This window comes from Cucumis melo, chromosome 11 (assembly GCF_025177605.1).
Source record: "Cucumis melo cultivar AY chromosome 11, USDA_Cmelo_AY_1.0, whole genome shotgun sequence".
Taxonomy (NCBI): domain Eukaryota; kingdom Viridiplantae; phylum Streptophyta; class Magnoliopsida; order Cucurbitales; family Cucurbitaceae; genus Cucumis; species Cucumis melo.
Window position 1 is genome coordinate 2,250,710 of NC_066867.1, and position 60,948 is coordinate 2,311,657.

The window sequence follows — 60,948 nt, forward strand, 5'->3', positions numbered from 1 at the left end:
ATGAACTGGTCTTATATAAATGTAAATACCATTTTTGCTAGGGTGTGAGCATGATAGATTGAAAAACAGAACCGACATACCAAATCAAAGACGGTTGTTTGAAATAAGAAGATATTCGGTCAGTTTTCCAAACCGGCAACATTTTTAAAAAATTTTAAAGACTCAAAATAATCTAAATCGATCAACCAACGCTTGATTTGTACTTCTTTATGGTCATGATCGGTTTGACACATTTACTTAAACCGTTCATAGTCAATTCGTTGTTGATTTGATCGAACGAAACAACCCGACCGATCAATACTTGCTAGTATATTTAAAGGTACAAGTCAAGAATGGAAAGTCACCTTTGTTTGAAGTTCTTGGAGTGACCTTAAATTTTGGTTTAATGCTAAGGTGATCATAACGATTTTAATTATGGACATTCATCAATTTTAACATGGAATATTCTTGGCAAATTCAAGGCAACGCAACCTCTACTATATATTATATATACATATAGATTTCAATTTCAAAAGTAATCACTTCAAGATGATTAGAAATGTAATGTATTCGATTAATTGTGCTTTTCTATGTTGGTTTAAGCATATTATAAAATCCCATATCAAATACTATTTTGGAATTTTACAACTTTTGTTTCTATTTGTTTGTTGTTTCATTCATTTTTCTCTTAAAAAAAAAATTCATAATTAACCTTCAATTACTTTGTCTAATTTTATACATTTCAAATTTTATTATAGCTTGTTCGTTCAAAACTTAATAAAGAAGGTGTAAATTTTCATTTAGGTCCTCCAATTATCTATTTTTGTATTTTGAGTTTTCTTCTTCCTTTTTTTTTTATTAAAAAAAATTAATGATATAACTTTTTAAATAAATGTATTAACATGTGAATACGAGAATGATATTTCATTTTCAAACTATATAAAGGTAGGGATGAGCATTGAAAAACGATAATAATCGAAGAAAGAACTAATATAACAAGGACCAAATTGTTATATAGTTTTTTTTTCAACAAAAAAAAATTGGAGTTAAATTAATTTTCAAAATAATTTGAGAACTATGTAAAATAAAAGAAATTCAAAAGTAAACGAACAAAAATTGTTTTAAATGGTAAAATAAATTTCAAAATTAAAACTATAATGGGGGTATGAACAAAGTATAAATATATATTCATTCTTATATGTACTATTCTACTTTCAAAGGTACAACAATGAAGAATAGTTGAAAGGTTTTAGACAAAAAGTTCCTTTAATCAACAAAAAGCTACTTTTTTAATAAACAAATATATATTTTTGATATCATTGTCATGAAGAAAGAGAGTATTGTATATATTTTTCTTTAATAAAAAAAAGTAAAAGAAGAAGAAAAAGAAAAAGAAAAAGAAAAAGAGAGTCATGTTGGATTTTGATACTATGTGGTTGGCGCCACCACAAATGAGATAAAATGTTTTTTTGTTCTTCTTTTTAATAACAATAATAATAAATTGGTAATATCTATGTATATATATAATAATACAAGTAAACAATGTTGTGATTTCGTTGTCATCTAAGATATCTATACAAAATCTTACTACCTTCCGACAGATTTAACGTAGGCTCATGAGTCTTTCTCATTTTGCATCAGTATTATTAGTTGATCAAGTGGTAATTGGGTCTTTCAGTCTCTTTAGGTCCAAATTCAAGATTTCTAAGTTGAAATTTTTGTTACTTACGGTTTTGGTCATAGAGTTTAGAGGAGTTTGTTATACAATAAATTCTATAACCCTAAAGACGCATCTATCCCATTATAAAATTGCACTCTCCCTCCATGCAGATGTGATAATTAACACATTGTTTGTAAACCGTGTTGATTTACTGTATGCTTATGTTTTCTGTTTCCTTAATTGTTGATTTCATAATTCTATAATTAGCTCAAATCGACAACTTAAGAAAGTAAAATTCAATTTAAGAACAATAAATCAAAGAGAAAAAATGTTGAGAGACATTTTTAAGATCTCATGTCAAAGTTCCTCTATTATTTTATGTAGTCGAATTGAAGTATTAGGTCAAATCCACGATCGATGAAGAGAAATTCATCCCTTGCAAAGAGGCGATGTTTTCAAAGAACAACCAATTAATTACAAACCTATATTGTCTATTTCTTGACTTACAAGAAAACAACATAATAATTAAAATAATTAATTTTAATTTAAACACTAATTAATGTAAATTAACAACTAAACAAGTATTAAACTATACTAATTATTATTTTCTGTTCTCCATTGTTTACCCTAATTTAATAGTTTGGGACTTCATTATTGCTTTTGTTTCCATGTTATTAATGATATTTAATTTGTTTGTTGACAATTTTAAAGATACAGCATAATGAATCAAAATATTTACCAAATATAGAAAAATTTTAAATTCTACCAAATGATAGACTTTGGTTATGATTACTGTAGATGAACTTATGAACTAACCCAACTCATAAAACTTTCATGTATTTGAGCCAAAACGAGTTAATAACTCAATCCAAAATGCACGGGTTATGATATGAAAAAAATCTAAGATTTGAAAATTAGGAATCCAATTGGTAAACCTTTGACATCAAATTCTAAAATGTCCAAAAAATAATTTGACAACAATCTAAAAGAAATGATTAGATTTGGATTAATTGCCCTTTGATTTAAAACCAAAAGATAAGGAGAACTATTTCTTTGCTTCAAGTTCGAATATTTCACAAGTGATTGAACTTACCTGAATGTTTTTGACATGCAACCCTGAATCAAAGATTGTAAAATATTGGTGATGAGGCTTTGTCATCTACCAAAGAATTTTCATTAATTGAAAACCCTAAATCTCAAAAATATAAAAAATTAATGTGTTGTATTTTGTTTCCATACTTTTTAAACCCGACCCACTACACTAAATGGACTTAAAAATCCGTTTTACCTATAACTCAAAAAGAACTAAAAATCCAAATAAACATATATGAGTCCAATGATAAAATAACCTAAAAATTAATGTATGATTTTGCAAAATAAAATAAATTACAAAGTTCAATTAGTTCATCATCTAGCATCAGCTTAAATAAATTATAAAGCTTTCGAGCAATTGCTGCTACTTTAATCTTCTCAATTGAGTTTACATCCTCTTAAATGTAAGAATTCAATATCAATTGTAGTTTATTGGCTCTTGAACATGTAATTTATTTCAAAGGTAGTACTAAGGACATCTTAATTCATATCAAGTTAAGTTGAGTCGATCGTTTCTCCGACATCAAGTTTTCTAAAACACCTTGTACGGAAAAAGAAAAAGCCAAATGACTTAAATTTGAGCAATAGGGTCTTTGCAAACTTAAACAAAAACCAATTTAATAATGTAATGATTTTTTCATTGATTAATTCTAAAAGAAAAGGTTATGGAATATTTTTCACCATTTTAGGGGACATGATCCCAATTGGGCCTAAATCCACCTAAATGGACCTTTAAGCCCAACATATCCTAGGAGTCCACACATTATTCAAGGTTAGCCCTAGGAAGGACCAAGTCCAAGACCCTTTTTTTTCGCGAAAGTGGTAATCGGGTTTGGTCGAGTTGATTGCAACCCTGATAGTTTATCATATTCATATTCATAATAGTGCACAAACTAGAGCGTGTGTACGAGGTGGTGGACCTCAACGAATAAAAACAATACAAACATCATGGATGTTATACTCAAGTATTTTTCTTCATTATCGACAATATTTTTTTCTTTTTAAACTAATAAAAATAAAATTTAAATGGTGAAGATGGTTATGATGGTTGCATAGGGAACGAGAGCGATTGGATGATGATTGAGGTTCTCATGAAGTGATTCCATGGACCCATCTCAAAACCTAAGGCTCAAAATGAGTTTGAGAACTTACTAATATAATTGAGTTTTTTTTTTAAAAAAGGGCTGCTACAACTTTTTATCTTTTGATTAATTAATATCTTTAAACTTTGAATTGCATAAATTAAACATTAAACTTTGTTTGAATATATACGCCGGACTTCTAAACTTTTACAAACAAATTAATTTAGATACTCAATCGTTATTTCTTCCCGAAAAAAGTCAATGCGTTAATTTTACTAAAACTTAGCAAATTAGAAGTTGAATTGAAATAATTATATAAAGTGAGCTTGAAATGGAAAACATTAAATGCAATTGAAAGGGAGAGAGAGCTATAGTGAGTGAGAGAGGAGACCAACACAAGAGAGTTAGAAAGAAAGAGATGAAATTGAAAGAAAGAAAGAAGAGGTTGAAGCAAAAGGCGATTACCACTTGAATATGATGCCAACGAAGGGCAAAGAAAACCTCAATTTCGAAAGACATGACAGATTTCATCTTCTCCAAACTAAATTAAAAAGTGGCCCATGAATGTTTAAGACCACAACAAATTATCCTATATATTTTCATTTTTGTGTGGATTTCTTTGGAGCTCAGAATCTTCAAACAATGTTAATTGAGCAATATGAATACGATGTCAAATCATTGTTTATAAATGCTTATTTTCTCAACCCCTTTCCTCTGTGTCAAAGAAAATTGAAATACGAAGTGAAGAACAACACCAGAGAGGAGAAGCGATGGAGTCGGCGGTGGAGATTGATCGGTTACCGATTGATCTATATATTGGCCGATATTTTTGCTATGATAACATACTTCAGCGATTTGGCTCAGTAATTTTGGTTTTATTTTTTCTTCTTCTTCTTCTACTTTTTCTTTATGAATGTGTTTTGATTTTGTTGGATTGTTCTGTTAATAGGGCGAGGGGAGTGTGTAGAAAATGGAAAGATGGAGTTGAAATGTCAATTGGAAGAAGAAAGAGTTTGAGCTTTGCTGGTTGGAAAATGAAGGATGATTCCACTGCTCGTCTTATTCGCCATGAACATAGTCTTCGAGAGCTCGATTTGTAATCATTCTCTAACCATGTTTGTATCCATTACAAAATTGTTAGAAATCTTTATGATGCATTCGAGTGAGAGAGACCGAGATAAATCTTTCAAAGAAGTTTTTAAAATTTGGAAAGAATCTCAGGGTCGATCTCGATCAAGATTGATTTTGAGATAAATAAAATTAAGAATTTTCTAAAACCGTACTATTTTTTAAATCTAAAACAAAAAAGGGTGCTAGTTTTGTCAATTTCTTGTTCTTAATTTATTCGATCATATGAATGACTAAAACAATTAGAGAAATAACGTGGATAACTTGTTTTCGAGAAAAAAGATGTTAGTATAGTCCTCAGAGAAGAAATAAACTTCTATGATTCTCTTAGTAATATCTATATCTTTTTTGGATTTTTAGCTCGAGAAGCCATTGGGGTTGCCAAATAACAGATCATGGATTGAACCAAATCTCTCTTGCGAAGTGCATTCCTAATCTTAAGTCCATTTCTCTTTGGGGTATGGTAGGGATCACCGACAAGGGCGTTGTGCAATTGGTATGGATATTGTCTTACCTCTCTATCTCGATTAATCATCATTCACATTTAGTTTAGTTACTAAGACAACTGAAAAAGATTTTTGTTTGTTTATAGATTCTTTTTCTTCGTCTTGGATTGTTGGGTTTAGACATACTGCTTCCATGATGTATAAATGTTTCAAGATGATTTATGTTTTCTAAATTTTGTTTTTATTTTTGGAATTTGACTCTTAACAACACTAAATTGTCTAGCTTACGAAAATTATAATCATTGTGGAAAATTCAGTAGAAGTGATTTAATTTTCAAAGACAAAAAACCGAAAAACAAAATAGTTACCCGCCTTAATTTCTATAAGTTTTACTTGACTTTAATTGTTTTAAAAGGTAGAAAATTAAAGAGTTTTCGGTTGAACTAGTTATAATAATCTTATGCCGAGTTCACAGTGGAGATTTTTTTAATTTGTATTTGGAGTCTTGGCTATATCAACCTATGTTTAAAGATGCAAACTATCTTAGTTCGAGTTTATACGGTTAAGCATGTTAACATCCACTTTGTATATATTCGATGCCCTTTCACAATTCATTAACCAATATTTCCACTTCCCTTTTGCTAACACTCCATTTTGATTGTGTTGATCAAAGATTTCAAGAGCCAACTCCTTGCAAAACCTCAATATTGGTGGCACCTATATAACAGACATACCATTGCTTGCAATAGCAAACAATTGTCCAAATTTAAAGGTGATTAATTATATTCTCAATAATCTCCTTCCATCTTCAATGATCAGTGCATAGTCTCTTTTCTTAATTCTGCATACCATTGTCCTATGGTGCTGTCGCCTTGTAACGGAGAGCGGACTTCTTATTCTCGTACGTAAATGTTGCAAACTCGAGTCAATAAACGTTTGGGCAATGAGGGTTCCTGTCGACTGTTTCGTCGGTTTGGTTGCGATAAGTCCATCACTTCAAATAAAATCAAGAAGTGTTCTTGATTCTACGTGGGTGTAAAATATAGTAATATGTCACTTCAGATATAACCAAAAAATGTGTCCACGATTCTATATATATATGTGGAATCTAAGAGTATATTAGTGAGATATGTTTTGCTATTTTTATCGTTTTAATTTAAATGTTGTTATATCTGCTTAATTATTAGTCTTAATAAAGTGTTACACATGATAATTACAATAAATATAAGGGTATATAAAAACGAAGCTCGATAACTGTAGGGCGAAATGTCTTTTTTATCCAAGTCATCGTGATAATGACCTTTGATAATTACCTTTCAAAGGTCATTTATCTAATGGAATAAATAATGCGTCTCATAAAATGCCTTCTTGGTCTAAGTAGCTATTATAATCTACGATACTCTATTATTTGGTTGTACACCAAACATTTGTTTCACTAGTGCCATTTAGTTGGTTCAAATGCTTTGATCTTGATGAAAAAGTTTTAGAAACAATAAAAAAAAGTTTTTAAAAGAAAACATATATTAATAGGTTTGTTTCGACGGTGTTGTATAATAAGTGTAAATGTATCAATTTATTATCAGAAAAACTTAGATGCATTCGGGATGCACTTGTCTTTTGTGTAAATTCTATTGCACTCTGGCCCGAGTCAACTTTTCATTTAAAAGAAAAAGATTAAAAAACGTAATTATAATAAATAACAATTTTAGTAATAATAATTAAATATATAGCAACATTTTCTAAAAATCATAAATATAGCAATATTTGTAACATGGTTTATTAGTGATAGACTCCTCTATCATCGATAGATTTTGACAAATTTTGTTATATTTGCAATTTTTTAAAATGTTGCTATATACTTAATTATTTTGAATCTAATTGTTATATCTGCCACTATTTTTTAGAAAATACGTAATTTTTGTTGCCTATAGGTGGGGAGTATGAAACTTACCTACCTAATTAATCTACAAATTTATTGAAAAATATGAACTTAGGGGTTGTATCAATCTATACTTAATTAATAATGATATTAATTAGAATCCCAAGCTTTAGTAAGTACGTTAATTTACACCCAATTTTTAGTCTCTAGGTCTTTGAGTATACTTTTATTTGGTCTTTAGTTTCAAGCACGTTTATCCTCGAAGGCTTGAAGTTTGAATTTTATTTCAATTTTGCTTTTTATGTTTTAAGATTTAGATTTTCAACCACGATATTTCACACTACATTATCATCATTAAAACTAATTAAAATTGATCATAATTAACTATAATTACAAGCTGATTTCAAATAGAACAAAATAGGACAAAATATTTACAAATAGGACAAAATATTCTATAGATACCGATAACTATAAAATTAAAATTTGGTTATATTTGTTAATATTTTGGGTAGATTTTATTATTTAAATAAGTTAAATATTAATGAGAATTGGGTCTGTAATTAAAAATTAAAAAACTAAGGGAGTGTTTGAATTACTTGAAATTGGAATACATAACAAATTGAGGAGAGCATGAATTTGGTGTTAAGAATGAGACCGAAAACACTATATAAGAATGAATTTTGAATTGCATTATAATCTGTTGAGAAAACTAAACAAACTCTAAGAGTGGTTTTTTGGTTTGGGAACAGCTATTCATTACTCAAACTTAAACTTAAACTAACTGCAAGGAACTAAATTCAAAATTTATTGGGACTAAATTCGTCGGATGAATTCAAATACAGCGAAGTTTTTGCGAGAGAATAAGACAAGATGAGTAATTCCATTATGGAGGTTTCCTAAATTCATGAAAATACCCAACAAAATGTACGTTCGTATCATATAATTTGGATATGTTTGGAGCTCAGATTCTTGAAATGGTGGCGAAATCATGTCAACATCTTCTCTCTTTCTCTCTCTTCTTTGAATCTTCCGTTTCCTTTTTTATGCTTATCTTTTGCCAAAAGTAACGAATTCAACTCGTGAATTTCCTCGTTTTTCAACGCCGCAAACTTCTTCTTCTTCTTCTTCTTCTTCCAAATTGATATACGGCTACAATGGATTCGGCTGTTGTGTGGTCGGTAGAGATGGAGTTGGAACCGGAGATTGATCGATTGCCGATTGACCTATTGGCTCATATTTTTGCTATGATCACCTCCTTCACCGATTTGGCTCAGTAATTCATTTTCAATTTCGGCTTTGTTGAATTTTTTTTCTTCAATTGCTATTTTTATTTCCCCCTAAATTTGAGGGTTTATGCGATTGTGGAAAAACGCAGGGCGTGCGGCGTATGTAGAAAATGGAAGGAAGGAGTTAAATTGTCTCTCGGTAGGAGGAAGAGTTTGAGCTTTGCTGGTTGGAAGATGGATGATAATTCCACTGCTCGCCTTATTCGCCATGCCTACAGTCTTCGGGAGCTCGACATGTAATCTCTGTCTCTCTTGAAATTTCAGTGAAATTTTCATCAGTTTGCTTTTCTTCGAGTAGTTTCTGATTGCAGATAGTTACTGGTGTTGTGTGTTGTGAGATGAAACTAGTTTTTTGAATTCGCTAATCGATTCAATTGGCTTCGCTTTCCGATTACGAACCACAAAAACAGAGGTTTATCTTGAGATTGTGAGGTTGTTTGGGAATAATCTAGGGAGAAGGTTCTTTGAAATTGTGTTTGTAAATCTGGTGTTAAATTATTGATGTTTATGGTTCGTGTTCTTCAGCTCAAGGAGCCGTTGGGGTTGCCAAATAACAGACCATGGATTATATGAAATCTCTCTTGCAAAGTGCATTCCCAACCTCAAGTCCATTTCGCTTTGGGGTATGGCAGGGATCACCGACAAGGGTGTTGTGCAACTGGTATGAATTCAATATTATCTTATCTTAGAACAAACATTTCTAAAGAAATAGACCTTGATTTGTTATTGGAGAATGAGTTTAGATGGGATTTGAACTATTGGATTTCTCTAAATTGTTCATCATCCAGAATATATGTCGTTCGTAGTTTTGGATATTCTAGAGTCCATCCAAAAGTAAACACCGGTTAGAGAAATTCTCTTTGTCCTGAAATTTTATGTTCTTTACAGGACTTTAGGACTTTAGGAGGAAGTTTTTGGCAACATTTTCTTGTTCTCTCTACTTCAGAAATTTTGGAAATGCATGATTTTTGGAAGTAAGGTTCCACTTGTTCTTAGAAATAAATCTTCATAAGAGAAAAAACAAGAAACTACTTTCAAAAAATGGTACTTCATAGGCGGAAATTAACTCGCCCAAATTATGTATTCTCAATCAAAATGTTAGAGACCCAAATTCCTAAAGTCATCATGAGGTTGTCTTAAAAGGTATAATCCATATTGCCACATACCTAGAATTTAATATTTTACAAGTTTTCTTGACAATCGAATGTTATAGGTTCAAACAAACTCTCTCGAATGATTAGTTGAAGTTTGCATTTGTGGTTATAAAACAATAAGAAAAAAAAATCCAAATCCCTCCACCCACGTATAAAAAATTTGTATTCCACATGTGCTTTCACTTTACTTTTGTTCCAAAATACATACTTTTTTCCACATTTCAATATCTTACGTAGTTTACTAACATATGACTTCCTTCTCCTAAAACTATATTTGCTTGTCTTCCCAGATTTCCAGAGCCAACTCTTTACAAAACTTGAATATTGGTGGAACCTTTGTCACAGACGTATCTCTATATGCAATTGCAGATAGCTGCCCAAATTTGAAGGTTATTATTCTAAGCATCTCCTTCACTCCCTATACAATAATACCTACATGTGTTGCACACAATCTTTAACCAAGTCCATATCTTTATTAATCCTGCAGACCATTGTCCTTTGGAGCTGTCGCCATGTAACAGAGACCGGACTTCTTATTCTTGTAAGTAAATGCCGAAAACTCGAGTCGATAAATGTTTGGGGAATGAGGGTTCCTGTAGACTGCTTCATTGGTTTGGTTGCGATAAGTCCATCCCTTCAAATAAAATCAAGAAGTCTGCTTAATTCTATGTGGCCTGTTGTGTGAAAATATGCTATTAAAATATTCTTCATATGTCCTGTAAAGCTTCTATTGTATGTATATGTCTTCATCTTTGTGTTTTTCTTCATTAAAAGTAAAATATTAGATTTGTTATCATTCCCCCAATAAAGCTGATTGTGTTACGTTCAGATCATTTAAAACTAAATTATACTCTCTTCTAGTGTAAATATAATTGTATGTAAAAACTAAGCTCGCATATTTTCGAGCTAAATGTGTTTATATTCAGATTGTCCCATAATTACATTTCTTTGGGACCTAAGAATCAAGATTCTTCTAATAGTTTCCATTTGTTATCCAAATTAGATATATAGTAAAATTTAAGTCTGGGAGTGTTTGGGACTAGTTTGCATTTGTGAGAGAGATTATTTTAGCTTGAATTATAATAATGTGTTTGTGGTGAAAACTATTTTAGTTTAATCAAAAGATAGTAAATATTGTAAAAAAAAAAATTTAAATAGTAAAAATTGCAGTATATGAGAATTTTAAAATAGTATTTATTATAGGTAAGTGAGAATTTGTTAAAGAATATCAAATACATAAGTCTAATTTAAGAGAATGATTTTGATATATTCAATCTCTCTCAAACAAGTTTGAATAGTAGGGGCGTTAGGCAAAGATGAATGGTGGTATAATGAATTGAGTGAGACAATTATCCAATTAAGATAGGAAGCAAATCAGAACAAACAAAAGTATATAAAGAAGTCTTCAATATAATCCATAAGAGAGATGATTGCCTTACACCCACTCATTGTTTCATTTTGCCTCCAAGGAAACCTGAAATATAGAGAGATTAAAAATCAAGAACAATAGGTCCCGTAACAAATTACACCGATCTCTATGCATCTTGAGGTCTCACATAGATGGAAAAAATATAAGTACAAATATACGTATAACCCTTGATGCACTCGACAATTATTTTTCAAAAGAAAATTAATTGTACCAAGAGAGAAGAATTATTTTCTTGTTTCAAGAGAATATATTTTATTAACAAGATGAAATATGAAATAATAAAAAATATAAAACTTCTTAATTCTTGTGTTGCTCAATAAATAATAGCATCAATTACCATATTAAAAGTCGACGGTTTGACCTCTCCCATCAACTTTAAAAAACTAAGACTAGTAAAATATAGAATAATCTTTGGTAATCTAATCTTCTTTCTCATCTCTCATATCCAAAAAGGACCTTAATACGAAATGTTTATTTTGAATAAGTAAAAATTCCCAAACAGCTTGTCAAGAAAGAACATTTTGTCAACAATTCTATAAAATTCAAATATTCCAATTGTCACTTCTAGTTCCAAGAAAAATTTGTCCATCTTCTTGTGTTTATAAAAATGCCTAACAAGGTCGAGAAGCTTAAACACTTTTGAGAAACCATTAGGAAAGCTAACACAAATTTCAGAAGAGAGAACAAAGCTTAATAAACACAAATCCTAATGAAAATTGCATTACATCCTAGAACAATGATGAAGCAAATGTGACATGGTGAAGCATTTTGCACACCTGAACTAGCTCGTGTCATATGCTCGATCTATTTCGGTTTTGGATCCTCCTGTAACTCCGCAACAACTTACCTTCCCTGGATGAAAATCTCAAAATATGTTTCCTTTAATGTTAGAGTCTATCACTCTAATAATCTCTATAAGATGGCCGGGATGCACATCAGGTATGACTCAATCTTTACATACAATATACTACATTAACCTCCATGAATACTTGCTCAAAATCCAATTAGATGAGTGTTGATTGTCGTTTTTAAGAATGCCAACAATGGTAAGTAGAAAAGCCATAGGACCAAGAGATTCGGCGAATGGACTCTCGAAGCTGATGATTTCGAGAATTGAACAGACCCGGTAAAGCTGCCAGAGGTACTGCTCATTGAGCCAGTGTTAGGTGCTGGAATACTCTTGCAAGTACCGGGAGGAGCTCCAGCCTGGAAAATGGCACCAATAAGATGTCGTGGTAAATTAATATTTAAGGGGATGTCAATGTCGCATTAACATAAACTTTGCAGAATCACAATTCAATATACCAAACCACCAACCATCTTGTGGATAATTCCCCAAAATGGAACATAAATTAGTTGAATTATGGGTTCACGGGATGTTGTGGCAAGCACAAAACAACTGTCAACTCGTAACAGATGAGCTGACATGTTTTGGAAAGTGTTATAAAAAAGGTGCCTTGTGTTTTTAAAAGTATTTCTCGAATTGGTTTTTATACAAGAAGGTAGAAGCAAAATAATGAACATTTGCTGTTTTTGATGTCCCCAAAACAGAATTTTCACTGTTATTCAAATATATAATGTCTTGCAATTATTTTAATAATAAACTATAAAAGGAAAGGATAGAAGAATCACAAATATAAAAGGAAAGGGTTAAACAATGAAAAACAGTTTTTTTTTTTTTGGAATAAACATTACTTATATTTCCATAAGTTAAAAATAAAAGCCTTTCTGAGAAACAAAACACCAAATCAAAAGAAGAAACTCAAATGCCTAGACCAAACCAAGAATTCTGAGAAACAAAAAAGTTCAGGAGTGATTGACCAAATGTAAACTAGTTCATATTAATAAACTTCAACATAGTGAGCAATTTGAAAACTTGTCTGGACAAACCTGGCAGGCAGCAAGTGTGCTACACCCACATAGCGTCTGGCCATTAATCTTATCCAAAGCATCGAAGACTCCTCCGCCTTCACTTCTCTGCATGATATTCATCATGATATGTTACTCATTGTAAATTTCAGTTGATACTCGTTGTTAAGTGAACTAACTCATACCATGTAAAAATTAACAGCCAAAAAGTTTGGCAAGATCCCAGATGCTTTATAGCATGTGGAGATCATATTAAAAAGTGGATTGGCATGCTCCTTGCAAGCCTCAGCTTCCACTGGATATGTAGGGAAGTAATTCTGAAGGAACAGAGAAGAACTCCTTGATCTCAGTGGTTTCGATTCTCTTCGGTTTGGGCATGAACCAGGTACAACTCCAGGATCACCAGCTGAAATCCAAAGATTATGAACTTATTCATCATCAAGATTCAAGACAAAACTCAAAGTCAAGAATAACAATGCATTCACTTTATGCTTACGTTCGTTTTCCAACATGTACTTCCACTGGTAAGCAATTCCTTCCTCGGCTTCCTTTGATGCGATGGATGAGAAAACAAGAAGCCGATGATTCTGTTGCACCATGTCAGTGACTGTAGGCCAATCTTCTCCCTTCTTTGGCATCTTGGACACTGGAAACCAGTATTTGTCCAGCCCAGCATTGGTGAATAAAGTTATCAACCCCTTTGGAGTATGCACATAGTCTTCAATTATAATGGTCACAATTTCAGTTGGGTTCTCAGTTAAGAATGCTTCCACTTCTCTTAATGTGTTAATTGCTGGTTGCTGAGAACACCCAAATATCAATAGTCACAAATTCACAATCTTGCTTACAGAACCAAAAGGGCCAATCAACATTTTCATTTTTCAACATCATAAATGGGAAAAAAGTGGAAGATGGAAGAAGATTGATTACAAAAGCAGTGAAGTTGAAACATTGTCCCCTGAATGAATGGCAGAGCCAGATATCGTTTTGGAAATCATACATATCCAGCATCAGTCCCCTCACTCCATTCTGAAGAAAAAGTGAAATCGAGAAACATAAAAGATCAACAATGCTTACTAGTAAAAGAACTGAATATAACAAACAGAGCGTAAAATGAAACATTTATGTCAAATCATCTATTGACCCAAAAGTTAAGCTGATAATTGGAGACGAATTTAATATTATATTAATTTAACACTCTCAACTTGAAATGTTTAGAAGACCCGATAAGTCGAAATTCATATTAATTAGAGAGTAAATATAACATTGGAGGGGTTTAAACACGGGACCTCCTAGATCACCTACTCTAATTCTATGTTAAATCGTTTATTTAATATTATATCGTCCAACAATTATCTAAAACACTAAAACAAATTTATAACGTAAAGGATGAGACACACCATTTGTCTTCCGAAATCCAAGAAACATACAGATCAAAATGGTAATAAACAACAAGCTTGAAATCACATACTCTTAATTGATTAGTTACAGTATCCTCTTGATTGTAAAACGTCAATCTCTGAACTCCATCCAATTGCGGAGCATCAACAATACTGAACGAGTTATGAGTCACTAACCAAGTGTACTTGTTGAATGGCAACCCATTAATCTAAATCTCAGAGAAACAAAAAACAAATCAAAATCAAACAAAATCGAATATTATCATTCAATTACCATTCTAAAGAAATCTATCAACTAAAAAACATACAACAGAAGTGGGAACGATTGCTTGGCCTCTAGTACAAACAGGTTGGTTCTTGCCAGAAGCAGGGCAATTCCCACAATAGAGACCTGACCCACAATCCGTAGCAGCCGTACAAGCTTCCAAAACCTGAAGATTCTCAAAGTTTAATGAAAACCCAGAAAGGAAAAAGGAAAAAAAAAAAAAAAAAAGAACACCCACATCGAGATTCAGTAGAAAAAGAAGCAAGAACCTGGCAATTTCCATTAAAGCAAGCGAATGAAATGGAAATAAGGAATGAGAAGAGAGTCAGAAAGATGTACAAAATGGCAGACGAAGAAGGAATTTCCCATAAACTGCTTGATAACATTGCAGAGCTCAGACAGTAGAGAGAAGAAGATCGAGCAAAGCAAAAGGGAAGATGACAAATTTTGGGTATCAAACGCGGGATTTTTTTCTTCCTTCCCTTAGCTTTAATTTTTCTCTTATTTTAAGACAAACTTAAACCTCTTTATATTTCTTTTCATTGCTCTCTTTCATACTTTATTTTATTTAATTTAAGGATCTTGAAACTATGTCGTTTTGTACCATATCTCCTTTTTGCATCTTCTAGGACTTCTAAATTCCTTTTTCTCATACCCTATCTTACTTTATTCTACTTCATGAATATCGTTTTAGGGTTCGTCAAGAAAGAATGACTTTCTCGATTATTAGAAACACTCTTATATTCAAACATGCATAAAATCATCGAAGTAATAGTAGAATATTTAAAAAGTTATGTAAGTTGGACTAAAGTTGTGTCTAAATTGCTTTTATTACATCTTATTTAGTTTGAGTGTTTAGTAAGATTGTTTGAGAATAAATTTGTTAAAATCACTTTTAGTATAACAAATTTTCATTATTTTTCAATTATAAATTAAAAATTGTTTTGTTTATTTAGTATATTCCTCACAAATCCAATATCTATTTTGAAAAATTTTCAAATTGATTGGTTCAATGCCACCAATTTTGCTTTCAACAATTATCATATGTTTTCTAGATATGTATTAAACCTATTTCTTTTTAAATAAGCTTATAGTTAGATTATAATTTAAAGAAAAAAGATATAAATTTAAGTGCAAAATGTGCATATGATATAACATTTTGAATAATTGATTAAAAATGTAAATTATGATAGCAAATTTTGATAGGAAGTCTATTTAGTCAAAATTGTTAATCACAACAATTTAGTATTATCTTTCATTCACGTTTAAAATAGAAGTATTTCATATTTTTTACATTTAAAATTGAATTTTACCAAACGCTATTTTATCTCAAACTAAGTTTAAAGTGATTAATTTTTGTTTCTCCAAAGTCAAAAATAAAAGTAGTTGAAATGGGTAATAATGTTACTTCTAGGTTCTTCCTCATTAAGAAATGAAAAGGATTGAAATGATAAGGTAATGAATGAATGAATGAATGAGAGGGGTTGAAGTTGAAATTTGGGGACAGCTTTTGAATGCTTTTAACTTTGAGAAGTACTTTTTGAATTGAGTGCTCATCACATGGTAGGCCACCTTCCCTTCTGCATTCTGCAGATTGATTGTCTTCATATCATGCCATTTTAATTCTTCTTTAATAGATTGGTTTCGGGTTTTGTAGTACTATCCTTTTTTATCTACTATTTTTATTCATAATTTTAACGGATCATCAAATGATATGTTAATTTATTTTATAGATTCTTCATTATGTTTACATGATGCTATTCTCCATTCTACGATGGAATTGGTATTCTTTTTCGTGTTTGCAAATCTACTTTAATTGTGATAGGTGAGTGATAAGAAAGAAAATGTCACAAGCTAAAGCAACTCGGCTTGAATTGTTAGATATGGCTTCAAATGATAAACAAACATAGCCTCTTGCAAATCAATCAAGTGAATTTGAGATCATACTTGATTGAGATCATATAAGGGAAGATCGTATAAATTTCAAGTATTTAATAAGATAATTTGACAAACTCATAGGAGAAAATGATGAAATTCTTGGCTTTGAATTCTCTCCCATCTGTTCTTTAAACAATTAACCAATCAGAGTGTCAGTTTGAATCATAAACGTCTGTATCCTCTCCACCCCAAAACCCTCAAGCTTTTCACTTCAATGTGGTCACAAAAAGGGATAGTAAAAATCGAGTCGAAATTTTCCTATGGAAGTAAGTAATGATCTTTCTCTACAAATTGATCCAAGAATAACACCTATGATCTACCATCAATGAGGACTGCTTCTTTTGTCTAAAAGAATAACAATAATTTTTAACTTACCAAGTCTCGAATGAATCGTTAAATTAAGCGAGTTTCTTCGCTCGACCGCTCGATGGAGCACCGTCATCCTTTTTTGATCCCGATGCCTCAGGCTTCCTAGCCCAAGCCGGGGCTCGATCAGGCTCGTATCTATAATCATAAAAGAGTTCCTCCCCAGCACTGATTCTTTCCTTGGCAAAGATACCAACCCGGTGATCTCCTGCCACCATGATGACCTGCAATAGATGTTAGAAGTTGAACGGAGGCATTATGGAATTATTAACAGATTTCGATGAAAAGATGCATAGAATGTTCATGTACCTTGGCGTAGCAGTTCGGATCTGGAGAATGATTAGCAAATTTTAGTTTATCACCCTTTCGGTATGCATCAAGAACAAACTAAACAAACCATACAAAAGCATGTCAGAACTTGCATTAGGAGTCCACAAGTTACTACCAAAAATGAATTAAATTGAGGCAATGCTAGTGTTTCCAGATGTGTTAGAACAGAAACATGCCTGGTCATTCAAATTGAACAGAAATGACGAGTTTTCACGATCATATATTTTGCCTCGCTTATCAGCCTCCCTATGTGAAATTAACTCCCCAGTATACTCGCCAAGATATTCGTGTTTGCCAACACTATTCTGGAATTGGCGATACAATTTAGCAAGGGAAGCAGCATTAGAACATAAGTTTACCATAGATTGAACTTGATGTTACCTTTAGAAATGCTCCCCAACCAGATATATCTGATCTTCCGAGTAACACCTAACAAATTGGAACCAAACACGAGTCAAGAAGCTATCACAGTAAACTCCCATCAATAACAAACTGTAACCGAATCCCTCCTAGAATACAAAATGATGTTCCAGTCTCAAAGCCATAAACTTTCCCAATTATAATTAGTTACAGAGAAGAAATAAAAAGACAATGTGTGGGATGGGAGATTGAACCTCAAACTTTAGGTTGATGGAACAATTTCATACTAGTGGAGAGAAAGACAATGACTAACAAAACAACCCACGAACACTTCTATAACATTGCTAGCTATAAATCATCATCTTAAACTTGATTTATCAAAACTTGCCTGTAGCCTCTTCGTGAATAATCAGCCAGGATAAGAAAAACAATGACTAACAAAAAAATATGTTTAATCACCAAGTTCAATTAAAAAATACTGATACAATCACTTTGAGGTACATGACCAAAGGCCTAAAAGATGTTATCGAGTTAGAATCTACCTTGATAACAAAATAGTCAATGATTGCAGGAAAAAACATCCATACAGAACATGCTGTTTCCTCCCAAGAACAATTTATAATGTATACAGCATTAAAGTTATTGTAGTCATGAGCAAGTTATGCTTCAACAAAATGCAATAAAACTAACAAAAGCCTTAAACTAAGTTTGAAAAACTAAGAAAGAACCGAAAAGAAACAGTAAAGATGTGATTACTCTTTGTTGTTGTTTGAGAAGAAGCTTCATGTTCCTGCACTCATAATTATCACCTCTTTGGTTGGGAACCCCAAGAGTACCATCACCACAGCTACAAAGACAAGTTGCACAGTAAGTTAATGTGCACAGCAAAATGCTCTCAGTAAAAACCAAAAAGATAAAATCTAATAACTGATTGATGCATGACATGTACAACCATGCACACAGGTACACAAATTAAATAATTAGCAAAATGTACGTTTTGTCTCTCAAGTTTGAAGTTGATGTCTATTTGAGGTTTCAAAAGATACACTTTGGTCCCTCAGGTTTGCAGAATAGTTCTAAATGGCCCCTGATTTAACTTTAAACTAATGAAATGATGATTGGATCGTTAAATGCTGATATGGATGTCCTTTTCTAAATGCAGCTATCCTTTTTTTTTTATAAGAACAAACTGCTTTCAGCAATCAACATTTTAAAATGAAAACAACCTACTGAAGTTAAAAGCACCTTGTGCCAGTAAGCATATTTAGAACAGAATTTATAAATAAGAAACATGCAGTGACATGAGGAATGTAACAGATTCTAGATTTGCTGAAAATCTTGCTTATTTGTTGATTCTCACCAGATGTACAGTTTATGAAAAACAACTAAATAAACGATTAAAAAGATTGGCAGACATTCATCAGCTTATCATACTCACATACATAGTCCCTCATCATTCCTGTTCTAAATAACATCTCAACAAACGATTGAAAATAAAAAAATGAACTCACCTGACCCAACAATTCCTACAGACATCTGGATCACATTCTCTATCTGCTGCAAAACAAGGACATTGACGACTACGACATTGACTTTTGGCACAATGGCATCCTCTAAAACGATTCTTGCAACTCTTAGGGCACCTTTAAATGTCAATTGAAAGATTAAAATGTAAATGGATCATTAATATTTCCTACAAAATGATGCATGTATAAAAAAAATAGAAATAATAAAGATTAAGATAAACCAAATGAGTCTCAAAGCCAATAATCATGAAAGAGGTTGGAAAATATACGAAGAACACTAAGAGAACAAAGAAAAACGAAATTCAAATGGCATCCCCATTCTATGACCGTGGAAACCAATCAATAATTGATTTCTGAATCTAAGGACTCACCCACAGTACTTCTCACAGCAGGTGCCATTTAAAAGACAGGCACACTGCTTTCCACAGGCAGTTTGGCAACCACATGGATTATATTGTCTGCACGGCTGATCTTTCCTTTCAGTTATTCGCTTCCGAATTGAATGGTAAGCAGCTGATTTCCAAGTATATTTTAGTCGACGGACTCTACCCCTTCTACGCAAGAATCTCGACCTTCTTCTCACCTCATTACTACCCTGAAAATTTCATCATTAAACTTAGTACTAAAGGGGAAAAAATGCAGACAGTGATAAAAATGGAACACGAGAGAGGCAAACTGGAAGCATATTGATCATGATTCCAAAATCCAACCTTTTTTTCTTTGGAAAAGGATACCACACTTTTCATTAAGAAGACGAAAAAGAGAATAATATTGCAAAATATAGTATACAAGGAGAAAAAGAAACCTAAAAGTCATAAACGAAACAACAAAAAAGCATAAAGTATAGTAAATGAAACTATGAAAAAGGAACAACGAAACTCTCCTAACTACGATTAATATCTTGAATAGAAAAACTTTAAAAGAATCCTAACCTTGGTGTAACCTTCAAGATGAGAATTTGATCCATCTCCCACTTGGCTGCAATTCTTGTTCTCAGAGTAATTCATGTATTGAAAAATTTCCCAACAGGTCTTCATCCCATTTAGTAAATTCCTTGCTATTAAGCAGCTATATGAAAGATGAAAACCATATAAATTATAATGTGCATAAACTCCAACAATAATGTATGAATCTACAGATAGCAAATCGTATCATTGTATGTATAAAACTGTCGGTCTTAACTATATCCAGTTTACCAAATTAGTACTTTGTGTTCCAAATTCAAGATGCTAACAAATTTCCCAGGGAAAAATGAGAGGCAAATTTACAATGTACCATAAGCCTATAACAAGATATGCAGTAGGTAAATGGAAACAACAAAAACTGTAGAAATGCCTAGAAGCCTATATGATGTAGGATTAAATAATTTCTCCATTGCTATTTCACAGGATACAAAACCATTGGAAAGAATCAAATTTGCTAAATCATAGAATCAAGCTTACATGGAATAACATCGGTAAGATATTCTAGAGTTAAACAAGAAAACGTAACAGTATGCACAGACCTGTTCCTACCAAAAATCTCAATGCCCTTCTCATAGAGACCTTTTTCTATAGGCTTCCAAGATTTATCATTTGCCAAGTCCTGCTTCCATAAATTTTCATCCACACACTCTTCTTTCCTTGAGTTGTCATCACAACTGTCGGCTGGTAGATGAGTAATAATCTCATTTAATGAATTATTGAGTGTTTCATTCTGCTCAAGTTTGTTGCATTTCTGAGTCAGGGATTCCCTCCTCCTAGGCCTTCCAGGTGTAGGAGATCTAATATTCTTACGTGAAGAGGAGCTACTATCATCGTTTTCTTTACATGAGTTAGATTTTAATTTCATGTCATTTGGACAATGACCTACACTAGCTAGAGATTCTGACTCAGAAGCAGCCATTTTCTTCTGCCGTTTCTGCATGCAAATGAGAACACGCTCAGCAACACGCTTGCTGTTCCTTTTTCGAAGTTCACCCACCGCTGTTATCTTAGAATTCAGTGGAGGTGATTGATGAATAGTATTCCCATCCTGCCTGGGTCCATTCTCTGACTCACTGCTTTCTGATATGTTCTTTGCATTTGATGAGGCACTTTCACTCTGATAGGACTTTGCCCTTCTTCGACCAGCTTTACAAGAAGATTTCTTCTTTGTGGAGATTTGAGCTCCAGGACCACCAGATGAAATGGGATGTTTTTCTTCCAAGTCACTGCGAAGCGGAGAACCCCCTATACCATTTTTGTCTGATTTCAGTACCTGTGAACAAACACACAAGGTTTTGACTATTGATATGCATAACAAAAATATTGTTCAATAATCAAACCAAGAAATCATAATGGTAGAAAAAACCAACACATACTGATCGATAGCAGAGTGGACCACAGGGTACATTTTCCTCACCTACGGTGCCGCATTTAGGTTGTTTCTCAGCCTGAGTTTTATTTTAGAACAATAATTGCAATCAATGACAACATAACATCTATTCATAAGATAGATACAAGAAAATATATACATACAATCACGTACATACAAGATTATCTTTTAGCATAAACTTACAGGAAAAACAAGATCTTGGGAGCAACCATGTAGTCTACAATCGAAGACCTGTAGCAAGAAAACGTACCAAATATTGAGTAAATACTATAAATACAACTCAGAGAATAGCAATTACAGAAAACTTACAAGACAACGACGGCAAAACAGATTGTCAAAAGAATCAAGAGCTGCATCAAGATCTTTATCAAGAAGAGTACTTCCAATATGTGAGATCTCCTCGTTGATCCTATTATTGAAATACCCTATAGCCTTTTCTCCCTGGGTAAGCACTTCATATCTTGCCTGTATAAGATGTTTGATGGTGTTTCATATCTCTGTAAAGCCAGCACAAAGCAAATGGGAAACAGCTGGACCAAAGCTTACACTCTATGACCAGTTTTAATCAGATGGAGCAGAGAAGAAAAGCTCATCTAAATTTTATATTATGCGATATAGAATTCCATACCTTTATTTCACCGGGACTTCTAGAGAAACAATTGGCAAGTGACTCTAGCACCAGATCTGATGAACCAATTTCTTTCATAGTCATCCTGTCGAGATAAATAATAGCTAGTTACTTCACATAGTTTTAGCAAAAAGAAGAAGAAGAAAAAAAGAAAAAAAGAGCACTTGTCCATCATACATCCAACTGAAATGTTAAACTAACGATGATCAGAGATAACATTTAGCACATGAAAAAAAATCAACATCAATTGGAAAATCTGTCTGATGATTCTCAAACAACTTCAAAGAAGAAAGAAAACTTTATGATGTCTATAAAACAAAAATCATAGGACCAGGAGGAGGAAGAAAAAGTGCTATAACCTAAAAAAGGATCTGGAGAAGGCATGTGATAAAGGAGTTAGTGTTATTGAGAATTTGAGATGCTATCATGGGATTAGAAAGTTGTGATTCTACAGAAAATCAAAAGGTGAAAAATAAAGTTCTTTGCGCATGAGAATGAGAAGAGACCAACTTGAAGTAAAAAAGAGGGCAGTAGCCAACTGGCTAGGACTCAAGACCCTAAGAGCCGTGAAAAAGGAAAGGGGACAGGCTTCAATAGATAGGAGATAAGGAAAAGAGAGGTGATTATGATTCAATGAGAAAGGAGAGAGAAGGGGAGGAGCAAACCTAGCGTGTGCAATGTGCATGTTAGTCAACATTCAATGAGAAAAAGATAAGAGCAGTACAGAGAGGCAAAACTAGCAGCTATCACCAGTTTTCCTTAAACTACTCAACAACTTATGTTAATATAAGTATGTCAGCTGATTGTTTGGGAAATACTTATTCAAGCATGCTGGTCTTTCTATTATTAATACTGCAACAAGTTCCATTGAGTAAAAATGGAAGAATATATGGTCATACAAAAAACCAAATCCGCAAGCATGTTGATCTTTTTATTCAAACATGTTGGTCTACCAACATGTCCCATGTAGGTTTTGCATAGTATACACTTGTGCTTTTGTCACTATCTTCAACTTCATAAACATCCTGGTTTTTTCTCTGTCTTTTCCTACATTTCTTGTAAAAGATAGCTTATGGACAACAACTGACAGTGAAACTTGAATATATCATTCATCATTAGCATATGTCTGAATACAATCGATTTGGTTGTACCAACCGAAGTATATAATCTTCAGATTCCACAAAATCTCTCTTTTCCTCTTCATCATCAATTACTTCTTCCTCGCTGTCACTGCAAATGAGGGCTTCGCCTCCACTTTGACCATAATAAATTCTCCTTCGACCAACCACAGATTGATCTTCAGTCATTCTCTGATTTCTGCACCAAAATCATAACTATTAATGAAACAAGTAGTTCTTCTGATTAAGTTTTACACATAAGCAGAAATGATTGGCTTAACATAAATCAAAGATATTGTAAGGCAAAGACAGACTAATAAGAAGTGAATTAATAATATAGTTTCATTTGGCCACCAAACATTGGCCTACTAATTAAAAGTGCAAACTGTAAATTACAAACCTTTCAAGTCACTGTTAAGCTAGGATTTCCTCATACCTAAGATACTATCTATCCTAAAGGCTTCACATAGTTCAATGCCCCATCACTTATTGGTGTTCTCTCTAGTAGTTTTTCAGTCATTTGTCAAAGTTGGGATGCTTCCATTTCAAAAATTCAAGTGTATTGTACTTTCTTGTTACTTATTTCCTACCCCTCGTTTTGTTTTGGGTTTTTATCTTGCACTGAAGTTTTCAGTTTTGGTATATTTGATACTTTTAGTTTGTATCTCTAAGCATTAGTTTGTTTTCATTTTCTTGATGAAAAATTTTATATGTTGTTCTACAAAAACAAAAACAAAAAAATCAAGTTTTTATTTCATTCCCCTATAGTTCCTTTCGGAAAACATAGGTCATTGTCATTATCTGATTTCCCCTAGAGTTTCTTTTACTTATTTTTATGTTTTCTTAAAGCTCAAGGCACAACATTGTCTTCTGGGGTTTAAGCAGAAGGTGAAACAAAAGTGCAGATCTTTTTTTCTGTGAGGCACACTAAGTATGAAAGTACTACATAAAGTTGAAGTGGAAATAGAGAGAGAGAGATTAAAAAACATCCCAAACGCAAGACATTTTGCATTTAGGCTTAGTAAATTTGATTTTATTTAGTTAATAAAGATGGAAAATTCCTAATTATTACTATTTCTAAACTAATGAAAAAACCCAAGGGGCAGGACTGTGGGCCTTGAGCCTTAACAAACCTGTCCAAAAATATCCATGTAGTATAAGGAGGCAATCTTTTAACTTCAGGAAGCTTAATGGGTCGTACAGCATTTCTTACTGCAACATTAGATCCAAGAAGAACTGCAGAAGATGCATGGCCATCTTCTTGAGATCGGTCATTTTCGCCATCACTTACATCTATACCATTCTGCATATCAAGTGCATCCTTCTGCCTCTTCGTCAATAGATCCACCCCCTTATCTGAATCACTTAGCCTTCTTATCCTTCTTTCTGTAGATGATTTCAACAAGTGAGTGGTGATGCCAGCCAACTTCTGCTTGTTTTCCTCCATTCTTTTCTAAAGAGCAAGGAAGATCCAATAGAAATCAACAATTGATACAATATGAACGCAAAACTCAACTAAATTAGCCAATGAAATGAGAAATTTGGGCGACCATGATTTAAGCACCTGTACAGAGTTACAACGTTCGCCAGCGACTTGCTTCTTTAGAAATTCAATGACTGATAAGATTTCTTTAGGAGTAGGATCTTGTCCTTGTGGTTTCAGCTGCATCATAGGAGTAAAAAAAAATGTTGGAGATTAAGTATATGGTAAACTCTCCAAAGAGGAAGAGAAGCTTAGATATTAACAAAAGATTAGCTGCTTTTTTTAAGAAAACATGTATTTTATTGATGTATGAAATATTAAGAATGGAAGGCAAAGCGAGGCCATAAATGGAGTTACAGAATGGTCATCCATTTGGCCAAAGTAAAGAAAGATTACACTCAGAACAAGATGCAGCCAATTACACCAACAAAGAGCAGAAAAACAACAAACAATGAAGTTTATCCATTCGGCCAAAGTACATTCCCTAGCAACAAAACACACACATACACAATGACACAACCCCAGGATTTTATGCTAAAACTTCCGGATGTCGTTGGAAAGTTATCAAAGCACCAATGGATCGAGCATCTCATCAAAATGTAAACAAATCTTAAACACGATGATGAAAAGACACTATTTCTGACAATGCCGTCGTCAAAATTGACAAGTTTGATCAAAAAACAATACTCGTAAATGATATCCAGAAAACAAAATTTTCAACAGATTCTCGCCCGCAGTTACATTCTAAATTCTGGGTAATAGAGGAAAAAGAAAGGGAAGAAAATCTAATTACCTGAGTGTCATCGGGCATGTCCGATCTATCTGCTGAAGGTGAAGGCAAAGAAGCCTTCGACGCCATTGACTTTGGCGAAGCTGCCGATGAAAACTCAAACCCAAATCCACAATGGGGGTTCGGATCAGGGTCCAATTCATACAGTGGGAAACCAAAATCCAAAAAACAAAAAAAAAACACAAAGCAAAAAAGTAAAAACTGAGGTGGGTTATCGGCAGCAAACCCTAAAGTCAGCAAAATCAGGCATCTTCAATTGAAAATGGAATTGGGTTAATCCAAATTTGGCGTGCGGCCATGATGGGCATTCTGGATTACAAGAATATATAAACCGGAGAATATGAACTGTTCAGAAATCAAAGTCAAAAAAAAAAGAAAAAAGAAAAAAAAAAAAAAAAGAGGAAATTGGGATAGAAACGTGTTGGTTTGGTGCAACGATCGAGAGAAAATTTTGGTGGGAAAAGGAAAGTGAGGTTGTGTTTTTGAATTTATACACTGTAACAAAGTGTAGAGCTTTGAGGTTCTCGTCCAATGGTGGAATGTGTAGCCACTCTGGATGAACCAAAAGCTGAGATTTTTCAGAGATGATGGAGAAAAGTGATTAGCAAATTCAAAGGCTTTGGATTCACAAAATGTTTACCGATACAATTAATCCTCTAATGAAAATCATAAGTCTGTTTGTTCCTATTGCTCAAAATGTCAACTCTAAACCAAAACATTGTCAATGATTTTTTGAATTGATTTTAAAATACCTAAAATATTTCATCTTTCCTCTAAATCATTTGTGGAAATGGTAGAAAATAACTCAAAAAGTTTTCATCTTTCACAAAGGGATGGAATAGTATTTCTTCGTTCAACAAAGATTTCGAATTTAAAGGTATTTCATGATTTGTAATGATTTGATGATTGATTTAATATTTACAATTAATCAAATATTTATAGTTAATTGACTCTCACCAATGATTTGAGAAAAACAAATGAATTAAATATTTATGATCACTCAAATTCTATCAAAGATTGTAATTTGAAGAAACAATATGTATAATTTTGAACTCCATCTCGATCGAGATTTTGATCATTTCAATTTGATAAAGAGTGCAATTTTTTATTCAAATTTCGATGTCGATTTCAATTAGAAAAGACCTATTTCAAACTCTCGAAAATCTGTTGGTTGTGAGAGAGATGAAAATATTTTAGAGGTTTTTCTTTTCTTTTTTAGAATGATCCAAATCACTTAGATTCAAAATAAATTCTAATAGTATTTAAGGTGTCACTAAAAGTTCAAAATCCAACATTTGATTGATGTGTAGTGATTATAGGTATGATTTTATTTTAATACTTTTCAAAATCACTCCCAAATCATATATTTCACAAATCACCAAAGATTCTATACAATGCATGAATTCGTTTTTTATCTTTTATTTTTGTCCTTTAGAATTAAGTTATGTTAATTGTTACGATGATTTGCATTTAACATAAATAAATTGGTTGAATTTTTAGTCTAATTTTAAAATCAAAAACAACTTTTTGAAAGTTTTTTTTTTCATTTTTTTTACTTAATGGTTCTCAAGTAGGGTCTAATTAATTATTAACCATTTTAAATTTTTATCGGGTAGAAACCAATTATTTAGGCCAAGTAACCATTTTTTTTTTCTTTTTTGGTTTTTGGTTTTATGAAATCAAGCCCTAGTTCCTCTCGATTTATTACCATGGTTTATTGGTTTGCATATTTCTTAGAATGAGTTGGGTTTTTTTGCCAAATTCCAAAAACAAAACACACAAGGTTTTAGAAACTATTTTTCTTTTTTATTTTTCAAAATTTTGTTTAGTTTTAAAAACATTAAAAAGTAGCTATCAAAACTTAAAAACAAAAGAATGCAAGTGAGATTTGTAGGCTTAATTTTCAAAAGCTAAGAATGAAATGGTTACCAAACGGGTGTTAGATAGAAAAAAACTTGTCATAGTTATAAACACAACAGTAAACAAAAGACAAGAGACGAGCTATCTTGGTTACAATGCAACAAAACACTTGCTTAAATCATCATACCTCATTCTTTGAGAAGAGTTACCGAAAATTCATGTTCATCCTTCGTTTGAGATTGCTAAAGAACCATTGCTCGTCAATTCTCTCTACTAGCATTTAACCTTATTCGGTCACATGATGCATACATTTTTCAAGTAAAGGGAGAATAATAATATTGAAAAGAGAAACAAAGTAATATTTACAAGAAACTCAAAAATTTCCATTACTATTCTATTACATACAATTGTTAAATAATACACATAAACAATCTCCCACAAAATTTGCTCCAAGAAGAAGCAAATCACTAACATACCTATTTAGACATCTAACTCAAACAATATACCTATAACCAAAGGTAGAAAGAGCAATTTTCTTCATCAATCTAAATGGTAAAAGATTTTTCTTTTTTCCAAACCTACTTATGAATGAGTTTGAAATGACCATTCAGAGCAGCAAAACACTTTGTTCATAAGCACTTCTACAACTCCTCAATACTTATTCTACAAGGAAGTATTTTTCAAAATTTTCTCCCACCATGTAACCAAACACAATATTCAAATCTTGGAAAGTGATTTGAATATATCAACTAAAATCACCATTTCATCAAACCAAATTAGAACTCACAACACAAAAAGAAAGTTAAATTAAGTTTTTAAGTTGATTGAAAATTCAAAGGTCTCCTATAACATTTCAATAAGAGAGAAGAACATACAACACTAAGGGAGGAAGCAGCCATGCAGGCACCGGCAAGCCATGGTGGCAATCGGATTCCGAAGAAAGGATATAGGATTCCGGCAGCGATAGGCATGCCGATGATATTATAGCCAAGAGCCCAGATGTAGTTAAGCCATATACGATAAACTGTTTGTCTTGAGAGATCTATGGCAGTAACCACATCTTCTAAATTGCTTCGCATTAGAACAATATCAGCTGCTTCTATAGCAATATTGGTTCCAGCACCAATTGCAATACCAACATCAGCTGCAGCTAAGGCATGTGAGTCGTTTACTCCATCTCCCACCATTGCCACAATATTGCCTGTCGACTGTGTTCAACTCAACAGACCGACGAGTCATTTCATAAACATAAAACTTGAGTAAAGGCATAGAAATAAACTAAGGCTCCATTTGGTAATCATTTTATTTTGACTATTTTGTTTTTAGATTTTCAGTAAGAATTCAAATGTTTCAAAGCGAAAACTATAGTAAATCATTTTAGAGAAAACAAACCAAAATTTCAAAATGCAGAAAACGGAAAAGAAAATGGTTAATGAATGTGGCCTAACGTTTTACCTTTAAGGATCTAATCTGGTTAGCCTTTTCAATTGGATCCATCTCTGCAAAGACTTTATTAATCCCGACCCCTCTTGCAACGGCGAAGGCTGTGGCCAAGTTATCTCCAGTGATCATTATGGTTGAGATGCCAATCGAGCGAAGAAATGATATGACAGCTTTAGTACCCGGCTTTGGTGCATCCAAAACGCCAAAACCTCCAGCTATCTTGCCATCAATAGCTACCAAGACACATGTTTGAGCCAGTCGCTCGTTTTCTATGGTATACCGATCAACTTGAGGAGTAATATCAACATTGTGAACTCGCATTAGCCTTTTGTTTCCTACTAAAACTGTCTTTCTATCAATTTTTCCTCCAACCCCTCCTCCCGGGAACACCTCGAAGTTCTGGACGCGTTTGGAACATTCGCTTCGAGCCCCGAACTTCTTTCTCATTTTCTTTGCATGCTCCACTATAGGCTTTGCAAAAGGGTGTTCGCTGTTTGACTATACTCAAGGGTTAAACAAAAGTAAGATCTCAATTTAACTTTTAATGTCAAAGTGTGTAGATGCTAGCTAGCATCATATTGTTTTCTTTTAACACGAATTTTGTCATTATGAAAAAGTACATAAGAATATCTTCAATTTTAATAAGGAAGAAAACTTCTAAACAAAACGACTAGAATTACAAATGCACTCACCTCAATTGCTATTGCTGCATCACAAACCTCCAGCATTGGAAATGTAGAGAAAAGCACAACACTAACTACCTCTGGCCTCCCAACTGTTAGAGTTCCAGTCTTGTCAAAAACTACCGTTTTCACCTAGTTGAAAGAAGAAAAAATGTAATTCTTTCAAACTCGAGGACACAGTTGTACAACCTATAGAACATATCATATTAAAGTAAAGTTAGAAAGAAAAAAGAGGAAGAAGAAGTAATTCAATATTCATCCGACTAAGAAGTTGATCAATTTCATAATCTAGGGTCAGCACTCTCCAAATTGTTTTTCTAAGTGTTTCTTGTGAGTCCTGGCATGTTTAGCTAAAAATACTCCACAACTATTGTTGGTCTAAATACTACTTTTGTTCTTGTAATTTCAATTTTAGTTATCTTTAATTCTTGTACTTTCAACTTTGATTTATTATGGTCCTATGCATTGTCATTATACTTTCTAACAAAGGAAAATTTTAACCTCTTTAACATTGAAATGAAAATGAATGAGTCAATGTGGACATTTTTTAAAAGCACACGGAGAAAAGTAAGTATTTAGAACAATACATTTCTTACCATCTTTTAAAGTATTTTAGTTCTAACAAAATGGACTCTCAAAACGATGACAAAAAGAACCTTGTATGCATTTTGAAGTGCACTTGCCCCTTTAATGAGCACGCCTAAAGAAGCACTCTTTCCTGATGCAACCATGATCGCAGTCGGCGTTGCTAAGCCAAGGGCACAAGGGCATGCAATCACCAGCACTGAAATGGCAAACTGCAGTGCAAGTTCGAACTCATCCATGCCTTTTGGTATCCAATGTTTGGGGTATAAACCAATTTCTCCACAAATTAACCATCCAACCCATGTAACAAATGCTGCCACAACAACCTAAATGAGAGAAAAAAAGAAAGAAAGAGACAAAACTTGAAAGTCATTCTTGGTAAAGAGAGATTAAGTTGTATTAGGCCGTAATACGAAGCAAACATGAAGAAACAGCAAGTAGGAAAATCATTAAACTCACAACAGGAACAAAGAACTTTGATATCTGATCTGCTAATTTTTGAGCTGGTGCTCGTGATAGCTGCGCTGATTCCACTAGTTGTACAATTCGAGAAAGTGTAGTATCAGTTCCAACATGGGTGGTCTTAACAAACAAGATTCCATTCTCATTGACAGTTCCTCCAATAACCTGTTGGTGCCACATTTCTTGTTAATTTAGATTTGTTTCTTAACCATTTGGTCTCTAGTGTTTGAAAATTAAGCCTATAAACACCCCTTCCTCTAAACTTCTTGCTTAATTTGTTACCTACTTCTTATAAATGATTTCAAAAGTAGTTTCGAAAAATAAAAAAAGTAAAAGAAAAAGCACCTTATCTCCAGTTGATTTGCCAATGGATCTTGCTTCTCCTGTAATTGTACTCTCATTCACATTACTTTCACCACCAATAACAATCCCATCAACAGGAACTTTTGCACCCGGAACAATCTTAATTATGTCATTTCTCTGTATGAGTTGGGTATCAATCTCCACCTCCGACAGCAAACTTCCATTATCATCAAAGGTCATCAAACAAGCCGTGTCCGGAGCAAGATGAGCTAGCTTTCCTAAAGCATCAGATGATTTGCCTTTTGCCATGACCTCCAAATATTTTCCAAGTAGAATGAAGGATATCAACATGGAGCTAGTCTCAAAGAAATCTTTCCCCTTAAAAGAGTTGGAAGTGGATGCTTTAAATACTATGTATACCGAGTAAAAGTAAGCTGCATTGGTGCCTACAGCAACCAAAACATCCATATTTGCAGATTTTCGTTGTAATGCACGGTACGATCCTACATAAAATCTGTTAAAAGTTATCCAAAGAGAACCTTTAAACTATCCAAACATATCTTTTCTATTTCAAGAAAAATCATGTCTTCTGTTTTTCATAAGAAAGCAAACATTTGTCCTTATTTCTTGCATTTCTTACCCCTATTGAAATATAAGATAAGATCATAAATGTGATAAGCAGCAGCTGGATAGTTTCTTATATCTTAGGTTAACCAAGCATAGCAAATTAAAATCTCATCAAAAGTTGAAGTTTTACTTTAAAGCAAAATTCTCAACCACTAAATTTATAATTTTGAAAGTTTACTAGCAAATAGATGCAAACAATTCAAGGAGAAAATGGAAAGCAGAGACTAAAATTTAGGTCAAGAGGCTAATAAAATAACATCGGTGATAACAACGAGACTAAGAATAACTTTTGGTAGTAACAATTTAGTCTATCAACTTTAGTTGGTAATGATTTAATCCATGCAATATAGTTCTATAACTTAAATAAGCAATAATTTAACCGCTATATACAATTTCAAACAAATCAATTCCTATTGTATAAAAATTATTATTAAGATTTAATAAAATTTCTTATACATGTAAATTAATAAACGGATATAAAATATCTTTTTTTATAAATGATAAAATTAAGCAGTGACTACGTTGTTAATATTTTCAAAATAAATAAACTAATTTGTTACCAAATTAAAAGTATTAGAAACTAAATCAATGTCATCTAAAGTTTATGGACTAGAATTCTAGGGACCAAAACAAGAGATGTTTGTACAGATGATCGTCCCTTTATGATTAATGGTATGTCCCTCACGAACATTTGAAATCCAATCTTCTACTTAACCTAATGCTTTATGTAGTATGAATATGGTATTGGTTAATTATAATGGGTAACAATTTTTAGAATAATTACTATGAAGTATGTAATAATATTTTTAAAAAATTGCAAAATATAGCAAAGTGTATCCGTGTTATGACTCGGTTTAAAAGTGATAGACAAACATTTGCTACATTGTATCGAACTCCTATCATTAATAGAGTTTGACAAATTTTGCTATATTTGCAAATTTTTAAAAGTATTGTTATATACTAAATTATTTTGAATATAATTGCTATATTTGCAACTATCTCTATGGTATTATGGTCAAATCCTTAATTTATTAGAATTATGATTAGTTTCTTTGGTTTATTGGAATTATTATTACTTTCTTTTATTAATTAGGATTAGGATTAATTTGTTTTTCAATTATAAATAAAGTTTTTGTCTTCTTATATTCACAACTTTTAAAACATTAATAAAATTCTCTCATTTGGTATACATCAATTTTGGTATCAGAGCAATCGTCTTGCCAATGTTGATTACCGTCGGTGGAAGATTGAAAAACTCTTTATGATGGTGATCACAAGATAGAGCTTTGTGAGTTGTGCTCGTTGCCGAACAACACAAAAACAGGGGAACCCTTAAAATTCCAAAAATAAAAAAAAAAATAAACATTTTCAAAGAATGAAATATTATCGACCAAGGAAAACAAAGAAGGAAAAATATAGTAGTTGATATAGGCAAGAAAGTCAAATTCCTCCCAAAAGCAATATTGAAATTCATATTCAAGTGATTCAAAAAAAGAATTACAACATAATAATTTCACTCGTGCTCGATATTCTCAAAGAATCTATCATTATCTACATTTGAATTTTGATTATTGGGATTCTAGCGATTTCAATAAAGATTCTAATGTTTTGGAATGAAATAACAAGACAACATTATTATCAACAAAAAGCCCAACGATCCAATCAAACCGATTTCTCAAGAAATCGACTTAAAAATCAGGAGTTAGATGATTCAGAAGAGTATTCAGAGCGTGAAAGAAATTATTATCACAAATGTCGAAGAACACCCACGAATCATTCCAACACAAATTTGGAGGTCAAAACATTTCAAGAAAACAGAAATATTCAAATAAAAAAAACATCTATCAAGAGAACTTTTGAAAGAGAGTGAATGAAATTCAGATTCTTTTGGACAAAAATCAAGAAAGATATGATTTTAATCTTCAAAGTATTTTCAAGAAACCGCCAAGAATCATATTTAGTCACTCAAGAAGATCTAGCACTCATCCACATGGGCTGTGAAATTGCACAAAAAATGAATGGAGTAGAAGAAAAAATCAATTGAAGATGAATTGAATAAGAAAGGTAGAAAGCTCGATTAGGAGCTTGTGGTAGAAGAAGAAAATACCTACAGACAACATTCATTTGAAGAAAAGTGAAAACCTAATTCAAGTCGACTACCAAACGACAAGGGAGATGCCATATATCGAATCAAACACTTTTTGGATACTTCATTGACAAAGCAAAAGAGACCGAACATAAAATTTTGACTAAGAAGGATAAGATGAAGAAGATTGCTCGACTAACGAAGGAAATAATTGGAAGATATCAGACATCCCATTCACAAGATAGAAGAAGATGAAGCAGCAGTGCGAGATGAACAGACTTCGTGAAAATTGTTTCCAAATTTTCTTCTCTGATCCGACCCAAAAAGCACATTCCCAAACCCGATTCTATAATTATTTTCACAATCCATCCATCCATTTTCCTTCTCTTATCTCAACCCAGATGACCCAATGTATTCCAAACAAACTTTCTTTTGGTCTTCTCAGCCCTTGACCCACACATTTTCCCCCAAAATCTTTAATACAATATGTCATCTAACCCTTACCTTAAACCTATTGAAGAAACAAAAATCTCTCCACAGAATTTCATCACATTCTATGAGAAATCTACATTAATTCTATCCATTGGCGGCAATCGTAGAATTGAGATATTATTGATGTTGTATGTTCCAAGGTGTCTCCATTTTATTGACTAAATTTTTTATTTTTTTAAAACTCGAAGATGAGTTTATATTTTCGAGGGATAGAATGATGTAATAGAAATATGATATTATAGTCTAAACCTTAATTTATTAGGTTTACGATTAGTTTCTTTTATTAATTAAGATTAAGATTAGTTTATTTTTCGATTGTAAATAGATTGTTTGTCTGTTTGTCTTTTTGTATTTACAAGTTTTAAAACATTAATAAAATTCTCTCATTTGATATATATACGTAACCCTAACATGATAGCCTAATAGTAATAATAATAATAAAATGTTAGATTTCATACGTTATTAAATTCGAACTCATAGTAATAATAATAATAAAATTACCTGCCACCGGCAAGGAACTGGACTGGAGTGCAGAAGATCCATTTAAGAACCATTCCAATGGTGAGCATCTTGCAAACCCTAAAATTCAACCAATCTCCATAAGGAGGAAGCATTGGAAGCACCATTGCAAAAGCCACTACCGGAACGGAAAACAAGCAGCTAAACAAGAACAAATTCCTATAAGCACAAGCTTCTTGATGCTGCTCCACATCTCTTCTCTTTGGAGGCACGTACAACCTTGCTCCGTACTTCTTCAAGAACTGCAATATCGATCTTGGACCCGTCCGATCAGGGTCGTACCCCACCTTCACCATCCGCTCTACCGCTTCCATTTCAACTGAAGTTACTCCATCAGCTTGCTCCAGAGAGGATTTTATGGCGCCCATATCTCCGCGGCTGGCTCGATCCAGTTTTAAGTGAACTATGTAGGCTTCGTCTCCGGCGGAGATGAGATCGGCTTCGAAGCCGATATCCGCGATTGCTTTGAGGATTAGGGTTTCTGTAGTTAAATTTGGATCGAACAGGACTTTGGCTTCTTTGAATTCGAGATGTACGGTTGCTCGTTTTACGCCGTGGACCATGGCTAGGGTTTTTTGAAGAGATCGGAGTTTGGCTGGACAGAAGATTCGGGAGATTCTTAGACGACATGTTGATGTAATGGCTTGGTCGGAAAATTCGTCGGCGGGGAATCCTCCGGCTTCTATGGTATCTATTATTCTGTGTTCCTGTGATATAATTCCGATGACATATTTAAAATTTGAAAATATTTACAAATATATTAAGACCTATTTGAGTCAACTTCTTGTGTCATTATCATTATGGAGTAAAATTACAAACAACCAAATATGGATTTTGACTTCTAAATTCTTGATCTCACTCCTTACTCTCCTTCATTCTCAATTTGTTTTTTTTCTATGCTCATAAAATCTTTCTGCTCCTCTCATTCCAGCTCTTCGATTCTCACTTCTACTTTTGATCTCACACTTCCTCTCCATACTTCTCCGTAGAAAAACAAATTTGCACGATCCTTCTCCAAGTTCTGCTCGAGAAAAAAAGAAATTGTACATTGAAGAAGCTGCAGACTTTTTTTTAAAATAATAAAAGAAAGTTGCATATCGATAAAAGAATAATGGAGGAAAATGATTTGAAGAAGGAAAGCTTCAAAATTTTCTCTATAACATGTGTCTTGTCTTGCAGATTGAAGAAAGTAGAAGGAAGAGGGTACAAGCTGGAGCGAGGAGCGAGGAGCGAGAATCGAGAAACGAAACCTCATAACGCTTGTATGTTTATGAATGTTGAGTGAGTCTTTTCCCTTTGTTCTCCTTTCTATAAATTTTAAATTCTAATAATAATATAAGTTTATGAATGGTGATAGACTATTATCAATAATAGAAGTATTCTAATAGTAATATATAATATAAAATTATCGGTAATAGATTCCTAACCATACCAATAGATTTCAATCACATTATAGTGAGTGTTTTTAATGCTAAATACATTTTGTTTTGTAATCTATTAAAAACAAAAATAACTTTTCAGTGTTTTGGAAAAGAAAAAAAAAAAGGACCAGGCTCATACATACGTATACATCTACACATCACACACATGCACGTATTAGTTTTAGGGTTTGAAGGTGATTGATATTTGACATTTCTATCTATTGTTTAGCTTGTGTTGGGGTATTAGATCTTTGATTGGATCGAAACAAAATTTGTCAACACTTGCAGCTTCATGTGAAGTGTAGTGCAATTGGTTTGGTTACCATGAGAGATCTCTCTTTCCTAAGTGTCGAAGTCTTGAGGGTTCTATGCATCTCGTTCATCCTGCACTTTGTTATTAAGGCGCCTTGCCATTGGGTTGAGAGGGTACAAGTTTTAGAATTGTTGTTGCTTTTCCTTCGGATTATTTGTTAGTGGCAGTCGTTGTTCATGGTTGCTTAGAGGTGTCTACGTTTATCTATGTGGTTGTGTTATCATCAAATGTAGGTCCATTTGGACTGTGTTAACCTTATTCGAATGGTGAATAGGAATATGATAATTTGTCTAAAGCTTTCTTCGTGGATTTCCAATATTTTCTTGCTATTACATGACAATTTAATTTGGTGTATTGTTATCATATTGTCATCGTTTTTATATGATCATTTGTCATTATCTTATAGGGTTTATCTTTTAATTTCTTATTAGTGAAGTTTTATTTTAAAAAATATCATTATGTAAACGGAAAATCTAAATGAAGCAAATAAAACGAATTAATTAAGGCTAATGGCTTACATAGTTGAGGTCCCTTGGATTTAGTGGCACCTTAAGATCATAAATATTAGCTTCCATCTTGCCCTACCCCTGCCACAATAGCTAATATTTATCAATTTGAAATACAAATTAATTTCATTCACAAATTTAAGCCACGTGTCATATTTAAAAAGAAAAAAACAAAAAATCTATTATTTAAGAATAACTCATAACTCATGTATCTTGTAAAGATAGTGAGTTCTCTTTATTCTTTCGACGTGAGATGTGTAACATGTTATTTCAAGATCATCGATCATCGAATATTAATTTCCTTCTTTGGGACAACATGACTAATTGAGCTTTATGGTTCCATTTTCAAAGTCAAGTGATAATGAAGATCTTGATAAAGTCCCTTTGACTTTTGAAACTATTAGTCAAGTGCGGAGTGCTACGACTAGCATAGCAACATTCGATTGGGAAAAAGCTCTAAAGCTCCTACTCTTAAGTTGGAGCAATAAGCAATGGATTGAGTGCAATAGGCTATCGTCTATTAGAGAACCAAGCATGTAAAAGTCACCTTAGTTAAAGTATTTTCTCAAGGAAAAAGCGATTGCCTAAATCATCAGAACACAAATCATGAGAAATGAAGATATAGATTGTCAATCTCTTCACGAAAGGATTGTTAAAGGCCCTCCTTTTCCTTCCATTTAATTTCTAGTAAATCCTAAAATGTACTAAAAATATTATCGATAGCTTACAACCTAATTTTTTTAAAAAAAGTAGTTTTGTACCATATGCTAAAGTTTGATTAAGATTAGGATTAGTTTTTTTTATATATATATAGATTAGAATTAATTTAAGTGGTTTATTATGATTATGATTAGTTGTGCTTTCTAATTCTCTAAAAAAGAGAAATTATCTTTTCATATTGATAATTTTTTATTCCTAATAAAAAAATTGGTTTATTATTGGAGTTTTCTCTCCATCTTTTAGGCTAACATCAAATTCCATTCTCACATAATGGAAAATGGTGACATGAGAGAAAATAAGTGAAGATGATTTGAGGAGAGTGAAAGGAGGTGAATGTTGGAATAGAAAGTTTTAAAACCAACTTAGATTATATATATATAATCAATCCTTCTCATCCTCAAACTCTTTTTTTTAGAAAATAAGTGGAATATAGAAATTTGACAAGAAAGGAATATATGTTAATTATTATTGAGCTATGTTCACTTAATGAAGTATTTGTCAAATTTGTTACGGAAATAGTTTGTATAATTAGGACATTAAAATCTTGAATTTTATCGAGTACTAGAAGTAAAATTGAAAAGATATCACCAACCTTTTTGGCTTAACTTCAAAAATGTTTTTTTAGCACATAAATAAAGGTAGAAGAGTTTGAACCACATGAATGATCGCCAAAGTATCATTTATTATTTTGTAAAAAGATCGTTTCGTAGTTCAAATAAAGCATGATTTATAATATGGATCTCTCCCCTTTCCACCTAATGTATGACTTTTTTTTCTTCCATTTTTTAAATCCTGTTTGCGTGTCTCAACTAGTTTATCGATCATTGACTCTACAATCTTAAATAGGTGGCTATCATAGATTAAAAACATGACCCATCAACCCTTTTATCGAGGTCACTTTGTTTGTACCAAGCATAATTTTTATACAATCGAACTACTAGTCTAACTCAAGGATTAAGACATCATTGTTTTTTTTGGTAAAGATCGAGGTCTTAATCATTTCACCTTGACATTATGTATTTGAGATAGTAAAAAAAGTCGGTAGGAAGAAATCAAAATTCAACATAAAGACTACACCATGGATCCCTTAGCTCCGCGGTAATTGGAATAACCTTTTATCCCAAAAGGTCCGGTGTCACTTTTCCACCGTGAAGGCTACTTTGAAACTATTTAATGGGAGATTTGTCGTTCAATTATATATATATATTTTTTTTGTTAGACAACATATCACTTGTGTCTAATAATCATATCAAACTCACTCATAAGTCCAAAGTTGATATTCACTTCCTAGATCTCTATATCAAGCAACATATGATCATTATTCCTCATTCATGATGACCTTTTCTATTCCACACAGAGGTAGTTTCCGAAGCATAATCAAAGCAATAAATACTAAAAACAAACAATGTACATAAAAATTGGGAATAGAAAATTAAAGGAAACGAAGAACACAGAATGAAGAAGAAAGAACATTGTTAACATTACCCGGTTGTCGTATGTCCGATGATCCGTGACTAAGTTTAGAATGAGACGACGACGGCGACGGTGGGTGATGGGAGCGGCCGTCACCGTGGAAACTGCAAACCGGAAAAAAAAATTTCCGCCGATTATAATTGGCCGCCGGAAAAGAGAGAAAAAAAGAAAGCGTTTAACGAAAAGGGTTGAAGTGATGATCTGAAATGGGACAAAGGGAGAGAGCGTGGGGAACGAGTCAAGAGGTTTGATAAAATTGGCTCAAAATAGATTTGAGGGATAAACTCTAATTTCTTAGAACTTGAGTGGTTTATATTGCAAAAATTTTCTTTTTTCTTTTTGGCCCTTTTTCTAACTTTCATTTTCACTCTTTTTTTTTTTTTTAATTTTGTTATATTTATGTATAATTAATTTTTTTTTAATAAAAGTAAAAAGGAAATTGTCGAAATAGAACATTTAACAAAATATTTGTTCTTCTTAGAAAAGTCACTAATTTTGTTTAATATAGCAATAGTTTGTCAATTTCTTTTTAATCTTTAAAAAAACCTAAAAAAAACTTAATATAACCAAAATCTCATGCACACTTATTTATATGAAGATTTCATTTATGGGAAGTAAAATTCATTTAAAATAGATTTGTTTTTTTTTTTGTTTTACTAGTAAGGCGGGAAAGAACACAATAAAGACTTATGGAAACAAGTGGTAATTTAGACAAAACGAAATTGTATCAAAGAAGATATAACCCAAACAAAAAATTAGTGTTCGCACCACTAGACGTATGCAAGCTCGAACATCATAGTACAATTGCTCAACTTTTGTTTTGGTTATATCTTTGTCAGTACAACTTCTTTCTAACTAAATAAACATTTGTTTTAATAGTTTTTCTTTCTTTCTTTTACCACGAACCTAGACCTTCTGACAGGAGACAGGAGAGCGGCGGTGCCCTTTTTCATAGAGGGGAAGGAGATGGTTCAAGCAATCAATCTCTAAATTCCAGGCTAGCTAGGGGGGAAGATTCCTAAAGGACAGGTTATTTTAAATTGAAAATTGCAGTCTAAATATTTTTTGTGCATGCAAAAATATACCAGACTTTTGTATAGCTATCTGAAATTTTTCAAAAAAAGGATTGCTAAATTTTATTTTAAAAAAAAGAAATTCCTAATCAAAGTAAGATTATTGTGTATATCAAATTAAAACGAGTAACATTATTATTACTTATCAATAATAATTTATAAAAAAAAAAAAGAAGACTAAGGAGATTTAATTTTATGGTAAAAAATTCATTCAGCTCAGTTATTTCGCAAGAAGAAAAAAAAGAAAATGGAGGATCGGTTGAATGTCAATTTTTTTTAATTTCATTCTAACCGTGCTGTAAACCAAACAAAAATAATAACGTATCAAAACGAGGGGTAATTTTGCTAGAATTATGTCCTAAACAAAAAATGAAAACTTAAATATGACCATGCACTCGTTCATATGTGTAAATGCTATTTTTATTTTGATCATATCATTGTTTGATGTATCTCTGTTTTAGTTAAATGACATCTCGTTTTCATAAATTTTTTCTCGTTTTTTCCAACCATGCTTACAAAGTGAGAAAAACGTTAAAACATCTTTACTTTTAAATGACTTCACAAAGTTTAAACGACTTAGAGCATGGTTATTATTTAATGTTTTGGTAATATAAGAATAATAAACACAAATAAGGAAAATGTAGAAATTAAATTTAAAGCCGAGGGTAAAATGGGCATTTCACATATTAAACAAAAAAATCAATTACAAAAGAAATTTTAAAATTTGAATTATTAGTTTGGGAAATTTTCCAAAAGAAAAAAAAAATAATTGAGATCTCAATTTTTACTTCATATTTTATTCTAAAAAAATAAAAAAGAAGAAGAAGAGATAAAAAGCCGTTATCGACGAAGCACATCTAAACTAACGGCTGCGTTTATCCATCGTAATCGGAAAGTTAGCAAAAGAAAAATGAAAATTGGTGGTGGAGTGGTCTGTGGAAGTCCACGCGCCGCCGCTCTTCCCTCACTTCTTCTCCGCCGTCGTGGAGTCACCGTTCGTTGCTCTACTTCTTCCTCTACTGCCGGTTAGTTCACCGCATGCTTTTTCATAGCACATTTCCTAAAAGTTTTTCATTCTCTCAATGCCTTTTTGAACCATCGTCTTATCACAGACCATGTATCATTCATCAAGGATGTTGCTGCTACTGAACCTCCTCAGCATCTGTTTCATTTGCTCAAAATGCTTAAGACTAGAGGTGCGTTGCTGCTCTAGCGCTCCAACTATTCACATTATGAATCTAATACTAATTCCTGATTGAATCTATCAAATTTTTTACCAGGTTTTTGTAGTTCTTTGTCTTTTGAAGTTTGTATAAAATTTATAAGCAAGAGTGTGAATAAGCCTAGCATTCTAATTAGAAGTGAAAGAATAATCTCTTGGTGAATAGATTTTGTTTTGGAAGTTCGTAGACCTATATGGCAACATTCTTGTTAAAGGGTTAATAATCTAGGGTTTTAGCCTAGTTTTAGTTTGTGACATATGTTTTTAGTATTGTACTCTTGATATGTGGTTTTGTATCCGTTTCTGCAATGTAATGGTTATGTTTATCTTTTTTTTTTTTCATATATTGAAATTCATTTTGTATTCCATTTTCCGAAAACTAGATGCTGAATAAATGTTGTCGATTTGTTTTCCTGTCTTAAAGAATAAGATGTGGTTTACCATAGTCTCCATCAATTTCTTTCATAGTCTCCATCAATTTCTTTCCGTTTTCATGTACTACCTGTGCTCTTTTGTGGTATTTTTCGAAAGAAAGAAATAGTAGGATGTTTGAAGATAAGTTTGCTTCTTTTGATTCTTTTTGGACCTTTGTTTTGCATACAACCTCTTGGTGGTGCACAAAGTACACTAAATTCTTTTGTAATTATACCCTTCTTCTAATTATTAACAACTGGAAGGCTCTTCTTTATTAGTTTTGTGGAATGGGGTTCCCTCAACCCCCTTGGGCTGTCTCTTTTGTGTCTCAATATCCCTTTTCATATACGAAAAAAGCAGTGGTTTTGATATGCTTCTTTTAGAAAATACATGCTCAAGATAACTCTAGAACTGAAAAACCAATTATAGGCCTGAACAACCACATGATATGAACCTGCAGACATATTATTATCTACCTGGGAATCCCCTGTAAAATTGTTGGTTTTGAGTAGGTGCATCCATAATTTCTCCTGGAGCCAAGCAAGGGATTATTCCTCTCGTTGTTCCACTGGCAAAAAACAGCACAGGTACATGTTAAATTTTTTTACTCGTTTTCTAGGTGTATGATATCTCAATCTATCCTATGTTTTTGTTCCAAGGTACTATAACTGCACTGCTGCGCTGGCCTACAGCACCTGCTGGGTAAGCAGAACAAACTTTCTATATTTTTAACGCATGCCTCCCTCCAACTTGATAAACGACTCTCCTCAGGATGGAGATGCCAGTAGTGGACGTCAATAGGAATGGAGTGTGGCTTCTAGCCAAGAACGTAAGTGAAGCATCTATTATACAATTGTTTCGTGCTATTTCATTTTTTCTTTATGGAAGTTGTTATTTAAAACAATGATGGGAAAATATTTTCTTAGAAATTCTTATATAGACTTTAGTCTTTGATATGCAGGTTGATCAATTTATTCACAGACTTCTAGTCGAAGAAGATGCCAGAGGAAGTGGAGAGCAAAATGATGAGCTATTTCTTGCAGCCGCTGATGCTGGGCAAAAACTTTACGGGAGGGGTGATTTTTCTGAATCTCAGATCACAAACTTAGATGGATATCTGCTGAAAAAGGTGCATGTATAATTTTTCATGGTACTTTTGTTGATTCTTGTCGTCAATGAGGAAACCTATATGTAAGTGTTGTCTTCGTCTCCATGTGGTGACAGGCAAGATAGATGAGCTCCCTGTCCTCGCTTGACTTGATCACCTTTTTGGGTGTCAGTTAAGACACACAATGCTCAATTTTCTTATATCTTTGACTTCAAAATCTTCCACATTACTTCTTCAAAGTAAAAGAGAATGGTTAAGTAATTGTTTATATAAAAATATATTTATGCATAAAAGGGTATCTTTAAAAGTATATGTGATTACTTTGGGCTAAATTATTGAAAATACCCTTTTGAAGTCCAAAAGTTTCAATAATACATGTAAATGTTTCTTAAAAAAAGTAAAAAAAAATACCCTTACTATTAAATTTTGGATGAAAGCATTTCGTTACTCTTGAACATTTTACTTTGTTTAAGGATACATTTCCATCCTCCAACATGAAATTTTATTTTCTTTTCCTTGTTTTCAAGTCTCACTTCTCTCAAGTAGTACTTTTTAATCACCTTTTGCTTTAGGATTGGACAATGAAAAAAGGTCCACCATATTGTATCTTGCAGCGCAAGTTCTGACGATCTCTCGATCTCAGGTTGGGTTGTTTCCAGATGTCATAGAACGGAAAATATTACGCCATTTTGAGGAAGGCGACCTTGTAAGGCTGCTGTACTTTAGATACTGCAATACAACAACAAAGCTTTGCTCCAATTTACATTCTTAAATATTCATTACCGTTGTAGGTTTCAGCTCTAGTAACTGGAGAGTTCTATACAAAGAAGGAACACTTCCCAGGATTTGCAAGACCATATGTATTTAATGCAGAGGTTTTGCTGAAGTACGTCGGAAATGTTATTCACTGCTCCCGAATGCTTTGGCTTACAATTATACCTAAAGAATATTTGGTTTCTTGATATTTAGGGTGGGGAGAAAAACTGAAGCTAAGGATGCTGCGAGAGGAGCATTAAAATCACCATGGTGGACCCTAGGCTGTAAATATGAGGTATTGACTTTCTCATAGATCACTTTTGCATTGTTTTTGTTAGCTCTCTTTCTCTGTTTTAGACCCCTTGGGAGGTGGAGGGGGAATGAGATTGAGAGAATAATAATTGAAAAAAAAATGAAACCTGTATTGGTTGTGGCACATTTCCAGGAAGTTGCGAATATTGCACAATGGGAAGATGAGCAAATTGAATATTTCAAAGAAAAGGTCACGGAAGAAGGAAAGCAAGAGGATCTCAAAAAGGGAAAGGCTCCTGCGCAGGTTTTTTACTTTTCTTTATGGAATACCATGAAATTATCAAACAGAAAAAGTAACACACCATTTTCTCAAAATTATCCCTTTCATTTGAACACTTAATATTCCCCCTTAAAACTGGAAACTACTTCTCATTGAAAAGGATTAAATATTTAAGAGATACAACCTATCATAAGGAGAGAAAAAGAAAAAGATAAGATCAACATCTTCATAAACTTTTGAACAGCTTCGAACATCAAGCCACTTTCAGCTTCTGAAAAATCAAAAGCTACTACAAAGCTACCAAAGAAACCCCAAAAACAACCACCAACCAATAAAAAACCAACTTTTAACGATGCACAACCTAAAAATCCGATTAAAGACACTTTTGGTGAACCAGCACCAAGAATCTTGAAGGAGAACGAAACAGAGCCCAACAAGTAAATAATAAACCACCACCACCACATAAAACTTCCAAAAACAACAAACAAAAAATCAGCCACCTTTTATCAAAGAAAGTACATCCCAACGATTTCTAGTGTCCTTTCAAAGCTTAATTATGTTCAGGTTTAAGATTGAAAAGACTTTTGGATTAATTTTGGTTACTACTGCTTGTGGAGGTTGCCTTGGACCAAGCTGCATTTTTGTTGGATCTAGCTTCGGTTGATGGGACTTGGGACAACTATGTGGAACGTATAGCTCAATGTTACGAAGAGGCAGGCCTCCATGAGATTGCAACATTCGTACTTTACAGAGACTAAAAATACATATACAAAGGCATTTTTCACATGTAGTTATATCTATATTTCTTCTTTATATAAACATCATTCTTTTTCCACTCCCCAATGGATGAGATTTTGATCATTTCACTACAAAATTGTTGGAGAAATAAAAAAAAAAAACTCAAAAGTTGAAAATGTTGGAGGAATATGTCTACTAAGCATTTTGTTTCCTCTATTTAATTAATAACTTCAATAATGTCATTAATTTACTTTTTTTTTTTTTTTACCTTTTTGTGATTCATGATATCCATTATTGAAAATCAAGTTATATAAGATATATCATTTTATCTTTTATCCATGAAGAAAAAAAAATCTAGAATGCAGTCTAATCAGTCACTTACATGTCAAGAGTTTATTGAGTGTATTCTGGGTGTAAAGAAGATGCTATCGCTCTAAGAAGTTTCAACACTTTCTATAAATATTTGATTTATTTATTAAAATGTTGACGAAAATGTTGAAAGAATAATGAAAAAGTTAAGTTTAAATTAATAAATAAATCTTTTACGTTTTTAAATAGGTTGTAATACTAATTTTCACTTTAATAACAAACTTTTTTTCATGATATATTAAAAATGTTAATCCACTGCTCGACATGTTGAACTTGTAGACATGTCAAAAGAAATTTGTCAACAGAATGTTATTATTATCTAATGTGAGATTTGCATGAGTGAAAAACATAAATTCAAAACTTTTTTTTCCACTCCCAAAATGAGGTATTTAAATATTAAGTTCTATCGTCCTGTTAGTGTATTATCGATAAAATATAAAATTTTAGTATATTTTGTCATTTCACAATAATTTCTTTTTCAAAATTCTATTATCAACTATAAAACCTTTTTCAAATTTTCAGCACTCTATGATATATTAATTATAGATATCATATATCTTTATTTTTAAAAAAAACAAGTAAAAAAAAAAACAAAAGGTTTCCAAAAAAAAAAAGGAATAGTTAATAATTATTTAGTGTTATTGTTAAGCAGCAAGCAAATTCATGGGAATATATGAACCTATGCTCGTACATTTTCTCTCAATCATCCTCTCTCATGAAATTAAATATCGTAGAAGTTTATATTAACTTTGATAGATCATCGTATACACGAAAAATGCGTACATAGACAATCAAACAACACAAAAATTGAGGCGGAAGACTTGCAATACAAAATCCATGTCACATGATGAGTATCCTTGTTATAGATTTACAAAATGTCAGCAACTCAGCATAAGGTTATATGTTCATCAAATGGATACAAAGTGCAATGCAGCTTAGGCAAGTGTTTACATATGTACAGTAGAAATTCACTCAAGCATTACAAAACCTGGAAAATTAGCAATCATCCAACCCCTTATTGTCTACCTTTCCTAGTTATGCATCAAACCAAACAACAATCACCAGTGAAAATAAACCAAAACCCATAAGTCAAAGAAGTAACCTTGGCTCCCAATCTTCTCATATTAACTTGTTATACAGTTCAGTGCTTCCATCTTCTCATGCTGCTGCAAATAGAAGTGCCTTTTTCTGGCTCCTCACTTTCTTCTTTCTCCATAAGAGTTTTCTCCACAACGCGCCCTCTCCTCGCTTTTTGCTTGGCACAATAGCCAAATTACTAACTGTATCTTTGTTGACTACATTTTTATGTCCATTCCATATGAGGATTGCTTTTTGTGCGTCAATTGATTTATCGATATCTGATGTCGAAGTGTGGATGGCGTCGACTTCTACGGCCTTCGAAATTTTGTAGTCTCTAGGGAAGGCATCGTCCTCTGCTAGCATTTGATCTAGCAGAGAGAATCGGTTATTTGTTGTCTTGGTATTGGATGTAGTTGGGGTTGATGTCGTATCCGTCACCGGGGTGGTTGTGGTGTTTGAGACACTAGACGTTTGTGTTTCATCATTTGGAGTGGGGATGACTTTGTCTAAAATTGCAGCTTCCTTGGGCGTAGCTAGAGCCTTCAACTGCTTACCAAGGTTAAGAATCGTCTCTTGGCACTCTGCTAACTTTTCTGAAGCAGTTGTTATCTCCCATTCCTGCAAAATTGTTGAAAAAATTACCCCAAGATTAAATCAAATGCAAAATTTTAACCATCCAAGCTATCAGATAATCAAATTGAAGTAGAATATACTTCTTCGGATGATTTGCTCATGTAGACTTTAAAATTTTGCAAGTTCATAATACTCTTCAAGTGATCGGAAAATTCTAAATCTCTTAACCAGGAAAGATAAACTACTAGGGAACAGCCATATATCTGCTTGTTCATTCATATTCCAAATTATATATTAAAGATAAATTGTACTTACAGTGCGTAGTTGCTTCTCTTCCTGACCCGAATCTGTGCTTGACGTTTGTTTCCGTGTGCTGAATAAAAACCAGATCATATTTAAATAAACAACTTTTAAGATCACTAATGACAGTCAATAAGACAATCTGATTAACCTCATGTGTTATAACCTATCCAATGACATAGACATACAATGTATGAAATGATAATATGATTTAGCAGTTTGTGAATGAGTGAATACCAACATGCAATTTACTTGAGCTAAGAATCAAAACAAAACAATGCCCCATAGTAAAATATTTTTAGAGAAATAAATCATAGAGAATTGAGAACCTTTCCAGCTGAAGTTGCAGTTCAAGACATGTGGCCTCCAATTCTTCAAAGCAACTGTTTTTATTGTCCAACTCAACTTCTAGAGCCGCAAACTTTCTGTGATTCTCATTTAGTTCATTTCTAGCAGCCGTAAGCTCTGTTTGTAGATCTTGATTCACCAAGCGCTGATTGGCAATTTGACCTTCAATTGTTCCCTTCAATTCTTTAAGGCTTTCCAACTCCTTCTGCAAGCTGACAATTTTCTTCTCAGATTCTTGAAGTTGATTTGTTAACGTTTCACTTGAACCTGTAGTACACTGAAACTTTGCTTCAAGATCTTTCTTTGCAGCTTCAACACTTGAAAGCTCTTCTTCCAGTTTACCATTTTCTTCGGACAACGTAGATTTCAGCTCTCCAGTTGGTGCTTTATGGTTATTTGAACTGGTATCCTTTTTCAACTGTAAAATCTGTTCTCTAGGAACACGGGATTTATCAACTTCTGAAACATGAACATTCGTCCCGGTTTCCAGTTCACAGTCACTCCGCGATTCATCCCAATTGAAATGCTTCTTTATGGAGTCTCTCATGCTAGAAACATCTTGAAGTGAAAAACAGTGGTTCACAATCCAATCCAAAGTGGAATTTAGTTCTTGCACAAAGTTACCAATATTTGCCTTTCCACTCAACATTTCATAGCAGTTCTGTATAAACTGCTTCAAAATAGTGTTCAGTTCAGATGTTTTCCATTGGAAAACTCGAACCATATAGCCTGTAGGTGTTTCAGAATAGACACTACCATCCTTTCTGGAGGAAGAGTTGTCATCATCTGAAGATGTCACGCTAATCCCCTCTACAAGCTCAATCAATCTCAATATTGAACCACGTAGATCTACCTCCTGCTTGTCACAATTCTCCAATGAAGTGATGTCAGTGTCATTTGCTTTTCTCACTGAATCTATCCCCATTGACTTTTCTGACATGCGGACATTATTACAAGCGATATCACCACAATGGTTTCCATCCTCTTTTGTGTTAATAGAATTTCCAGGATTCTGACATTTCATCGCTGCTTGAATATCCTCCAGTATCTGTTCAGGGGCTCTTTTGGAAAAGTTACTCTGATCAAAGACCGTTTTCAAGATATTTTGAAGCCAATCGGGGTATGTTAAACAGGAGCCCTGATTACTACAAGGTTTAGGGACTGTCTCCTTAGATACTGCTTCAGGATAACATCCATTTAGCTCCGTGTTCAATGACTTGGGTTTTCCATTAACTTCATTTGAAAGAATATGAGAATTTGAGTGAGACTTTTCAACAGAGACAATAGCCAATTTTTCCATTTCAACAAAGTCATCCATCAGATCCAAATCTGAAGAACCAACTATTTTGCATGTTGTTGACGACCCCTTCTGCTTACCATTTTTGAAGTGTTCCAATTCGGAAATCAATGGAGAAGCCCATGATTCAGCAGAGCTAACCTTGTCATCACTCCCAGCATCAGACAGTGAAGCATGATGGAGCTCAGGTAATGCCAGACTACTCTTTCCTGATTCCATGATTTTATGACCATTTGATAATTTGTGGGGTGATTCAACTTGTAACGGTTTTGGAGATGCACGGGCGTGCATGATTTTTGCAATTTGAAGTTCATTGTTCATTTTGCTGAGAGCTTCCTTGAGGTTGTTGTTCTCTTCTTCCAAAGCTGACACTGTGGAGGTTAGCACACTAATACGTCTGTTAGGAGTCTCTGGAGAGTTCTCTAGTGAAGAGTCCAACGAACCTGTTGAATTCTTCTGCCGTCTCCTGATCTCAAATGAATCCTTTCCTAGCATTTCAACTTCATTTTTCATCTTTACTAAGGCTGCAGGACCTGGCAACCTCTTCCGGACAAGAAGGCGCAGCCTTTGACACTCGGATTCTAGTTTTGCAATTTTTTTCACACTATCCAAATGTTGCTTATGCGATGCATCTGCAGTTCGTCGATTAAATTCTCTCTCCTCATTCCGAATCTCAACCTCCTTCTCAAGCACTCTAACTTCATATTTTAGGGTGCCATTTTCTCTCTCCGTGGATTCTAATCTAGATACCAATGCATTAAGATCTGCCTCCATGCCAGCCAACTGTCTATTTACATCTTCAATCATTTTTTCCTTCACCAACAAAGCCTTGCTAAGTTGAGTGTTCTCTCCCCCCAATTTTGAAAGCCTTTTACCAGTATCAGCCAACTTCTCCTCCAAAATCTTTTGGGTTTTTTCAAACTCATTTGATGTCTTTGAGACGGCATCGTGAATCCTTTGCTCCTGCTCTTCTCGAACAAAACGTAGCTGCTGCATGCATTCCTTTAGCGCTGCATCTAGATGAATCACTCTCTCTTCACCAGCAAGCCTCTTCTGTACAGCATCATTTAGTTCTTGCTTTAAAGTTGCTGCTTCAGATTTTGACTTCTCCCATCCTATATTTGAAGCATTTGCGTGCATTACTCATTTGAACTATGAATGAATGTTATACTTGTACACCGTGAAAACTAAAACCTTTAAAAACTTGTAAGCCAAGGTTGGCAGAAAAAGAAAGAACAAAGAATTACTAGCAATGGCTTCTTGTTCCATGTTTGTAAGTTTCTTCACAAGTTCATCTTTTGTCTTACACTCTGAGAGGGCTGCAGAAAGTTTATCATTTGCAATCTCAAGATCTTTCTCCAACCGAGCTTTGTCAATAAGAAGTGTCTGCAAAAGGATTTTAAATAAATTATCGAGAATACCTTACAGTATTTCTAAAAGTGAATTTAAATTAAAAGCCTTAGTAAAAAAAAGCAGTAAGTAAATAAATAAGACAACGTTGTTGAGAAATTTTAATTTGATATGGTAGCTACAATAATCACTTGACCAAGAAATCACATCGTAAATGGAATCTTAACCAAAGCCATTGCTCGAAAGAGAGATGAAAACAATGAAACGGGACTCGCCGATACAAATAAGCCAATGCCCGCAACAGGACTTACAGGTCAGTCATCTAGAAATTCATGATGTAGATCCAATTGATAAAAATATTATAATTATCTTGAAATTAATCTTAAAGCTGCGTTAAGAAAAAAGCTTCCCAGATCCTGGAATTGTGAAAATGGAATCTTATGGTCAAACTTCAAAGGAATAGTCCTTTGGGAGTGAGAGAAGAAAGCAGATATTTTATATATTACTTGCATTAAAACAAGCAACACTCCTTTATAACTTTTCAGCCTAAATGAAGGAACATATTAATATCACAAGCTTTATTGTCAGAAGCTTTACTTAGAACAGTTGACTTTCATCATATAAGCAAAGTAAAAAAAACCTCAAAAAGAAAAATCATATAATAAGTTCTTCTTTAAGGATCTCTTCAAATAATTATGATACTGAGAAAATATAAAAAAAGATTACCTCTTCTTCATTCTTATTCACAGAGAGATTTACTTTATCACTTGAAACAGTAATCTTCTCTGATGATTTCTTCCTCCAAAGCCAAGTCTTCTGGTCCATCACTTTACTCACTAAATTTCAAGTCCCAATAGAAATATCTGCAGCCACCAATTAAACAAAAATGAAACACCACAAGTCTATAACAAAACCTTCAGCTTCTAAAAATAATTAAACAAACTCACGGCGTATATCCATCAGCAAGTGACAATGTAGAAAAACAGACAAAAAACCCACATGATCCTTTTACACAAGAAACAAGAGAAACACTTTCCATTTAGTCAAGAAACAAAACCCCTCAAAAAAAGGAAATCTAAAGCTGTAGAACTTCAGTGGGTAGTCAAATAAGTAAAAAAAAAGTTCACATTCCAGCGAGGTAAGTGAAACAAAAAGAGACTAGAAAAACCTGCAAGAATTCAATCTATTCAAACATTTCCTCTCTCTTTCTCTATCTCCTTTATCCCCTTTTTCCCTTTCACTGAAAACAAACAACAGAACAGAGAAGCAAAGAGAAGAAAAGAAAGAGAAGGGAAAATAAAAATATACCTCAAAAGAGAAACCCAGATGCAAAATGTAGCAAAATCAAAACCCCATATGAAAAGTGCAGCAAAATCACTAAACCCATTAGAGTAAAACCAAAATCACTCATCCACTGGCCTTAAATCAAAAAACCCACATTCAGAAAACAAAAATGCATGAGAAGAAGAAGCGACTCAGGTTCATGAAACTAACTCACCACATTCCAATATGGGGGAAAGTCCCAAAACCGGAAGAATGGCTATGGATGTGCCGACACAAAAGCCCTTTAAAGGGCAAAAAGAGAAGGGGGGAAACACCAGAAATGGACAGAGAACAGAGGAGAAAAAATGAAATGATAAGTGAAGAAAAGAGTAAACGAAAAAAGTGAAGAAAAAAAAAACAATATGTAAAGAAGAGAGAGAAAGTAGAGAGAGAAATGGAGGGTTAGGCAAAGTGTCGGCTGTGATCTGACAGAGAGGAGGTGGAAGCGGAGGAGGAGAGTCGTTAGAAGGAAGATTGGTGGTCGTTGATGGGATTCATTTTTCGCGGGGTCGCTTTTGCTTTGATCCAACGGACCGTAAGAGCGGAGGTCGTAATCTTAGCCGTCTGTTTTTATTTTACGCTTTAAAATGATGAAATTTGATTCTGATCTCAATGCTCTAAACTCAACTATCAATGTCATACATTATGTTATAAAATATTTTCTTACATTTGTTCTCTTTCCATTTGGAATTTTTCTTTTTTTTTAAAAAAAAATACTTTTATCGTTACACACAAATCTTACGATCATATTAAAATTATCATTTTTGGTCCTCGTATTTTCACTTTCGTTTTATTTTTTACATTTTTTACTATCTAATTTTAATTCATACATACCATGTTCGATTTGCTTCAACATATCAGTATTTTCAATAACATGGTTTCGATATCTACACGAAAGTTGAATCAATATTTTCATTATATAATAGAAAATCTATTAAACAAAATAAAAAATAGAATACTTAAATGCGATTAATATTTAAATAATATAAATAATAGACCTATTTACTTATAATTCAAAATAAAAAAAAAACAATATTTGTTTAATAGTTTAAATTTATATTTATATATTTTTTAAAAGGAAAATCGTAGAAAAATCGAATATAATAAATTTTATCTTTTAAGTAGTTTTGTTCTTTTGAATAAACAAATCTTATTTGAAATCTTATAAATTTAATATTTAGAAAAAAATTTATCGATACTTTTACTACAAATTCTAAAAACATATTCACATATTATATATAATTATTTACTCGACTTCAGTCAAAAATTTTAAGGAACTAAACATAAAATTTTATTGAAATTATGTGGAAAGAAAATATAAAAACTAAAATTGAACAAAAATACATATATCAAAAATGATATTTTAAGGTTAGAAAAATTATAAAACGAAAATGTTTTGTGGTGTGTATAATATAAATTTATATTATGGTTGAATGTAGAATTGAGATTCTCTAGGGATCCCTTGTATTTTGTGTCAAATCTCTATACTCAATTTTATATACATATGTGCACATGTCTATATATATATATATATATATATATTAAGGGACTATAAATTAAATTTCATTTAAAGTTATGTTTAAGACCTCACCAAAAATAAAAGTTTAGGGTTTAATACCTTTTTTTACTTTACTATTTAATACCCTTTATCCTTTATTAGTTTAGCCCTCGTAACATTTAATATTTAATAGCGTTTATTTCTAAATTTTTTATAATTGTATATTTCTTTCGTGAAATTTACAGTTGTATCTATTAAATTTTTATAAATAAATTATTTGTTCATTTCGTAAAACCGACGTTTATAAATGTCTTATAGTAATTTTTAAAGTTGATTCGATTATTAGTTGATACGACTCCAAAAAATTTACAAATAGAAATGGATTTCTTTTTTAGTTTTTTTTTCAATCTATAGTACACAATATATTTATATTTATAATTGTTTGTTTTATAAAATAATAAACCTTATTTAGTTGGACTAACAAAAGGTTGAAAAAAGGTCAATGAATGTGATTGGCAAAATATTTTTAAAATCACTAATGGTTTGAAATCACTTTTCAAATATTAGAAAAAGGATTTGTCTATATGTATTTTTATTTTTTTTGTATCAATTTTCTTTTTCGATTTGTAATAGTATAGTCTCTTATTAACTCGTAGTAGGTAATGAAATCTTCGTAAAATAATTGTAACAACTTAATTTATACGATGAAATTCCATCAAAATCAATTGTCAATTTTTATTTTGCAACGACAGGTGTCTTAAGCACGTTGATTCCCAACCAATTTACTTCTCTACGTACTTAAGAAATATTAATGTTAAGTTTAACATCGTTTTCAAGACAAAAGTGTCATAGATTTTAAAGTCCATGAATTAAACTTCTTTTTTCCTTTTTTTCAAAGATATTTAGTCGCATTGGAGAGAATTGAATTTCATATCACGAGATTAATACGCATAAGAAAGACAACCAAAATAGTTCTTTTTAAAAAAAGAATAAAATTACAAACTAACTAAACACATTGAGAATAACGAGAAGAAAAAAACATCACACAGAGATAGCCATTTGAAGCTCATTAATAGAAGTAACAATCTAACTAACCACTCGAAGAATACATGGTATCCTTAGGGTTTAAAAGATTACGCCCACACCAAATATGATATATAACAATAATACACCAAACAATTCTTCAAACCTTATACCTCAAACAAGCATTAAAATGACAAATTCAATTCAGTTCTATATCTAGTCAACTGTTCATAATAAAAATCTATCGTGTGACAACTTTTGTTTTCTATGCATAGAAACGCGAGGCATGAAATTAAGCTACTCTCGAATCATTACATTGGTCGGGTCGGGTTTAATATACAAAAGTGAATAGTCACCATATTACGTTTACTTTTGACCAAAATCTATATATATATATATATATATATATATATATATATATATATATATATATATATATATATATATATATATATGTATGTATGTATGGAAAGAAAATGATATTTTGAATGAGACAATTAGATGGGACGTTTTTGCATTCTTATGTTAAGACATTGTCCCCTTCCTTCATTCTACAATATCACAAACAATATTCTCTATCATATATATATATATATATATATATATATATATAGGAAACTCTTATTTATTATTATTGTTATTTTGCTTTGCTTTCATCACAATATTAAATCTATTTCATAAAAATACAAATTTACAATGAAAAATAATAGTATATAATAAATACACCATAATCATAATAAGAAAAAAAAACTATTTTAGATCAGAGTTGTATCAATTAATAATTGTTTAAATTTAAACACTAATGTGTTCATAGAATCTCTAATAGATGTTCAAAAGCGATTGGAAACGTCATAAAAGATCTACAAATACAGCAAAATATTACAAAATATCTGTGACAAACAACAATAGACTACTAGTATATCTCTGTCACGACACATATAGACACGTATAGTAATCTATCTTATATAATGTAATATTATTGTACTATGTTTCGTAAATATTTTGATTTTTTGTACTGTAACAAAGACTTTTTACCTAAAAGGGTTCTTTTTTTCATATCTTCTATTTGAAGGAGGAGGGTTTCTTGTTTGACATTATGCTATGGACCTTCTTTTTAGTTTTCTTTTAATAGAAGTGCTTTGGTCTCTAAACTACTATTATCTATCTAACCTTTTTTTTTTTCTTTCTCATTTTCTAAATGTTGTATGCACTTTAATTATTTGAAGTTAATTGGTAATAATTCAAATTATATCAACACACATTGGACTGAAATTTTAACTGTGTGTTGAGACTGCCAATACAAACATAATTCTCATTATATATATTTGATGTTTGAATTTATTAGACATAAATTTATATAAAAATGTCAATTCAAATTCTTTCGTTTCAAATTTAAACTTTAAATTACTAACAATAATATGAATTTAAACACAAAAGAATATTGTGGATAGTCGAATCAATTAGCTTAAAAAAAATATCGTTTGAAAGTAATATAGTTATTGTTTTTATTAAATTTATGAATTAATTATAAGTAAATCAATTTTGACTTTTATTAAGATTTTTATTTAAAAATCATCTAAAATGATGTATAGACAATTTTCAAAAGAAATCTTAATTGAAAGTCTAAATTCGTATGTTCACTTAGTTTATGAATTTAATGCATAAAATTATAAGTTTCGCTCGATATGTAACAAAGGGTGTGAATTAGTACATCCACAACATATTAATATTTAAATTGATATGAATAAAATCAACAAGATCTTAGCTCAATTGACACAAGTGTATGTTGTGGACTAGAAGGTTCACGGTTCTTCAAATCCCTCTATCCTGTTTTTACTAAGAAAATTGATATAACTAATAGTTAAATGTTTATCGGTGTACGTTGAGGATAAAAAAGTTCAATCATACACTTTCGATTATAAAATTTTAATTAAAAGAAAAGAGAAAATAGACACAAAATAAAAAGAAAAAAAAAAGAAAAAAGAAAAAGTAGAGTTCTTTGACAAAAGTGAGAAAAAGGAAAAAAGAAAAAGGGAAGAGAATACGTGGGGATTTGGTGAGTAGTGATTGGTTAAATATTTTGTGGCATAACTTTCCTTTTTAGTCATAATAATTAATAATGATATTAAGATAATTAGGGTTTAGTTTAATTAAGATTATATAATTAATAATAATAATAATAATAATAATGGTGGACCCTCATTTTCTTTGGATTAATTAAATTCAATGGTTGTTTAGCTTAAAGTGTCACCTAAATCTCCAATAACTTGCATTATTCCCTATTCTTGTCTTTCCTTATACTCTTTCTATGTGCTTTTCTTTAATTAATCACTAATCAAAGTTATTTTTGGCCCCTCAAATTGGAACTTTCACAATTAGGGCATCCTTTTCCAACACAAAGTGGATGGTGATAATCAACTATGAACTTACTCTCCATACGAGTTTCAACCACTCAAACACATTTTCATATTCGTTCATGTGATTAACATCATTTGACATATAAGTTTTCTTGTGTTTTGTTACGCTATTAATTAGGTTTAGGAAGAAATATGAATGAACTGATTATCGCATTTGAATGAGAGAGATTACGAGAGTATGAAAGTATGGTTAAGAAAAACTTAAAACAATTGAAAGTTAAGTATTTAAACCAACGAGGTGCACATTTATTTCGGTGACTCGCTCATAGAAACTTCGTAATTAATCGTGCTTAGCTTAACTTAAGTCAATTTTATGTTGGGTGGTCTCTTGAAAAATTTCTTAAGAAATGTGTGAGAGAGAACAAAACATGTTGAAATTAAGATATGTATTAGTTTGTGAGAACAAATTTTAGAGGATATTACATGTTTTGTTATCCAGATTCCACTAATGTTTATTAAAATTAAACCATAAAAACAATTTTCTTTAAAAATCTTGCATTGCTATTTATAATCCGACTAAAAATTATTCATGTGTGTTTTTTTTTTTAGAGAAAGTTGAAAAATCATATAATATAAAATTGGAAAACAATAATATATATATATTGATTTTAGTGTTTGAAATTAAGTCTATATAAAATTTCTATTTCTCTCTAAATTATTTGTTCTGATATTTGCTACCACTGCTTTAGAAAACAATACACAATTTTTTTTCCATATATATATATAGTGTTTAAAAATCTTATTTTTGTTATTGGAAATTAGCTAAAAACTTTAAGAAAGATGAGAATCATCGTAAATATTTGAGATAAAAAAAATTAAATTTAAAAATAAAAAATAAAAAATAAAAAATCAAATAATTATCATTTTAACTAAGCCTATAAGCAACAACACCTATTAATTTCTTTGTCATCTCTATTTTCTTCTTCTTCTTCCTCCAGAGAGTTTCTAAAGTCCAAAATTGTAAAAGGATATTTTTCAAATATAATAAAAATAACTAAATTATTTACAAAATTTCGGTGTCTCATAGACACCGATGCAAATCTATCAATTAATCATGAAACTTTGCTATATTTTATAAATATTTTTATCGATTAGAATTAATTTTTGAAAATTAGATTTGTAGTTTTAACCATGATAATTCAAACCATTTATTTATTTTGAGACAATTATGAAAATCACAATTAAAAAATTGCGAGCAAAGCAATGTATAACTTTCAAGAATAAAAATGGAGTGGTTATCAAAACATGATCCTAATCTTTAATCTTATTTTTTGTTTTTTAAAATTGAGCTCACAATCTTTTTAATAGTTACTTAATTTTTCTCTATAAAGACATTATAAAAAACCTTAGTCAAATTTCAACGAATACAAGTTAAGAAAAACCTACACATATATATAATAATTTTCAAATAACTTGAGTTTAAAAAAGATCAATTCAAATTATGTTAGATGCTTAATTAGAACAATAAAAATATTGAACTGAAAAAGTGTTGGTGACAAAAACTCTCAAAATATCTCCACAATGATATGATGTATTATTCAACCTTGGACTTACACCCTGATAATTTTGCTTCCACGAGAGCTCTTGCTCTAAATCTCAAAGTACCACTTGTTCATCTTGGGTCACTTTCTCACTTGCGCACCAACACGAATCACACTTTGCTCACTCCTATCACCTAGATAGAACACGAATAAGGCTCACTAAATTCCTTCATTTCAAAATCTAGGGTTTTCACCCACATGGTCATGCTTAGACCAAGGCTTTGATACCACTTGTTAATGGCAAAGGCCCTCCAAAAATATCTCAATAATAATGATATGATATTGTCGAGTACTCTTTAACATAAATTTTTATGGTTTTGCTTTTGGTTTTACTCCAAAAGACTTTATACCAATTGAGATGATCGTCTCACGTATATACTTACGATCACCCTCTTCTCTAACCAACGTTAAATTTCATTAGCATTCTTAACAAAATGAACCTACAAGAAGAAGAAAAGAAGAAGATAGGATTGGCTAAAAAATAAAATGAAAAGGGACCCATGGTTGGGAAGGTGCCTATGGGAATGGTAGGGTTATAGAAATTAGATAGCAAAGGGCCATGCGGTGGCATTTATAGCAATTGGACAATAATGATTTGATTTATGACATTGCGTGCGTCCACTTCCATTGATTAATAATATTACAACTTCCATTTCTACAACTATTTTTCCATAGTTGTTAACGCACAACTTTCTTCGGCTTTGTGTATTAATCATATTTATTACGATTATTCATTTTTGTTTTGTTTTAACGAGACGTTGAATTGGTTATTATCATTAGTGTCTAACAGTTTTAGTTTGAGTAAGAGAGAGAGAGCAAGAATACGAGTAAAAAATAGTAAACATTACAATAAATAGATCAGAAATAGAGATATGAAGTAGTGATACAATAGTTAATTGTAGGTTATAATAGTTGTGAACATACCAATTAATATAATAGTTCATTCTACCAACTTCAAGTTGATCAAATGACCAAACTACCTTAAAAGAATTTAGTTGATAATGTTTAGGTTTCAAAATTTGCAAAATATATATCTAAGTATTAAAGTACTAGGTGTGATATATATTAGGATGTAGTAAATTAGTAGATAATTAATAACATCAATTTAGCTAGAAAGGAAAGATGGTGATATGCCATCAAATGGTCATGATATATTCAATTAAACTATTTAATTTTTGTAGGGTCACTTTTAGAAATAAGATTATTTTTCCTTACTCTTTTTTAGAGTTTCTTTTTCGAAATAAAAGTTGTTGAGTCAGAGTCTAGACTCATGAAATTTAGAGAATGATTTGCATATAAAGAGTAGCTGATCAACCACAATAATATATCTACACATTTTGGAGAAAAGTACGAACCTCTACATATCTCTACAGTGATTGAAGCTCTTATACCAATTACATAAATCATCGTGACTTTACTTTTAAGATTTATCCTAAAACGCTTCATACTAATGAAGATAATTGTTCTTACTTTATATGGCACATGATCACTTTCTTTTTGAACTAATTTGAAACTTTGTTTACACTTTTATCATAAATAATAATTAGACTATCATTTAGACATACAAACTATTGTCTAAATTTTGTAATAGATGGAAAACCTTTCGATTTTATAGTGAGACATGATTGAATTTGAAAACCCCTTGCTAACTTAATTTCTGTCAGTTACTTAAGTTACTTTCACCCACATTATTATTATTGTTGTTGTTTATTTTGTAGAGATCAAGCAATTCAAAATTGTTCTATTTTGGTAAAAATGGATCAAATTGAACCTAAATCGAGCAATCTAAGTCATCAAATCGAAAGTCAAACCCAATAAACTTGAGGATGTAGTCGAGACGCTAATTTGGGGGCCAAATGTTGCTATAGACATATATAGTTAAGAAAGAAGCCAACAAATTTTGAGACAATTGTATCTCAACCCCTACCCATGAATGTCTTAATGCTACTAAGAGCTCCACGATATGAGGTTTGGAAAGAAAAAAAAGACGAGTGCACATGCTTCTACTTTGGACCATACACATCACCTATATGTTGATTCTTAAACTCAAATTCCAATCTACTCTTTTTACTCGACTCTTTGAAGCTTCATTGGATCTAATACTAGTTTTTTTTATATCCTCAACTAAATTTAGCTCATCGGAAACTAAACTCATTCATTCGGCCATACATGCCGCTCTAGCTCACATGTAATTTTCCTTATGTGCAACACTAACTAACTTGCTCTAGTCTAGGCCAAGTTTTCGATGCTATACATTGTCTATATACTAGGGCCAAGGTCATTACAACATAATATCGTATATCTTTTCATCATCTTGGAATGATACAATCTCTTGCTTCTACGTCATTTTCATCAGAATACACTTTCTGACTCTTCTTTTGGGTGAAAGTAAGCTTAAAAAATCTAAACACTTGTTATATTAAAGATTAAAAAAAAAGATCTAACAAAATAATTAAATTTCTCTTAACAATACAAATTTATCTATTCAATTCGATAAAATCAAAACTTCATGCGTTAAAAGAACTAAAAAAGAAAGGTTGTCTTTCTCTCATCCCTCAAAATCACACACATAAATCTCTCTTCTTTTCTTTCACTTTACAATCTAACATTACACATAAATGTATCTCTCTTTTTGTCACACTTAAAAAGAAACCCATAGATCCTTCCAAAAAAGTAGGTCCATTTTTCTAAACACATTAAAGTTTTTGACAACTTGTATCAAACCAAAATTAATCTCTCTCTCTTTGTAGGCCAAACTTGAAATGCAAGTTTTGCAATGCAATGAAACATACCAAAAGAAATCATATAATCAAACTTATCCCTATTTTCTTTAGGGGCCAACTTGAGTGGCAATAAATAATCAACCCTACAAAAAAGATGGCAAGGGATATAATTAATAACATCATAATATCTCAAGAGCTCCCACAAAG

The 60,948-nt window shown here is 32.1% G+C and overlaps 6 protein-coding genes and 1 pseudogene across 17 annotated transcripts; 3 read left to right on the top strand and 4 right to left on the bottom strand.

Annotated features, from left to right (window-relative positions):
• Positions 1–4,149: 4,149 nt before the first annotated feature.
• On the top strand, positions 4,150–6,567 carry LOC103497374 (F-box protein At5g67140-like; annotated as a pseudogene).
• A 1,577-nt stretch (positions 6,568–8,144) lies between these two features.
• LOC103497375 (F-box protein At5g67140) lies at positions 8,145–10,534 on the top strand. The gene is made up of 5 exons (XM_051079543.1): positions 8,145–8,539; positions 8,642–8,788; positions 9,078–9,213; positions 9,997–10,095; positions 10,194–10,534. The coding sequence occupies exons 1-5, from the start codon at positions 8,421–8,423 to the stop codon at positions 10,389–10,391; spliced, it is 699 nt and encodes a 232-aa protein (XP_050935500.1). The 5' UTR covers positions 8,145–8,420; the 3' UTR covers positions 10,392–10,534.
• Positions 10,535–11,012: 478 nt separating this feature from the next.
• LOC103497372 (PI-PLC X domain-containing protein At5g67130) lies at positions 11,013–15,204 on the bottom strand. 6 transcript variants are annotated; one of them, XR_539393.3, is made up of 9 exons: positions 14,939–15,193; positions 14,713–14,835; positions 14,476–14,613; positions 13,935–14,033; positions 13,501–13,804; positions 13,190–13,410; positions 13,026–13,112; positions 11,912–12,341; positions 11,013–11,180 (listed from the first exon to the last, which is right to left on the bottom strand). XR_539393.3 is itself a non-coding variant. In XM_008459535.3 (8 exons), the coding sequence occupies exons 1-8, from the start codon at positions 15,053–15,055 to the stop codon at positions 12,129–12,131; spliced, it is 1,302 nt and encodes a 433-aa protein (XP_008457757.1). In that variant the 5' UTR covers positions 15,056–15,204; the 3' UTR covers positions 11,805–12,128. The 6 variants fall into 6 exon arrangements, 3 of the variants coding, with proteins under 3 accessions (XP_008457757.1, XP_050935499.1, XP_050935498.1); XR_539395.3 differs by having other exon boundaries at positions 15,009–15,179; XR_539394.3 differs by having other exon boundaries at positions 14,908–15,137.
• Positions 15,205–16,631: 1,427 nt separating this feature from the next.
• On the bottom strand, positions 16,632–26,284 carry LOC103497371 (histone-lysine N-methyltransferase CLF). Of its 3 annotated transcripts, XM_051079544.1 has the most exons (18): positions 26,058–26,175; positions 25,567–25,872; positions 24,855–24,953; positions 24,424–24,743; positions 23,328–23,489; positions 22,173–22,257; positions 21,854–22,009; positions 21,728–21,775; positions 21,531–21,602; positions 20,694–21,427; positions 20,122–20,257; positions 19,561–19,784; positions 19,175–19,306; positions 18,420–18,510; positions 17,685–17,732; positions 17,480–17,608; positions 17,283–17,360; positions 16,632–17,197 (listed from the first exon to the last, which is right to left on the bottom strand). In XM_051079544.1, exons 2-18 carry the CDS (start codon positions 25,630–25,632, stop codon positions 17,006–17,008), a joined length of 2,772 nt encoding a protein of 923 aa, XP_050935501.1. In that variant the 5' UTR covers positions 25,633–25,872; positions 26,058–26,175; the 3' UTR covers positions 16,632–17,005. The 3 variants fall into 3 exon arrangements, with proteins under 3 accessions (XP_050935501.1, XP_008457756.2, XP_050935502.1); XM_008459534.3 differs by having other exon boundaries at positions 25,567–26,284; XM_051079545.1 differs by lacking the exons at positions 24,855–24,953; positions 25,567–25,872; positions 26,058–26,175 and having other exon boundaries at positions 24,492–24,639.
• Positions 26,285–27,861: 1,577 nt separating this feature from the next.
• On the bottom strand, positions 27,862–39,311 carry LOC103497370 (copper-transporting ATPase HMA4-like). Its single transcript, XM_017046676.2, has 9 exons — positions 39,069–39,311; positions 36,876–36,944; positions 34,606–35,330; positions 30,942–31,413; positions 30,594–30,761; positions 30,206–30,460; positions 29,559–29,681; positions 28,879–29,364; positions 27,862–28,631 (listed from the first exon to the last, which is right to left on the bottom strand). The coding sequence occupies exons 2-9, from the start codon at positions 36,930–36,932 to the stop codon at positions 28,239–28,241; spliced, it is 2,679 nt and encodes an 892-aa protein (XP_016902165.2). The 5' UTR covers positions 36,933–36,944; positions 39,069–39,311; the 3' UTR covers positions 27,862–28,238.
• A 1,648-nt stretch (positions 39,312–40,959) lies between these two features.
• LOC103497369 (protein IN CHLOROPLAST ATPASE BIOGENESIS, chloroplastic) lies at positions 40,960–45,075 on the top strand. Its single transcript, XM_008459530.3, has 11 exons — positions 40,960–41,154; positions 41,242–41,325; positions 42,278–42,352; positions 42,425–42,467; positions 42,537–42,594; positions 42,727–42,894; positions 43,517–43,579; positions 43,665–43,759; positions 43,843–43,924; positions 44,075–44,185; positions 44,779–45,075. The coding sequence occupies exons 1-11, from the start codon at positions 41,040–41,042 to the stop codon at positions 44,917–44,919; spliced, it is 1,035 nt and encodes a 344-aa protein (XP_008457752.1). The 5' UTR covers positions 40,960–41,039; the 3' UTR covers positions 44,920–45,075.
• A 1,014-nt stretch (positions 45,076–46,089) lies between these two features.
• On the bottom strand, positions 46,090–52,066 carry LOC103497368 (filament-like plant protein 7). Of its 5 annotated transcripts, none has more exons than XM_051079546.1 (8): positions 51,715–52,066; positions 51,385–51,456; positions 51,164–51,221; positions 50,943–51,079; positions 50,114–50,252; positions 47,551–49,981; positions 47,237–47,294; positions 46,090–46,966 (listed from the first exon to the last, which is right to left on the bottom strand). In XM_051079546.1, the coding sequence occupies exons 4-8, from the start codon at positions 51,039–51,041 to the stop codon at positions 46,427–46,429; spliced, it is 3,267 nt and encodes a 1,088-aa protein (XP_050935503.1). In that variant the 5' UTR covers positions 51,042–51,079; positions 51,164–51,221; positions 51,385–51,456; positions 51,715–52,066; the 3' UTR covers positions 46,090–46,426. The 5 variants fall into 5 exon arrangements, with proteins under 5 accessions (XP_050935503.1, XP_050935504.1, XP_008457750.2 ...); XM_051079547.1 differs by having other exon boundaries at positions 51,385–51,635; XM_008459528.3 differs by lacking the exon at positions 51,385–51,456.
• Between the last annotated feature and the right edge of the window lie 8,882 nt (positions 52,067–60,948).

Excerpts from the sequence above, each read along its gene's own strand:
- LOC103497375 (XM_051079543.1), top strand. The coding sequence starts at position 8,421 with ATGGATTCGGCTGTTGTGTGGTCGGTAGAGATGGAGTTGGAACCGGAG. Across the intron at positions 9,214-9,996 it reads ACAAGGGTGTTGTGCAACTG|ATTTCCAGAGCCAACTCTTT; the intron begins GTATGAATTCAA and ends TTGTCTTCCCAG. Across the intron at positions 10,096-10,193 it reads ATAGCTGCCCAAATTTGAAG|ACCATTGTCCTTTGGAGCTG; the intron begins GTTATTATTCTA and ends TTAATCCTGCAG.
- LOC103497372 (XM_008459535.3), bottom strand. The coding sequence starts at position 15,055 with ATGTTATCAAGCAGTTTATGGGAAATTCCTTCTTCGTCTGCCATTTTG. Across the intron at positions 13,113-13,189 it reads TGGCTGTTAATTTTTACATG|AGAAGTGAAGGCGGAGGAGT; the intron begins GTATGAGTTAGT and ends AATATCATGCAG. Across the intron at positions 12,342-13,025 it reads GCACACTTGCTGCCTGCCAG|GCTGGAGCTCCTCCCGGTAC; the intron begins GTTTGTCCAGAC and ends GCCATTTTCCAG.
- LOC103497371 (XM_008459534.3), bottom strand. The coding sequence starts at position 25,632 with ATGGCGTCGAAGGCTTCTTTGCCTTCACCTTCAGCAGATAGATCGGAC. Across the intron at positions 17,609-17,684 it reads GTTGGGGAGCATTTCTAAAG|AATAGTGTTGGCAAACACGA; the intron begins GTAACATCAAGT and ends CGCCAATTCCAG. Across the intron at positions 17,361-17,479 it reads TGTTCAATTTGAATGACCAG|TTTGTTCTTGATGCATACCG; the intron begins GCATGTTTCTGT and ends TGGTTTGTTTAG.
- LOC103497370 (XM_017046676.2), bottom strand. The coding sequence starts at position 36,932 with ATGGAAGCTAATATTTATGATCTTAAGGTGCCACTAAATCCAAGGGAC. Across the intron at positions 29,682-30,205 it reads CACTTCAAAATGCATACAAG|GTGAAAACGGTAGTTTTTGA; the intron begins GTTCTTTTTGTC and ends TCTTTCAACTAG. Across the intron at positions 29,365-29,558 it reads ATGCAGCAATAGCAATTGAG|TCAAACAGCGAACACCCTTT; the intron begins GTGAGTGCATTT and ends CCTTGAGTATAG.
- LOC103497369 (XM_008459530.3), top strand. The coding sequence starts at position 41,040 with ATGAAAATTGGTGGTGGAGTGGTCTGTGGAAGTCCACGCGCCGCCGCT. Across the intron at positions 43,760-43,842 it reads AATGCAGAGGTTTTGCTGAA|GGTGGGGAGAAAAACTGAAG; the intron begins GTACGTCGGAAA and ends CTTGATATTTAG. Across the intron at positions 44,186-44,778 it reads AGGGAAAGGCTCCTGCGCAG|GTTGCCTTGGACCAAGCTGC; the intron begins GTTTTTTACTTT and ends CTGCTTGTGGAG.
- LOC103497368 (XM_008459525.3), bottom strand. The coding sequence starts at position 51,041 with ATGGACCAGAAGACTTGGCTTTGGAGGAAGAAATCATCAGAGAAGATT. Across the intron at positions 47,295-47,550 it reads CTGCAACTTCAGCTGGAAAG|CACACGGAAACAAACGTCAA; the intron begins GTTCTCAATTCT and ends GTTTTTATTCAG. Across the intron at positions 46,967-47,236 it reads AAGAGAAGCAACTACGCACT|GAATGGGAGATAACAACTGC; the intron begins GTAAGTACAATT and ends ACAATTTTGCAG.